Genomic DNA, 71,635 nt, shown 5'->3' with positions numbered 1-71,635 from the left:
TTGATTTAGATTTCTCTGGCCCTAAATTTACCTGGTCTAACAATCGTAGATTTAAGGATCATGTCATGGAAAGATTGGATAGAGTTCTGGTTAACCCTAATTGGCTTAAATTGTTTCCACATGTTTCTGTGAAATATGTTGCATGTTTGTGCTACTTTTGATCATCTGGCTTTGAACATCAACTTGAAAGGTAATAGTTGTAAAGTATATAGACCCTTTAGATTTTTTAATATGTGGTTTAAAGATTCTTCTTGTATTCCTACCATTAAGGAAGCCTGGAATGATGTTAATCATAATAAACATGATTGTAATGTTTTAACTAAGCTTAATTACAAAAACTAGAATAAAACTTAAAAAATGGAATAAAGATGTGTTTGAGAATGTTTTTTCTAATATTAGAAAGATTCAAAATCGGCTTGAGGAGCTTATGAAAAATACTCTCTCTGAGGTCATATGTGAAGAGATTAGATCTCTTAAAAGCCAACTTAATGAGTGGCTTGATAAGGAAGAAGACCTTTGGCGCCAAAAATCTGGGGCTCTCTTGCTGAAAGAACAGGGTAGGAATACCAAGTTTTTTCATACTTCTCCTATCTATAGAAGAAGGAAAAACTATATTGATAAGTTGAAAGATGATAATGGCAACTGGCTGGAAGGTAGGACAAGATTGGTAAGGATATAAACTCTTTCTTTCAAGACCTTTTTAAATCTGACATGCCTTTAAATAATACTGATATAGATTCTCTTTCCGTGCCATGTATTATTGATTTTGAAAATGATATGCTTATTAAAATTCCTTTTGGTGAGAATATATGGTCGGTGGTAAAAAATATGGGCTCTCTTAAAGCCCCTGGACCTGATGGTTTCCAGGGGTTTTCTTCTAAACTGCTTGGGATGTGGTTGGACAAGCAGTTATTGACTGTGTCCAAGATTTTTATTTTTTTTTTTCCTGTAATGGTGTTTTAAACCCCCAAATTCAATGAAACTTTTATTTCTTTAATTAATTCCTAAAATTTCCTCTCCTGAACATATATCAAATTTTAAACCCATCAGTCTTTGCAATTTTGTTTATAAAATTATTTCAAAACTTTTAGCTAACAGATTAAAGTGTTATATTCATAAAATAGTGTCGCCGTTTCAAGGGGCTTTTGTTAAGGGTAGGAATATAAGGGATAATATAGGCCTTGCTAGTGAAATGTTTCACAATATGAAGAACATGTATAAGAAGAAGGAAGGTTGGATAGCTTTAAAACTTGATATGGCTAAGGTTTATGATAGAGTGGAGTGGTCTTTTCTAAATAATATTTTTGAAAAGCTTGGTTTATGTGAAAAATGGAGAGTTTTTATTAACCAATGTTTATCTTATATTTCTTTTAAAGTGCTCCTTAATGGCTCTCCCTTGGAACAGTTCTTTCCTCAAAGGGGATTGAGACAAGGTGACCCGTTATCTCTTTATCTCTTTATTCTTATCTCTGAAGCTCTCTCTCGCATGATTAGTAAAGCTGAAAATGATCATGCTATACATGGTATTAAAATTAGAAAGTATGCTCCTCCCATTGCTCATTTACTGTATGCTGATGATTTACTGCTTTTCACAAAAGCTTCCTTAGGTGAAGCAGGTGTTCTTAAAGATATTCTGCATAAGTATTGTTTAGCCTCTGGCCAAAAGATCAATTTTGATAAATCTAGTATCTATTTTAGTAGGAATGTACATACTAAACATAGGAAACTTTTGAGAAAATATTGGAATATGAGAGAATTTTCAAATAAAGATAAGTACCTAGGAGTTCCTATTTTACTCACTGGCAGTAAGAAAGCTGATTTTGATTACTTGGTTGATATTGTACATAATAAAATAAAAGCAGGTTGGAGAGCCAGGCTGTTATCTCAGGTTGGAAGAATTGTTTTGATTCAAGTTGTAGCTCAAGCTACACCACTTTATGCCATGACATCCTATTCCCTCCCTATATCTGTATGTGACAATATGGATAAAGTGTGTAGGGAGTTCTGGTGGCATGGACATGATGAATCCAAGAGTATCCATACTATTGAGTGGGATAAACTCTGCAAGCCTAAGTCCATTGGAGGACTAGGATTCAAGAAATTTTCTGATATGAACAAAGCTCTGCTGGCCAAACAGAGCTGGAGAGCTTTAAAAGATAAGAATTCCATATGGTTTAAAACTTTTCATGCTGCTTATGGAAAAAAAAGATATGGGGACAGAACAAAAATTACCATCTAATGCCTTTTACTTTTGGAGAGGGGTTAATAAAAGTTTTGATCTTGTGCATAAATGTTCTATCTGGGCCATTGGGGATGGTGCTCATACCTCTGTTTTCAATGATCCTTGGCTTATGTTTCATGATCATCCTATACTGATAAAGGATTTGCAACCACCAGTGGGGATCCAGAAATATTGGAAAGTGAAAAATCTCATGAACCAGGAAGGATCAACATGGAATGATCAACTTATTGATGATGTTTTTGATCATATAGTAGCAGGGCTTATCAAAAGAACACACATTAGACCACAGGACGGAGGGGATGATGAGTTAACCTGGTGGCCTGATACTAAAGGAAAATTATCGGTCAAATCGGCTTTTCATATGCTCAAAGCGAAGGATTGGGAGGATTGTAACTCTACTTTTCAATCAAAAACTATCAGAAGAATTTGGAGAGCTAAGGTGGCAGCTAGAGAACAAATGTTTATGTGGAAATTATATATGGACATACTACCAATTGGAGAAAAGATATAGAAAAGGATAAAGAACAATGATACCATGTATGGCTTTTGCTTCAGGAATAAGGAAATGGTGGAACACATCTTTTTTGAATGTGATTGGGCAAAAGCTTTGTGGTTTGCTTCACCTCTTGGTTTAAGAACAGAGGATGGTCCATTAGAAGATGGATGGATGAGATCATGGAATGGTGTGAAAGCAAAGTCCCTGACATAGCAAACTTGGGTGTGTATGCATGCACCCTAATGCAAACTATGTGGGATAATAGGAATCTCGAAAAGTTTGACAAAGGAACAGCTGATAGGGGGTGTATACTAACATCTACAATGATTCAATGGGAAAGAAGACTCAAAGCTTTCGACAAGGAGAATCTAAACCCTACTTCTTCTATTCAATCGAATACTACTCTTAGGAATGTAAACACTAACCAAAGCACACATGCTTCTACATCAACAAGTAATACGAGTAATATATCCACTATTAACCTCTCTCACTTGCTTGATTCTGTAAATGTTAGGTTTGATGGTGCTTTTAATAAGAGATCTCTATCAGGAGCCACTGCTTCTATGGCTTGGAATGAAGAAGGAGTTTTAATTGCTGCTGCAGTGAGGAGATTCACAACAAAGTTAGCAGAGGAGAGTGAACTTCTTGCAGCCGAGGTAGCAGCTGCAGCTGGCAAAACACTTAGGAGGAGGAAAATTTCTTTTTGAGGGTGACAACATCAATGTCATCAACAGTTTGAGTTCCCCGGGAGTGTAGTACTACTTGGTCTTTACAAAGTATTAATAAAGCAATTATCAGTACTGCTAGTAAATTTAACTTTTCATGTTTCAGATGGTTAAGAAGATGTTTTAATGGTGAGGCTCATGATCGAGCTAAATGGGCTTATAGCTCGCTCATGATCGAGCTAAATGGGCTTATAGCTCGTCTAACATGAGTACTCTACCAAAATGTTGCACAGACTTTCAGTGTATCCCCTTAATTCTATAATATATATATGTGTGTGTGTTAAAAAAAAAAAAAAAAAAAAAAAGAGTCTCTCCGTTAGTAGGGTTGGAGAATGGTGATTTTGAGGTGGGAGAAGCAGCTAAGAGAGCAGCGACATGGAAGATGGTAAAGCATGAGGAAGCTTACAGGGCTAACCAGCATTGTTTCATTCCGTTTAGTTTTGACACTTTCGGTTTCTTGGAACAACAGTCTGTTGAGTTTCTCAAGAGACTTCAGAAAGTTATGAACAGTAACGTTATGACAGCTGGTTCTAACGAGTTTGTTTTTAGAAGGATAGGATTTGCTATTCAGAAAAGACTTGTGGCGCAGCTTGTTGCACGCTTGTCCTAATTATTTGTAAAATTCCTCATCAGTATTAATAAAAAAAAAAAACTGACTTAGGCCTGGCCTGAATCCGAACTTGTCCAATAGGACCTAGACCGGGCTTAGACTAAAAATTCATATATGTTTTGGGCTGGGCCTGGGCCTAAGTGTGTCCTGTTCAAGTCCGTCCCGTTCATAGCCCTAGGCTTTTAGCATATCGTGACTCTACTCTTTCAAAACATATCAAACATCCTGCTTCACTTCACCTTGTTCTGTGGATCAGATGAATTATTTGTTGCCATGATCCATTAAGCACTCAAAACTTCGTATGCACGGTTGTTGTCCATTGCATTTATACGTGTTTTATTGCTTGTTAAACCAACACTTGTTTGTGTCTACAAACTTCAAGGTAATACAAGAATCAAAGACAAAAATCCATAAGTCACAACCCAAAACTCCTGATCACCTTACAAAACAAGTGAATTTGCGTGTGTGGTGGCCAATCTTTTCTAGCTTGTTCGAAATATACCAAAATCCAACTCATACTTTGGCTAGCAGACGAAAAGGTATATCATCATGGTTGATAAGTTTTTGGACATTGCCCACGAGGCATCTCACCATTGGTTACAATTTGTTTTTTCAGTTTGTTTGTTTCACATTGACATTCCATAACTTCAACAAAGAACATGATCACTTATTAATCTGATAGTGGAGGACTAGAGGTAGCATATGAATAAAATCTAAGATATTTCCTTTTTCCTTTTTCCATTTCTTAAAGAAAACCTGATATTCTTCTAACCATAAATTCTTAAATTCTAAACACTAATACTTAGGGTGTGTTTGTTATGATGGAAACACTATGGAAAGGAAAGGAAAATAAGAGTGGTCCACCTTTTCCATAGTTTTTAAGGCGTTTGTTTACCCATGGAAAGGAAATGGGCTTTTCCATATGGAAACAAAATCATAGAAATGGAAAAGGTTTTGTGTCCTTAGCTAACCCCTAAAAATTTTGTGGAAAGGAAAAGAAAGGAAATAGATAGATATGGCTTACTACTAATACACCCATGACCCAACAATACAATTATTCTTTTCCATAGCTTTTGCAAACAAACATGATTATTCCTTTCCCCATTTTTTACTTTCCTTTCCCCAGTTTACCAAACACATACCATTTAAAATTATTTCATTTCCATTCCATAGTGGACCACCCATTTTATTTCCTTTCCTTTCCATAAGTTAAAATTTAACAAACACACCCTTAAATTTCGATTTAAGGTCACACAATTTTGTAAGTACGTATACATAACTTTTAAACTGGACAATCAAATGCGAAATTAACTTGATAATGTGGAATTAATGGCATTACACGTATCTGTATGCAAAAGGAGAATTTTGCCGCGTAAATAATGTTTGAATTTACCTTATATTGCCGGCTCTATAAATCCACAAACAACAAATAAAATACCAACTTTCTAAATAACAAAGTAGTAATTAAGTTAAGAAATTAAACTTCTTTATTGTGCCAAATTTGGTCTTGAAGATATTTGTAGAGCTTCACATAAATCAAGAGATCAGGATTTTTGTTGCATTTCTTCCATAATTGGAGCGTCAACTACATCTTCTTATTCATTGATGGATTATTTATATGGAACCTCGAAGATCCACATCCTTGTGACTTGGAATGTAGACCACTTTTGAAACTTGAAAGTAACTTTTATATATGCAATATCTTACTATATAAAAAAAAAAAAAGGAAAATATGGGGTATGATGAATAGTGTTTTTACGGAAGTCACAGGGGTAGTTTGGTAATTTTATATTCTCTTTTATTTTATATTTTATATTTTGTTATTTTGTAGGGGCAAAATTGTAGTTTTATAGTTTTTTAAATTAATTTCTAATCATAATGGGCTTTATGTTTGGAAAAGTCAAACAAATAGAGGTAAAATAGTCTTTTTCACATATGTTAGAGCATCTTTAGGAGTGATATTTTCCCAACATCAAACACTAAATTTCCAATAATTTTGTGTTTTTTCATCTTCAGGAGAGTCACATGTTGATGAAAATACCAAAAAAACACCAAACCGGCCAAAATTTGGTTCCAGCTTTGGTGCTGTATCAAATCTCTCACGTGGTTTTAGAAAAACCGCATAGTTTTTCTAACACTGCGTGGGCTTGGACTAAATAGTGGGCCTCAATCACGCAGTTTTGTGAAAACCGCGCGAGAGATTGGAAAAGAAAATAAAGAATAAAGTTGATGTGGGACACATCCTGCGGTTTTAGGAAAACTGCGTGGGCTTTAGCATGTCAGATGGGCTTTAGAGGCGCGGTTTTGAGAAAACCGTGTGGGTTATATGGCGTAGTTTATCCAAAACCGCGTCATTTGATGTCGAAAATTTGATGTTGCTCCTAAAGATGGTTGGTGTTTTTTTGGTTTGGTGTTTGGTTTTGTTAAAAATTTGGTATTTTTTTAGTATCACTCCTAAAGATGCTCTTATAAGAGTATAATTTTAACTTTTTTTTTTTTTTTTGAATATCTAAACTTTGCCATTTGTCTTCATTGGTGGGTCTCCTCATCACGTGAGAAAGTTAAACAATGGCTGCACAGTTGAATATGTGCGCAGCACGTGCCTTTTGCTAGTTGAATTGAAGAATTTTCTACTTCCATAGTTTCAACTTTCAACCATCTAGAATTCTCTTCTTCAACCATCTAGAATTTTGTCACTTGAGCTTATTTGAATTGTGACTTTTAGGTAATTATGCCAAGGGAAGATTTGTGTTCAAGGAGAATGTCCATGGTGAAAGACGAGTTTGCACCTAGATTGGACGGCTTGAGATTCATTGAAACACTTTTTATGGCTGATAGATGAGCTAAGTTAGAAACACAAAAAAGAGTAGACATCAGCTACGTACACTCATTACTCCATACTTGAGTAAATGGATTTCTGCCATCATATGGATCTAACCTTATCTTTCATGGAGTTAGCACAGAAGCCAGGGTCATTGATCAATGACAAAAAGCCTAGTTGCTTTAGATAAGAAAACTTTTGAAGATGGTAAGTGTAACTAAGTTGTTTTAGACAAGAAATTATTGTTCAGATGTCAACTGCATTTATCAATTTATTGATATGATTTGTTATGAGGCAGTTTTCCGTGTAACACTGTATTTCCTAATGAAAATTATTAATACTCTGATATCGAGAGCTATATTACATCGCTGATAAACATCCAAAATGATTCCGTAGAGACATAACATTTTGGTTAATTATATGTTTAATAATCATAGAATAATTATATTTTCATATTTTCACAGGTTTTCGTAGTCAACCAAAAATGATGATAAAACCAGTATTTAAATATGGAACAGTGTTTGTACCTGAAGAATTCCTACTTAGCACATGTGAAGCTCAACAAAGCCTGAATAAATCCCGGAGACTCGAACAGGATTAACGTGCATAAAAATCATCAAACTTCCAACGCTCGTATCTTTTGAACGTGGACTTTGATTTTGGCAAGTGAATTATCAAAACGATTAGTATGACAAGCTCTACGCAAAGACATGACTTTGTAAAAGTCAATATCTTGACCCGCCACTAGTCAAAACACGTGGTGCCCACCACACGGGCCCACACAATTGATTTTTTTCATTATTGAGCAAGTGAAGAAAGTCAAGAAAATTATTGGCACAAGACACCATGCCGCAGAACAAAGACCTAATATGAGTAAATGGTGAAAATAATGGAGGCAAAAATCTTCATTAGAATGACTAATAGAGACTTTTGTGCACATACAAGTGTCATTTTTTCTTTGTTGGAAAATATATAGGAATTCATTCATTCATGTAGAGTATTCTATTCCTAATTCATGTTTTAGTTTTTATTTTGAGAGAAAAGGTTGTAAGTCTTTAATGGAGTCCTCTCCATTCTTGTAAACTTTGTTATTCTTAATTTTAATTTTTTTAATTTCATCTTATTTTTCTTCTTTAGTTCATCAATCCTAGGATCATGAGCTAAAACTCTCTTTTATATGAAGGGTTAATGAAGCTCATGTGAGGAACAAATTCTGTTAATGGTGTTCTAATCAATTGTTTATGACAAATAGGCTAGAGTTTATATCCTACCACAAAATAATAGTTGGTATAGATTTTAGTCAGGAGTTGAAGCGATTTCTCAGAGATGAGTTATCACTTAAACTTCTCATGCTAGCAGTATGATCCTAGAGATGAGATTATATATTGTTAGGGATCGAAACTTGATTTTTCTTAGGGTTTGTCTATGAATCTTAAGAAAGATTAGAGATGCAATGAATTGGATTCCATCAGTAGAGGTTTTCCTTTCTATGAGTGGATTTAACTCTCCACACCTCTTTATCTCTCAATTTCTCTTTTTAGTCATAAATTCTTGTATGTGTACGTAACTTGTAATTCAAGTAATCTAAAAGCAAGCTAAGTAGTTTTAGTATAAAATCAACCGTCAAAATCTCTCTCTCACTAAGATTCTCTAGTTTGTAGTCCAATGACTTAAACATGTGCCCAAGGTCTAGGTATGGGAATAAACTCTTAACTCGAATTGTAACTCCAATGTGTTTTGAGAGTAAGGTGTTGATGTAAGTGTACGTTTGTGTCATGTTGTGTTGTAAATCATATCATTGCATAACATCTCAAATTTGCACTTATCAAATGCTAAAAATGTCTACCTCTGAAAATGTATGTATCATGTATAGACAATATTTCACTGGCTTTTATGGGCTTCTTGCATCAACAACCAACACAAGAATGATGAATTATTGGGAATCACATATTGTAGAGAAAAAAGGCATTTTTTTTATCTCTTTGGTGTTAGGCGCGCCTGCGCTCTAAGTATGCTTGGACAAGGGTGCGCACGCGCTCCTCTCTTTGGCGTGGTTGTTAGGTGCGCACGCGCTCGATTTTTGTTCGGCAAAGGGCACTTCACATCATCAGATTTCAAAGACAACTTCGATCGTTTTTAGGAAGTTTTCGGAAATAGTATAAATATAAGTTTTTTCTGTAAAAACTTAATCTAACCAATACTAGAAAAGTGAGAGAGATTGTAAGAGTGAATTCTTTGTGAGTTTGAGTGTTCATTCTTTGTGAGTGAATTGAGAGCTCTTGTAATCTGTTACTTTGTGCATCTAGTAAAGCTTGGAACTCGCCGGTGGACGTAGGCATATTGTCTAACCACGTTATATCTGTGTCTTGTGGTTTGTTCTATTTTACATTAAATTGTTTTACTTTATATGCTTGTTTAATTAATATTGAGAAGTGTTGGGATAATACTTGGAGGGTGTTGAAGTCTTGTCTAGTGAGAAAGATCAATCATTGTGTAGGATTGATTTATTTGTAGTGGATAACGTTATTTCCGCATTAATTTATACACAACACGTCAACACATATCCTACCAGGGCATCTCTTTCATCACCACTTTCTCAAGATGTTAGGGGGGGGGGGTGATAAATTAGAGAGAGAGAGATTGATTTGAGAGAATATTTACTTGATTAATTTCTAAGAAGATTACAAGATGTTTATATAGAGATTACAAGAATCTAAAATAGGAACTAAACTAAAACAGTCGGTGTGGGTTTCTAAACAATCAATAAGTGAGGCGCGGGTCGCGCTCGGGTTAAGCTTTGGCAGAGCGCAGGTCGCGCTGTATCTACTGTTCTCTCGTCAAGGCACAGCCGCGGGTCGCGCTTCTATTTGTGCTTTGGTAGAGCGCAGGTTGCGCTCTCCACTATGAAGTGAAGAATAACTTCTAATACTCCCCCTCAAGTTGGAGAGTGAATATCAAGAACTCCCAACTTGTGAATTAATCTCATAAAGGTGTCATTGCCAAGAGGTTTAGTGAAGGCGTCAACCACCTGATCTGAGGATGGAATGAACGTAGGAGATAGTAACTTGGCCTGTATCTTGTCGCATAAGAAATGACAGTCCAATTCAATGTGCTTCGTTTGTTCATGAAAAACTGGATTTTGAGAGAGATGAAGGGCGACTTGATTGTCACAGAATATGTTCATCGGAGAAGGATGAGAGATGCCTAAGTCAGAGAGAAGATACTTCAACCATTGAAGTTCACACGCCAGAGTAGCCATGGACCGATATTCGGCTTCAGCAGAAGAACGAGATACAGTACTCTGTTTCTTTGTTTTCCAAGATATAGAGCTAGAACCAAGAAAAGTGCAATAACCACTAGTAGAACAACGAGTGATAGGGCAGCCAACCCAATCAGAGTCACAGAAACCAGAGATGTGTAAAAAACTATTAGCGGATAAGAGAATCCCTTTGTTGATCGAACCTTTAAGATAGCGGAGTATATGATGAGCAGCATCTAGATGTGGAGTACGTGGAAACTGCATGAAACGGCTGAGATAATTAACAGAATAAGTGATATCTGGACGTGTAACTGTGAGATATAAGAGACGCCTAATCAAGCGACGATAGACAATAGGATCCTGAAGTAATGTGCCATCATCGGTATGGAGGTTGATGTTTTGTTCCATAGGGAACTCAGAAATACGAACACCAGTGGTACTATAATCAGACAGAATGTCCAAAAGACATTTGCGCTGTGAAAGAAATAATCCTTCTTTGGAACGAGCAACCTCGATACCCAAGAAATATTTTAGATGTCCCAAGTCCTTGATATAAAACGTTGCTTCTAAAAATTTCTTCAAGTTCTGAATGAGAGATGGATTGTTGCCTGTGATCAGAATGTCATCCACATATACAAGGACAAATGTAGAATCAGAACCACAAATATTAGTGAATAGAGAATAGTCAGACTTAGACTGAGTGAAGCCGGCAGTGATAAGAGTGGTAGATAGTTGCCATTGCCGAGAAGCCTGCTTGAGTCCATATACGGACTTATTGAGGCGACATATCCTGTTCTCCCCCTGTTTGGCGAATCCAGGAGGTAATGTCATATAAACAGTTTCATCCAAATCACCTTGAAGAAAGGCATTGTGGACATCCAAAAATGAAAGAGTCCAATGTCCGATAGCAGCAATGGAGAGAAGTAATCGAACAGTGACTAATTTTACAACTGGTGCAATAGTGTCATGATAGTCTTGGCCTTCAATCTGATTGTAACCCTTGGCAACAAGACGAGCTTTGTAACGTTCAATAGAACCATCAGAATGATATTTAATCTTGAAAACCCATGTACAACCAATAGGCTTATGATGAGAGGATGACAGAACAAGAGTCCATGTGTTATTTTGTTCCAAAGCTGCAATTTTAGCAGCCATAGTAGCTCTCCATTCTGGAATTTTGACAGCTTGAGAAAAGGATGTAGGAACAACTGAAGAAGACACTTTAGACAAAAAAGCTTTATGACAAGGAGAAAAGTTAGTGTCAGAAACATAAAAAGCCATAGGGTATGGAGTAGAAGACCGTGTTACCTTAGAGTCCGATTGGAAGAGGTTGGCCGAACGAGAGACTATAGGTGCCTTGGTGAGAGTAGGACATTGATAATCTTGGATGAGGAGTGGTGGGGGTTATCGCACTCTAGTAGATCGAGTTAAGGCAGGATGATTGAGGTGGGATGCCTGAGGATCTTCCAAAAGGGGGGTTGACGGAGCTAGAGGAGTGGGAAGATTGACAGGAAGAAGAGAGTGCGGGGTTTGCGCCGATTTGAAATTTGGAGCGAGGCCTGGCGGCCCGTCCCATTGGAATTACATGAGATGATTGAATGTCGAAGGTTTCATTGTCTGGGATGGGTAAGGGAGAAATGGGCAGATGTGATGGGGGGAAGATAAATGTTGATAGGGGAATACAGTCTCATGGAAAATCACGTCACATGAAGTATAAATTTTCTTGGAAGATAAATCATAAATGAGATAGCCTTTTTGAGCATAAGGATAACCAATGAAGATGCCAGGTTTCCCGCGGTGATCAAACTTATTTTTAATGGAAGTGTTGTGAGCAAAACATAAACAACCAAAAACACAAAGATGGGCAAGAGTGGGAGGAGTTGTAAATAAAAGCTCATGAGGTGATTTTTCATTTAACAAGGTGCTAGGAATTTTGTTAATAAGATAGCCTACGGTGAGAATGCATTCACCCCATAAGGATAATGGGAGATGAGCTTGAAAACGTAATGCTCGTGCAACGTTGAGTAAGTGATGATGTTTTCTTTCAATAACAACATTTTGTTGGGGAGTAGCAACACAACTACGTTGGTGGATTACCCCATATTTTGAAAAGAATTGTTGCATGTTATGGGATATAAATTCAGAGCCATTGTCGGATCAAAGGACTTGGATTTCATGAAAATGGTCATCAATGTTGTTATGGCCAGATATGAGTGAATGTATTGTAGAATAAAATTGAGTATGAACCATGGCAAAAAAAGATTGTAAATGCATGGCAGTTTCAGATTTGACAGTCATAAGATAAATCCATGTAGCATGACTAAAATCATCGACAATAGTTAAGAAAAAACGAGCATTGGAAGATGATGGTAAATGAAAAGGACCCCAAATGTCACAATGAATCATTTGAAAAGGTTTAATAGTTTTTATTGAACTATGAGAAAAAGATAAACGTGTTTGCTTAGCTTACGGACATACAGTGCAAATAGCATTATTGGAACTAGAAATAAAAGGAAACTGCTTAGCTAAAATCTGCAAAGGCGTAGAAGATAGATGTCCTAGGCGATAATGCTATAAATTATTTGTGGTGGAGTTGTGGGATGAGCAAACGGAAGCTAGTTGGAGATGGTAGAGTCTCCCATTAAGCCGTCCCAATCCAATATTCTTCTTCGTTAACTGGTCCTGAAAAAGGCAAGAATCATTAGTGAACGTGACAGAGATAGGGTGAGATTTGACTAGTTCACTAATGGAAAGCAAATTAAAATGAAAGGTGAGAACAAACAGAACGTTGTCAAGAAGCAAAAGGGGAGAGAGAATAACACTACTAACATGAGTAATTAAATGGTCTGTTCCATCTGGAAGTTTAAGAGTAGAATGTGTTAAACAAGTATGATAATGAGAAAACAGATGTAATGAGGAACATACATGATTGGTAGCACCAAAGTTAATGATCCATATGGATTTAGAAAAACACGAGAGAGATATACATATCAAGTTTGCTTGTGAAGAGGTACTACCTGAATCAAGCAAACTGAGAAGTTGATTGTATTGTTCTATGGAGAAAATAGGAGAATTGGTGTCTGTAGCAACCGAATTAGCCTGCGCAGGCTTGGGTGGATAACCGTGCAGTTTGTAACATGTACCAATATGATGTCCAACTCGGTTACAATGGTTGCAGAATGGACGAGCACGTGGCCCGGTGGCTCAGATCGAGGGCACGCTACGCCGAGGTCGCGCGAACCACCAGTGCTGTTGAGGTTTAGACGGACCGATTTGAAGAAAAAAGCCCGGTTAGGTCTTCTCAAAATGAGTACTTTCGGCAATAAATGCGGAGCGAAGGAAAAGAGAGTGCATGAATCTCTTGTTGCTTCTCCTTTTGTCGGATTAAAGAATAAATCTTGGACATACGAGGAAAATGATCCATCAAGAGAATTTGACTGCGGATGGATTGAAAACGAGCGTCTAGGCCTTGCATGAATTTCATAGAACGACCGTCTTCAACCTCTTTGGCAAAAATAGATGTATGACCACAAGTACAAGCCTAGAAAGATTTAAGCAAAGTGAAATAAATAGATACCAGACGATTGTCTTGCTTGAGAAGAGTGACATAATCCTTTAGTTGAAAAACCTTGGGTGCATTGGTTTGTGAAAAACGATCACCTAGATCTTTCTAGATTTCGAATGCAGAGTCGGCATAGAGGATGCTGCCACGGATATCTGGAGTAATAGAATTGAGAATCCATGAAACAACAAGGTCATCACATCGCGACCACTTATATTTTTCTTTGGGAGGGCAGGGAGGAGTTACAGAGCCATCGACAAAACCAAATTTATTCTTTGCTCGAAGGGCTCTAGAGATAGACCGTAACCAAGTTGGATAATTGTCCCCTGATAACAGAGGAGATACGAGAATAGCCGTGGGATTATCTGAGTGGTGGACATAGAAAGGATCATCAGAATATAGATGAGAGTCATTATTGGGAGTGGAGGCGACCATTGAGAATTGAGAGGAGGCGGAAGCTAATAGAGTTTGGGATTAGGGTTTGGATCAATATTAGGTTGATACCATGATAAATTAGAGAGAGAGAGAGAGATTGATTTGAGAGAATATTTACTTGATTAATTTTTAAGAAGATTACAAGAATCTAAAATAGGAACTAAACTAAAACAGTCGGTGTGGGTTTCTAAACAATACGCGAGGCTCGGGTCGCGCTCGGGTTAAGCTTTGGCAGAGCGCAGGGTCGCACTGTATCTACTGTTCTCTCGTCAAGGCACAGGCGCGGGTCACGCTCTATTTGTGCTTTGGCAGAGCGCAGGTCGCGCTCTCCACTATGAAGTGAAGAATAACTTCTAATAGGGGGAGGAATATTTTCGACTCACTTGACTAAATAGAAACCCAAAAGATAGCAAGAATTATTAAGAAAACCAAATAGCCAAAGGTCAGTGGTTTGCGGACTATCAACAAAATATGTATATCCACCCCCTTCTGTATATCCATCATGAATTCGTGGTCTTAAAAACCTCACCAATGGGACGAAACCAAGTCGGAGGAAAGAAAATGGTACGTCGCTTGGTATGATGTGGACGGATGCGCAATAGGTGGCTTGTTAAAAACTTACAACAGAAAAACGAAGTGGAGGAAATCTTAGCCAAAGAAAAAAGATTACGTCCCAAAATACTAGAAAACAGACATATTAATTTGTTCTCCCTAACTACTGAACAACACTAGCTCCTTCTCAATGCAAGTCACTACAGTAACAACTAACTATATTTGCAGGCTATGTTTGGGATTTGATATTTGGGTGAATCAAAATAAGGATTGAGTTTGGAGAATTTTTAAGAACTGCTTATGCATGCTATCAAGGGACTGATCTTCAACTCACAGGATTGCTACTACATTCTGAATTATCACTTACTCACATTAATTGATGAAGCTAGTGTTTTTTTTTTTTTTTTTTTTTTTGTGTGCCATTAATTGTTCCTTTGGGAATTCGGATGAAGCAACTCATGCTGAATCTCCTACACATCATACTACATTACAAATTTACAATGGACCACCCCACCAGAATGTTATAATGGACTTGGTGCTTGAGAGCATGGAACATGCTATTCCCCAAACTTGTACTTTCATTGTCAGCGATGGATGAATAGTACGCAATTGCATCTGCCACATTCTGAATCTTAGGAATTCACACGTTTTTGGCAGTCTTTTGTTGGCAGTCAAAAGCACACTTGCCACCAGATTCTAATCATTTTATCGAAGTGATAAAACTAGTGAACTCTGATTGGTTGGTTATTGATAACAACAAAAGTAAAGTAACAATTAACAAACACCACCTCAATTATTTGTCAAACAAAAAACACCTTCTCTCCTTAATCAAAACAAGAAACTCAAACTCAAACTCAAACTCAAACTCAAACTCTACCACTTTCTTTGTACATATTCAACACTTTCTCATCATCTTCTCCCCCAGTGGCATTTCTGTAAATAAATATTTCAATGACTATTGTACTTGAATCTTTTCTTCTTCCAGTATCAATCAATGTTTCATCAAATAACTCTTTACCCATGATGGGTTCTGCTATTTCATGTAAAAAGATTAGATCTTTGCCTCAGTTCAATGGTTTAAAGATTAAGTTTGGATCTTTGAAGGGAGGATTAGTGTTTGTGAAGGGGAAGAATGAGAGGAGTGCTAGACGTAGTGGAATGGTTTACTGTGAGGGTGGTCAAGAGACTGCTCTTGAAGGTTTGTTTTGTTTTTTGTAACTTATTCCATTGAATTGATACTTTGGGCTTATTTTGTTCTGGGTGTTTTTGTTTAATTTAGTGAGTTTTGAGGCATATTGAATTGCCCATACTGGTTTTCTTTAGTATTTTTTTTTCTTAGCAAATTATGTTTGTTAAAAAAAAATTAGTTGAAGGTCTCTTGTGTCATTTTGTGTTTTTGAGCGAGAATGAAGATGTCTCATTTTGTCTTTCTAAACTGGTAGTTTGATTTTTCATATGCAGCATAATATTGTTAAACTAGCTTGAGATAAGGAGTTAGACCTCTTAGTCCATTGTGTGAAAGATTGATCAAGTACACATTATTGGCTCGAACGAACCACTTTGGCTACACTTTAGATTTATTCTGTATTGGGGTTTGAAGAAGATTCGAGATAAGCCATTTTGTTTTCAAGATTGGTAGATTAGTTTGTTACATCTTTCTTCTGGAGTTTGAATGCAGCTTGATCATGGCAAGCTATCTTGAGTGAAAAACTTCTTGTGTTTTCACCTTTTTGGAAAAAAGCTTGGATTAGTAAAAGAGAATTACTACATGATACTGATCAGCTTAGATGCCTTGGGGGTATGTTCTGTTGTTTTGAGGCAGTCTCGAGGTTGAAGGACATGGCTAAAAGTAAGATTCTGGGAAGGGTAATGCGGGTGATCTTGAGGGCCTTGTGGCGTCTATTGTTTCTATGAGTAGTAGTTCCCATTTAAGTGCCTAGGCCATTTTAGGAGACAAATATGTATTATAGTCCATCTGAGATCCTGTCATTTAGAAATTTAGTCATAGCTTTTGTGTGTGTGTGTGGTTGTGGTTGTGTTTAGTCATAGCTTTTGTGTGTGGTTGGGGGGGCGGGGCGGCAGGGTTGGGGGTGGGGGTGAGGGCTGTTCTTCACTACTAGGAACATGTTATCCTGATCACGAATACTCTCTCTACTTTTTGTGTACCTGCAAATGAATTCTTTTCACATGCCTGGGAGTGTTGCAAATAGGTTGGAGTTGGTCATTAGGAATTTGAGAGGAGTCTTAGAATCCAAGATAGATCATTCTGGTTGGGTAGAAGAGGGTCTGTCATTCTACGTTGGAAGGGGTAATATGTCTCTTAAAGCCTATTTGAGTTTAACCTATCCTTGCTACGTAGATGGTTGTGGAGCTTTTGGGAAGAGAGAGGGAAAGTCTACGAAGGAAAGTGGTTACCTTTGGATTTAGTGAAAATCAGTATCACTTGGCTAGTGGTCCTGTGACTTTGCCACATTGGTGCGGGGGTCTGGATAGGCATTCTTGGGGTTTAACGTATCAGGTTCAGTTGGGTAATGGGGAGAGTAATCAATTGTATCTAGGAGAGACTGTTGTTTCTGTGTTCCCAAGATTGTCTGCCCTACATGAATTCTAAAATCCCTCCATTACTTCTTTCATTTTGGAAGATAGTGACGTTGTTGCTTGGAATTTAGGCATTTTAGATTAATTTTTCCGGCAGGGGGATGAGTGGGTGCTGCTGTAAAGGAAAGACTGGACAAAAGATGAGCAATCCTTCATGATTCCTTTTGCAGTGATCTGTGGAATTTGGTTGTAAAGGAACAAGAAACGTTTTGAGGGAAGGTAGTGTGTATGGAGGTGGTGATCATGTTTGTTAAAGTTTTGCTATTCTTTTTGGGGCCAAAGTTTGTGTGGTGACGTGAGATGTTCCTTTCACAATTTTGATTTCAGCTGGGGGTCTTTCTTGAGATGAGAGAGACTTTGGTTATGACTTTTTTTTTTTTTTTTTGATTGGTAAAATGTGATGTGTATGTATATAATCATATAGTCAACTTTGTAGGATGAGATATCCCACTCAGATACAACAAAGGGAAAGACAGATGCAATATCGATACTAGAGAAAAGAAAAAGAAAACTACGACTACTAGAGAAGACTAAAACAAAGGGATGCAATCATGCATGGCCGAGCAAGGAACCCCATCTGAACATAATATCCCCAAAAGATGTATCTGTCCACTCCTCCCAAAACTTCGACCAGAGAAAGACGAATCCCTTGATTGCTACAATCATCTGTGCCATAGTCATCGCACATCCATCAAAGTGTCTCTTGTTCCTTTCCAGCCACAAAGCCCACATGATAGCAAAAGGTAAGATGCTCCACACTTTGCATCCCTTAGGGGAATGGGCACGGAGAGCTCAACATATCTTTCACTGAACGAGGAACAACCCAATACACCCCAAAGTGGCCCACAAAGTAACTCCATATCTCCTAAGAAAAAGGACAATGAATGAGAGTATGACTCACTAACTCCCCATCAGCCATACACAAGGGACAATACACAAGGGACAAAAGTTAATGATTATTTTCTTTCTCCTAATGAGATTGTCTATGGTCAAAATTTTATTATGGGTCTCACACTAAATGAAGAAAGAAACGAAACAAGGGATCTTTGCTGACCAAATAAAAGAACTAGGAAAGTCTGGAATCATGATCCCTCGGGTGTTAGCCGGTAGATGACTTCTGTTATTTGAGTTGTTGTAAGTCTGTAGCTTATTCTTGCTGTCCTTTCAAAGTAGATCATTTTGACCTGCATAACTTTTCCATGCATATCCAGAAAATCTATCTTCACAAGGGAAGAAATTGAAATGAAGACCAAAGTGCGAAAACAGGAAAGAGCATGTCTGAGCATCCAATTGCAGGACCCTCCTCCATATCCACCATTTTATTTATTTTATTTTGTTTTGTTTTATTTTATATTTACATTTTTTGGTGGCTAAATTCCGACGCTTAGCCCCACCCCTGGGAACAACCTCTTAGTCGACCGGTGGAGACTCAAACATCGATAGCACCCAACACCAAGAATATCACTCATAGGCTTACCAATATGTGAACCTCTTTCATAATCCTATCAGGTCCTACCTTGGGAAGGGGAAAGGATCCTGTTATGGTAGGTAGGCTGATTTGTTTTATTTTTGTTTAGTTTCTATCTTAACCTTAAAAGCTGATCATTAGTGAGGTTTTGGTGAGCATCTTGCTTAGCTGGCTTTGAACTTTTGTTTCTAAGGGAACTTAATCATTTAGAGATTGCAGATCTAGTTTCTTATTTAAGTACTTTCTGAAGAGCCTTAAGCCTCAGCCGAAATGCTTATGTTTACTGTAATGCTTTAGGTCTGATTTTGTTCCATTACGTGGCTGAACTGTTACAGTGAAACAATTGTCTCCATCCGGCCTGTCTGGTCTATGCTTCTTTTTCTTTTTTCTGGCTTGGCCCCATGGCTGACTCTTCTTCATTTTATATTTCCTGGTCACGTATTGATCAATATATCAAAATATTTGCAGCTTGCACCCACTTTGTATCACATTTTCATTTCATCCCATTCGTCCTAGTTAAAGTATGAGAATATATATTTTTTGAAAAATGAAAGTATGAAGACCTACTATAGAATAGGCTCCACTTGCTTTCCTTCGTTCCGGATTGCAAGGATCCAACACACAACCACTGTAGGTATGGTTGATATAAAGGCACTGTATATGGTCTGTTAGGAAAAATGGTAGCACCATAGAACTTTTTATCCTTCCTTCTACTTTACACTCCATCAGTGAATGCTTAATCCTCACTAACTTCCTTTATTGTTTCTCCTAGCTTTTTGTGATGTCTTTCATCTTTTAATGGTGTGGTTGTTCTAGTATGAAGGACATCATGGAGCATTATTTAGTCTTATTAACTGAACACCACTTTTGGATTTTCCTATTGAAGCTTCTTCACATAAAAAAAATTGGTTCGAAATAAGGTTACATATGCAGTATGCATTTGACCTTTGCATCTCTTCTTCTTTGCCAGGAAACTCTTTCATACTTGTGTATGGTAGCTCCTTCTGGTCTTCCCTGCATGTATATTATATTCTGTTTCTTGGTTAACTGTGTTCTATGTGTTCAGTGTGTACAGTTAACGAAATAGCATTGTCAATTCTTTTGCTGGTTAAGTATTTTAAACTATAAAATAAGAATCAATTTGTGATGATGTTCAGTCTCATATCTCTTTGGTGTGAAATTTTGCAGTGCCTGAAGTTGCTGAAGGAACCTGGAAGTCGCTTGTCCTTGACAGTGATCTCCCTGTGCTAGTTGAGTTCTGGGCTCCGTGGTGCGGGCCATGTCGTATGATCCATCCAGTGATAGATGAGCTTGCAAAGGAGTATGCAGGTAAACTTAAATGCTTCAAACTGAACACAGATGAAAGCCCTGCGGTGGCGACGCAGTATGCTATAAGAAGCATACCAACTGTATTGATGTTCAAGAATGGTGAGAAGAAAGATGCAGTCGTAGGTGCTGTGCCGAAGACTACACTGACCACCAGTATTGAGAAGTTCTTGTAGAGGTATAGCCAGTAGGTTCTGTTTCGTGTACTTTTAGTCATATCTTCAAGGGTATGGCATTGCTAGTATGGAGACTATGCTGCCACAATAAAAGTATGGGGTTGATGTGTATAGCTACGGGGGCTGTAGTGCTCTTGTATAGATAAAGCCATCCCTTGCAGCTTTCGTAGGCATCTAAGAGATTCTTAATTAGAATGTAATTAAAATTTCATAATAAATTTATTTCCCGTTAAGCTCTTCTTATAGTCAAAATCCCGGTAAGTCTTGCATCATCTTCAATTCCATGAAGCTCACCTAATGGTGAACAACAAACAAACATACTTCCTTGAGTGATGCCAGGGTTGACTGCTTTTTATTCTAATAACTGTACATAATTCCCATGAGAATGTTTTCTCTTTCGCAAGTATATACGAGCTAAAAAAACACTAGTGCTCTATATCTTGGGAATTCATAATTTGTGCGTAACTGGTGGTGCGAACAAAATGTAAAGCTCATAAGAAATGTTATTCAATCATATGTAAATCCACCCGAGTCTTGAAAGTTGTTTAAAAATGTTGATCGAGCGACTGCTGAAGGTATATCATATCGGTGCTTAGGCAACTTCTTCCCAAGTTGAGAATATTGACTAGTAGTATTATTTTCTAATAATGTTATCCGCAAGCATGACCCATATTCTAACACCCTTGAGAGACATCAACTTATTAGAAAAGGATAAAACACCTTCTCTCTCTCGACTTATAAATAATTTTGACGAGAATTTAAACTATCAAGTTTTACTCAGCAGCAAAAAGTAAATACGTATGTTCCCACGTGACAGCAAAGAAAAAGAAGGAAAAAAAGAAGATAAGCCTTATTATTATTATTATTAAAAATCTCGTCATCGTAATTCTCGTGTCTATAAATACACCTGAAAAAACGAAAAAAAAAAAAATCCTCCACCATTATTTCCCAACTCCTTAATCACTTTTCTTTTTTATTTCTCAAAGCCCAGGAATCTTTCAAATCCACGGAGCACGGTAATATTCAAATTGTTTTCATGTTTATTTTTCAGATTGTGATTTGTATGAAGGATTGGATTATATGTAGACAATGTTTTTTAAAAAGAGGAAATGGAAAAAAAGAATGGGTCTTGGATATTTTTATGTTGAATAGCTAAATCAAGGACACGTCATCATAATTATTGGGTTTGTTTAATCTGCTTTGATTCATTGATCTTCAGTTGGGTTAGTGATGTAAAAGGTTCAATTGTTTATCTACCTGATGAATATATTAAGTGATTGTCTAGTGTCAACAGAATAGCTCTGTCCAAGAAAACGTCTATATAATTCTCATGGGTTTTTATAGTCACCTTTACATTGTAGGAAATTAAGTTTTGTGTCTTTCGAGGGAAATTGTAAATCGTCTTATTATCTTTCACTCTACTCGCATGACTGTAATTTAGATTTGCCAATATGCCAAGATGTTGCTGCTTGATGCTGATTCTTACCTTCGTGTGCTAGCTACATACCTTATCAATCTTGTTCTGAATACATTTTGCTTGTGTCACCAAAAGTTTTCAGTTCTGACCTTGTCCATTTTCTTCAGAGTAAAAACTGGTTTCCAAAGTACACACTGCGTGATGGAGAACATGGGGGTTAACCAATGTTATGAAGAAATATTCTCACATGATGAAATGCTGGATGGAGATCAATCATATCTGAAAGAAAAATCTGCCCATGATCCTGCAACAGTTCCGGATAATTGTAAGGGCTGCTTTGACTGCAACATCTGCCTTGACTATGCACGGGATCCTGTTGTCACACTTTGCGGTCACCTCTATTGTTGGCCATGCATCTACAAATGGATCTACTCTCACAGTACCTCCGCTACTGCAGACCATCAGCAGCAGCAATGCCCTGTCTGCAAGGCTGATGTCTTGGACAATACATTGGTCCCCCTGTACGGACGTGGCCAGGTCTCTCCAGATGCAGAACCTAATAGCAAGGATTCCTTAGATCTAGAAATACCGTGTAGACCACCAGCTCATGGGGTTCATGCTCTGATAACAACCAATCCTAATCAGCAACTTCATACTAGACCAGATAGTTCACAATCACAGTTTGAATCTGATCATAACCAGAATCAGCAATATAATGCACCAGCGAACTCTGTGGCATCCCCAATGTTAAGCCTTCGAGGAACAACAGCACATCCAATGATATGGCAGTTTGGTGATATTGTTTCCACAACGGTGTTTAGGAATCCTACTGAGGTGGGTTTCTTTGGATATCCGAGTCCATACGACCAGCAGCTCGTAGGTAGTAGTAGTCCCAGGGCGAGAAGGCAAGAAATGAAAGATGATGAATCTCTCAACAGAATATCCTTTTTTCTTTTCTGCTGTGTTGTTTTGTGTTTTCTCCTGTTTTAAAAAAGTATCCAGGCCTCTGCTCGGACCTTTATCAAGTCCTCGACAGAGCAGTTTACAGCATTGCCAAGTCCTCCGAGGAGCAGTCTTTTAAGTGATTGTGTTTGAATTACCAAAAACTTGGGAGGTAAAAGAAGCAAACGACCCACACTATTCCAGTGCATAAAATGCAAGAACCGCATGGAGCTGTGAGGTCAACTGGTGGTGTGGGTCACAACACTACCATTCCATGTGAGATAAATTTTCCCATCTCTGTTTGTGATAATCTGCTTTAATATCATTTGTATACTTGTAAAGATCATGGACATAATACCTATGAACAGTATAATTGGGTTTGCATAAATAAGATAGTAGAGAGATTGGATGATTGATAAGAATCATGTCTGCTTTCTCTGTTCTGTTCCCAACTTATGTAGTTTGTGGTTGAATCTTGGGAGTTTAAAAAAAGAGGAATCTCTCCTAAACTCAATTTGAAGCAATTCAGCGTTATCAATGTTGACAATTGAGGGCCTTCTTTAGTGAATTAAGGGAGCAGGCAATTAAGGGTCATTCTGTCTGTTACCTGAGTTGAGCAGAGAATTCATGGCCTTCTTTAGTGAATCTCTCTGGTTTGAAAGATAGTGTTTGGGTCACTGAAAATGAATATTTTGATGGTGGTTTTTTCACTTTTGTTGGCTTCCTCCTAATAGATCAAAAAAAGGAGAAAGAAAAAAACTTTTGGTAACAACACAGGATACAAAAGAAAACCCAGTAAATTTCTTCATTATAGAGAAACATATATTGTTCCTAGCTAGGAAGTGGTGATAAACCACCAATATATGCAACCAAAACTCTAACTAAAAGATTTTCCTAAAAAACATAAATCAGAAAGACTGTTTTTGGGTAGAATTGGACTTAATAGATAAGCTTGAGAGCAGCTGAGCTATCGGGGAGAGCTGGAATGCCTCCTCTCTGGCCAGCACAAATAGCCCTGCTGCAATCAATTTATCTTCCTTATTCAAGACCAAATAGCTTCCGCGCTACTAGCTAGTTGATTGTATCGGCTTCTTTCCAAATGCTCAAGATTTCTTTGCGAGCAGCCTCTGCTGATGGACATAGCGGCAATCGAACATTGGGATAATAGGAGAGTAAGCCAGCTTTCATGACAAGTAAGCAGATCGACATGGTTCAACAATCAAGCTAATTGAACCATAGTGAAACACTTTAGCTTGCTTGATAAGATCTAGGTTCAGTTCGGATTCCTACAAAAGCATATGACCACTGGGGTTCCTATGGAGCATAATCCTTCTTTCACCATTCTTTAAAGTAACAGAGAATAATACTGTCCTTGCATCAGGATCAAAGCACACCCCATCACTTTTTACATTGTTAGCTCTCAATATGCCCACCAACATTGATAAATTAGAGAGAGATTTGAGAATATTTACTTGATTGATTTCTAAGGAGATTACAATTGTTTATATAGAGATTACAACATTTTAAACAGGGACAAAAACAGACGGTGCGTGTATTTAACTCGAGGCGCAGGCGCGCTCTGGTTGAGGGCGGACGCGCTAAATCTACTGGACAATTGTGAAGCATGGGGCGCGGGCGCACTCTAATTGTGTTATGTACGAGCGCGGACGCGCTCTGCACTATGACGTGAAGAACAACTTCTAATAAACATTTGTCCAAACTCATCGTCACCAAACTGTATGAACACAAATGCCAAAGCAATAAGTATTATTTATTTTTTCTTAAACCAAATCAGTTAGTAAAGCTCTTCCAAAGAACAATGAAAGAACAGCTCACTATGAAGTATATAGGATCGACTAATAATGAATGTACTCAATATAGCACTGATCTGGCGACAAACTTAAACACAATTATCAACTATATGTGAACAAGGAAAGGGCAAGTACTGAAAATAAACACCATGTTTAGTAATGGCACAAGCAACATTAGGAGGGGCACCACCAGGAGCTTTAAGAAAACCGCTGAAGTCTGTAAGTTCAAATTCTATAAGCATCTCACCCATACAAACAACCAAGCCTTGGTTCCCATGCCTCGTCATCTTTAAAAAGTTGATCTAGAAAAAGTTAAAACACAGCAAAACTAAGAAAATCACACAAAGAACACAATAGACAAAAGAGTCATAGTTTATAACTCAAAAGCATGGAGTTTCGGATGGTAATCCTATTTAATTACTTAGGACTTAACGATAGACATTATTTTTTCATGTCTAAAAGAAAAGAAAAGAAAATTTAGAAACAGAGAATTTTCACTGAGCTAAAACACTCAATAATAAACTTTTATAAGGGTCGCATTCAAGAATTGTACAACTAACTTAACTCAGACGTGCAGAGCACTTAATAAACCAAGAAGTCAACAATTTGACATGGATTAGAGGACAAGTACTTTTTTCTAAAAGTGTGCGCTTTCACAAAATAACATCAAAATCAGAAATCACTGAACAGGGAAACAATCAAGGACTAGAGATATTCCCTTGAGCAAGCTGCGAGCCAACGGAAAGCTCTAAAGGTGATCGTTTCATATTTCAAGGATGTCATGACAACACAAAAAAAAAGATGAATCTTTGATCAACCAATTCTGAGCTTTATGTAGCTTCTTTTGCAATCTCACCTGTTTCTTTGTTATTATCAGAACGTTTACTGTAGTTTATCGAACTTGCCATATGTCTCTGTGTTGTACAAATACTAGGGTATGCCCGTGGCTACGGCCCGCGAGTCGACGTGCCTGCGGGCTACCCTGACACTCAATACACTCAATATTTTAACGTACGACACTACCCAGCTCATCGCGGCGAATCGTGGCGACAGTAAACCGACATAACACCACCATGCACCACACGCATCCGCCCCCCTCCTTACGGCACAGATATGCGCCTTCGGCGCCCTGACACGCATCCGTCTCGTACAACACAGATACCCGTGCCTTCGGCGCCTCCGATTTGCATCCGCCCTGTATGCGCGCCGAAGCAGTTTCCAGAAAGACTTACAAACATGTTGGTATTACCATTGGACTAAAAAAAATTTGGTAGCGGTTTTTCTCATGCAATGGGTTGCATAGAGAGTGATAGTGGACCGCTGTTTGTGTTCGTGCGTGAGAGCCTTCGGCACAATTTTATTACAGGTATGTGTCTTCAGGGAAAGGAGAAGTCCCCTTGGCAATGAGCTCATCCTGTAGCTGGGGAGTACTCTGTCAGTCTCACTATCTAACCTGTTATTTGGGTGTCAAGAAAATGTTACCAGTTACCACCATTACTCTGACAGAGGTCAAAACCACATGCAATTAAGGAATCTTTTGCAGTTTACAAGTAGGTTGAGAGTACTTCGACTGAAACATAATCAGTCCCAGTTGTTCGGTATTTGCAGAAGTTCTGGTTAATAAAAGTAGCTCCTTGCTGGAGAAAACAAAAAGAACAAAAATGTTCTGGGAGAAATATATTTGGCACTCTATAAGATAAAAATATGCAAGTAACGCACAAGAATACTGATGTATTTACAAGTTATATCAAATATACATAAGGAGGGAACAAATGAGTAGGGCAAATTCAGGCCATTGTATTACATTAATTGTAGTTTCTGCAAACAGACGGTAAGCCTGATTAAGCCTCATACATTTTTGGATTGCAAGGGTTGGGAGGACTTGATAAGTGGAGCTGTGCTTTCCCCATCGGCCTCAGGAGAAACCTTCTCTTTCTTAGATGGATACAGCAAATAATGTTGGACAATGAATAGAAGGTCAAAGAAGATGGACACCTGCAAAAAGATCATCACACAGGCAAACAGTATAAGCTTGAGATGACATTTCCTTTTCCTCTTTTTTCACAAATTTTATATTTTTTATATAGTTTCTTCAATATTAAAAGCACCATTCTTACATAGAAATAGATGTTAAAACACTTCCTCAATTTGTCAAATCAGGTGAGCCAAAGCAACATTTTTGGAAGGATGCGTAACTACGTTTAACAGGAAAGTGTATACACAAAATTACTAAGCAACAGTGTGGACTCGATCAGGTGTTTCTTTACAACATGGAATTCAGTTTCACCCACTTCAATTCACAAAAAATAGTTTTCTTTTATCCACCAGTTCTTTCCTAGCTTCACCTATTCAATGCTATTTTTAGCTTAAAAACTAACCACAGATTATGTCGAAACTAACTCTCACACAGATGAGAATTAAGCAATTAGTAGCAAACATTCCACTATATGATATGGAGGGGGTGATATAAAATTGATTTGTGTTTACCACATGACAGACCATATTAGAACTCGTTTGTGAAAAGTTAGATAAATACATTGCAATCCAGTGAGTGTAAATAGAAAATTATGCATACCAAAGAAAACAGAGTTTTCCCAATATTTCCATTAAAGTTAACCCATGAACCTGCAAACAAAAAAAAAAAAAAAACAAACAAATAAACATGATGTAGAACATTAGTACATTGCTGTGATGTTGAGGGCGTGTGCCCCTTAGTTGAGTCCAAGCCCATGGTTCGAGTCCATTAGTTAGTTAGACACATGTTGTGTTCCTATAGGTTTATGCTTTCTAGGTTTACTTTAAATAACGGGTTTGTAGTTAGGGTTTTAGGAGTTGTGTTTATGTGTGTGATTTGTGATTGAGAGATTCAATAAAAAAGTAATTTTTAGGTTGTCTTTTAATTGTGTTTTAATTAAAGTGTAGATTCAATTAAACTAAAGCTTCCGCCAGTAAGATCTACATTATTTGGTATCAGAGTAGATTAATTCCAAGGGTTTACTATTCACGGTACTGTTTACCAAAAACATTGTTCGTGAAACACTGTTCATCGGGCACTATTCATTGCGTCACTGTTCACCAAGGTTACTGTTCACAGTGGATTTTTTTCTTGAAAAGTCAAATTTTTTTTTGTGTTATTATGGTGAATAACAAAGTAACTCGAGGTCGTCTTCCATCCATGGATACTCGCATGTTTCATTTAGAAAAAAACATGAAAAACATGACACAGATGTTCCAGAACTTTAATGCAACAATAGACACAGTACAGAGAGAGCCCCAACAGCCGCCACCACCACAGAATAATGGTTCAGTGGTTTCAGATACTGATGATGCATCCTTTCATGGTACAGTCCCTCTTCTAAACCCTTTTGCGCCTATTGCTCTAGAGAATAATGGCGGAGAAAGAGTTGTTGGAGAGAATAACGACATTCAGGTTCATCCCCTGGGTGCAGTAGGTGATCATATACCACCTATTGTTGGAGATGGTAAAGGTGATGAAGGTGTTAGTGAACCCCCTGTGCCTGTTCCACCTATAGTGCCACCACCAGTCCAACAGATCGAGATCTGATTTTTCAGCCAAGGTTAAACCCCTGATGGCCAAAATCAAGGGCTACCAATGCAAGAGGCAGCTAGAGGTGTGCGTCTTCCTCCACAAGGGTGTGAGATTCCGCGTGTTCATCAGGTTCGAGGCAAATGTCGTGGCTACTAACGTCCTAGGCAGTGCTGGGTTGAAGGTGATAGGAATTTTTGGGAACAACCCATTCCTTGCAATGTAAGGCAAGAGAATAGGGGTCGGTTTCCATCTCCTCCTTCTCCTTTCTACTGACCGAAGTGGTCCTAGGCCAGACCGTGACCCTAATCGTCAGGCAGGTGATTTTGAAAGGTACGACCATTTTAATTATTTTGATGAAGATTATGGTATTCAGAATATTGATAATGGGGTTGTTGATATTAATCGTTTCCTCCGCATATTGGAGAGGAGTCAGGCGAGTGATATTAAAATCGATGTGCCTACTTTTGATGGTAAACTCAATCCTGATGAGTTTATTGATTGGCTTAATCAAATTGAAAAGGCCTTTGATTATAAAAACCTAGAGGATGGTAAGAAGGTTAAATTAGCAGCCACTAGGTTGAAGGGTTATGCTTTGGTGTGGTGGGATGAATTAAATTTGCGGAGGGTTAATCAAGGTTACAGGCGTGTTTGCACTTGGACTAGTATGCGCAGAGAGTTACATACGCATTTTGTTCCTAAACAGTACCAACAAAATTTGTTCATTCGTTTACAGAATTTGAAACAACAATTGTCTTCGGTTCAAGAATATACTGAGCAATTTCAGTTGTTGTGTACTCGTGCTGGGTTGGTTGAAACTGATGAACAAAGGGTGGGTCGTTATTTGAATGGTCTGCGCAAGTCAATTCGTGAAGCACTTATCATGTTTGAGATTGAGGACATGGCTACCGCGTTTAAATATGCACTGCATGCTGAAAGAGTGATTTCACCTGCTACGACTTCTACACCTTATACTAGTTCTGCAAGTGTAATTACAGCTGCTACTCCTATGTCGGTTGCTGAGACATATAGTGCTGCTAGAAAGTGCTTTGAATGTGGTGTTATGGGTCACATTGCTGCCGAGTGTCCTAAGAAGAAGAAGCACCCTGTTTTATTAGCTGAAGGTGAAGATCAGGTCGAAGATGTTGTTGCCAAGTCACCTGATCTTGTCCTAGATTTCCAGCATGAAGCCTTGTCAGTGTTTCCAGCTTCAGACGCTCCATTGCTTTAGCTTGTGGACAAGCTTCTTCAACATGAGGAGAGTGATGTAGAACATTAGTACGTTGCTGTGATGTTGAGGGCGTGTGCCCCTTAGTTGAGTCCAAGCCCATGGTTCGAGTCCATTAGTTAGTTGGACACATGTCATGTTCCTATTGGTTTATGCTTTCTAGGTTTACTTTAAATAACGGGTTTGTAGTTAGGGTTTCAGGAGTTGTGTTTATGTGTGTGATTTGTGATTGAGAGATTTAATAAAAGAATGGTTTTTAGGTCGTCTTTTAATTGTGTTTCAATTAAAGTGTAGATTCAATTAAACTGAAGCTTCCGCTAGTAAGATCTACATTACAAACAAACAAGCATTATAGTGCATGAGCATCATAACACTTCCAAACTGTGATTCTTCTTAAAATAACATTGTGAAGCACACCTTGGTCTATGGACTGCATAGCCATCTGTCCGTAGTTTGTCACACCTCCAAGTAAATCAAGTAATATGTTACCAATGCTCCATCCTACGGTGCTCTTCGGAAAAGTTCATGATGGCCAAGATGTATGCACCGATATGTAAAGATTAAGTGTAGTAAAGGCGTTAAAGCGCACCTAAGGCGCAACACCCTCTTGTGCCTTAGGCAAAGGCTGAGAGGCGCGCTTTGATTGAAGTGAGGCGCGTAGTAATAAAAAAATAGATATATCAAATAAAAAATAAAATAAATATTAAATATGACATGAATTATCACTGATTTGTTTAGCCAAACTTTAAAATTAATTTTATGTGATTGTAAGCATAAAACCATTGTAGTCATTTAAAAGAAAAATCTTAAGCAATAAGTCATTTAAAAGAAAAATCTTAAGCAATAAGTAAAGAGAAAAATAAAATTCGTATCTCTCAATACAATCTAGTTCAACTTCAATAAACTAAAATAATAAACTGATAGAATTGAGTCAAATGAGTTCTTCATAAAATAGAACACGTGATTCAATTTTAGAATCCCGTAAAACTTCATTTAAAATTTAATTCATCTTTATGTCTTCTCTCAATCCATACAACTTAACAAAAACTAGTCAAAATTAAGTTTAAAGTGTACTCCACAATGAAACTTACTAAATTTGTACAATTTCTTATATCATACAACAATTGGATCGAGTGTAAATGTGTCACGTATAGCAAAAATTGTAAAAAAAAATGAAAAAACTGTAAAAGTTGATAAGGCGCGCGCCTTGTGCACCTCGCACCTCGACAAAAAGCGCAAAAAGCGCACGCCTTATGTTACCTCTCGTGCCTTGGTCAAGGCGAGGCACTAAAAGTGCGCCTTGTGCTTTAAGCGTGCCTAGGCGCGCGCCTTGACTACACTAAAGAACAAACAACATGTCAACTATGTGGAAAGGTTGGAAGATCTGGCCAAAGAAGGTAATAATAGTGCAGCATTTTTCCAAATTAAATTTAAAGAGAGAAAAGAAGCTAGAATTGTCTCAAACCTGGGGAATGTATTTGATGACTGTCATGAAGACTTGTATTATACTGCAATGATCATAAAAATGAATATGTTATAAGGACGTCGCAAAAAAATGAATATGTTAGCATTTAAAGCCTAGTATTTTCTTATATTTGTGTGAGAGAAGCTGAAACTAACTAAGGTTGTATAGTTTTTTCTTTCTTCTTCTCCAGACTTTCTTCTTGTTTCTCTTATTTAATAATATAATATAATATTACTATATCTAATGCTAAATAGATTTTAGATTGACTTTTCCCATTTTATTAAGAAGCAAAAAAAAAAGGAAGTGCTAAAAACAGTAAGTGAAACACTCATCTTTGCAACATCTCACATGAAATTAAAAGATGTTCCAGTATTGAAAGTGTACAGGTCTGCAATAACTATCTACCCTCATTTTGTCAAACAGGAAAAGTAACTTGAGAGATTTGTGGTTCTGCATATCACATAACACACAAACTATGTTCTTTTACAGTTTTCAATATTTCTTGTTACTAACTACTCTCCCCATTGGCTAACCTGTGATGAGAAACTCAATATCATGAAAACTTACTTAAACACAGAAATTAGCCAAAGCCAAGATTGGTACTTAAACACAGAAATTAGCCAAAGCCAAGATTGGCTTGGCAAGGCCACGAACACAGACTGTGGCAGAAATCCACACAACACAAGAGATTGCAATACAAGTCCTTGAGACCCGCTGGCTTCCGCGCTAAGCAATTGAAATGAAACTTCATCATATAAGAAACTCAATCAAATTTGAACCGAAAAAGAAAAGTTTAATATAGATGATGAAGATAGCATTACTTACATCGTATATGAGAACTTGAATAAGGGAGATTCCTGTGAGAAGAACTGCATGTATTGAGAAAGCTACGTCATTTGGAGCTACTTTGAATCATCTGCAAAGACACACACAACTCTGTCGGAAATCTATCAACAAAACCGATGCAAAATTACCATAAGTGTTTATAGCGAGCGAATAATTTGCTCCACGCCGCATTCTGAGAAATGGAGTACAGTATAAACTCCCAAAATAAAAACCTTTGAGAACATGATATCCTTGACACAGAGCGTAACTACGTTTGACAAACAATAATCTGGCCAGAAAGAGAAATTTACCACATCATAAAGCATATGAAGTAGCTTGTCTTTTGGCAATGAGGATACTGGTTGAGGTGGGGACTCGTGTAACAAATGACCTAAAAACTAAATGTAAATCAAGACAACTTCAAAAAACTGGAAAACATCGTACTGGTCTCTATTTGGGAGTACCATCACTCTATTTGGGAGTACCATCACTCTCATCAATTCCAGGCTCCAGCTACATGGAATGTAACTTTAGCCCAAAGCACACTCTCCCCCAACATATTTTCATATTCAAGTGCCAACCATGGAACCAACAAATTAAACATACCCTAAATGTCTGGTGATCCAAGAAGGAAAAACGACTTTGGGAAATGAAAGAATAAATAAAAATGGGGAGCAAGTTAAGCATGGTAAAGCAAAAGGAGAACAAGAATTCAAGAGAGGAAACAGGTGAGAAACAACAGAAAACAAGTTTAGTTCATAATCAGACCGACCATAGAAAGGTCGTTTCAGTTAGGATAGAAAAAATTAAAAAATATTGTCTTCGTAAATTACATCTATAGAGCTGAAGCTTCATCATTCTCTCTTCCCCCCACCCTTTCTTGTTCTTGCACACCTCCTCACTCTCCCCATCCTCTCGTTCTCAAGCATCTCCTCTTGGCAGTATTTGATTGAGGATAGGGGATAGCAAAATGATGTTTTAGGTTTGAAGAGAGAAGATTAAGATCCGACGGACTGTCACCTATTTTAGTAAAGCAGCATACGCCCTAATTAACAACACTACATATTGCCATGTCATAAGTCGAGAGAACAGGTTTGGACCGTAGGATGGGGGACCTAAGGGCTCCACACTGCTCTGTATTGTTTATATAGATATGTAATCCAAAAAACTATTAATAGTCTGTTTAAATAGGAGCTAGAGCCCAAAGTAATCTCACAAACTCCTCTATTCTTCTCAGCATCTCCCTGCTATTCCAAGTATTCCAAACAAGCACTCAGAGTACCTCAATATGGCACCAAACTTGACCGTATTGCCAGATTCCACAGCTTCATTGCCTTGGGAAATTAATTAGCCTTAACATAATCAGTTACCAAAAAATCCAACGAACTTGGCAAGGGATTCTTCCCTTTCTCAATTATCAAGTTTATAAGCTTTTTAGCCTTTTCTAGAAGTCCATTTTTGCAATAAGCAGCAATGAGCAAGTTGGGAATCCGAAAGTCGTTGAAAGAGCATCCGGATTCCCATTCCTCCAGAATCTTTTCTGCAGCAGCAATGTCATCCAACTTCACAAGCGAGCGTATCATGCAAATATAAGCTGTGTTAGTGAGTTTCTCTAATGACTTGTAGAGTTTCCAAATCCTGTTCAAATCCTCTTTGCTCCTTGCTACAGTATATAGTGTATGGTGGAAATTATATCCAAACTTCCACTATTTCCTGGCAATCGATTTCTCTGAATTCTTCAGCATTTCTAAAGCCTTGTCAATAAGCCCAACTCTGATGAATCCATTCACAGTAGTGGCATAACAATTCCAGTCCATAATGGTATTGAGATCAGCTTCTATACGTTGAATTTTTTTCTCCATACCCTCAATGTCTGAGTTGGCTGCATAAGCAAACATTCGTATGCTAAGTGAGAACTTGTCTGCATGCACACCATTCTCTTTCATTTCTTCCATTAGGCTGTCCAGTTTCTCAAACTGTCCAGCTTTCCAGTAGAGGTTTAGCAATAACTTGTAACGGTGTCGTGTCTTCACAAGGCCCAACTGCTTCATTTGCATCATAAAACCCTCAGCTTTCTCAATGCATTTGGCATTGACATAGCAATGGAGAAGAGCATTGTAGACTATTAACTTTTTTTATTTTCTTTGAAATGGTATCAAAACACTTCTCTGCTTGCTCAATGCCATGAACTTTTGAAATTAGGTCCAGCTTGTCAGCCACGTCAACTTCTGCAAGGGGAATGTATCTTCGGTCACTCATCCACTGCGAAACCTAAAATAAATATCAATGGAAAGTGTAACTAGATCTTTCTATTATTATTGAAGTGGGATGCCTTCAGTTATCTTCATGGTTGCAGAGCAGTACATCAATCAAATAAGATCCATATAGCGTTGAAGAAACAATTTTAAACATAGACGGAAGTTGGACTTTGTTGACATGGACTCGATCTGAGATCATTATCAAGATAGCTATCATAATAGCATGCCTAAAGACTTAAAATAAATTATTTAATAAAAAAGAGTAAAGCATTGTAATGCTAATTTCAATGGCTTCATTTCATTGCCAGATGGTTTACGTCCCATCTGGATGCAATAAAATGTTTTCAAATCAAACTTGAACATAAATTTTGATTCAAGGAATCATTCAAGAGAGGAAGAAAATGCCCTTGAATGGATGAACGGACCCAAAATTACCTTCACCAGTCACTGCACATTCGTCTCAACTTTTTAATTTGTTTTTGTTTTCTATATATGTAACTGAGAACCTCAAGTTCCCAATGTCTTCATTGGACAACAATATCATAAAAATTTCATATCAAAACAACAAAAACCAATAGAAGGTATGCCAGAATATGGTTGTGGGTTTTCATACCTCGTTCCTACCCAGTTCAAAGGCAACAAAGAAAAATATGACAACTTTCAACAAACAACACCAAAATGTTAATTAGCTTCTCAAAACCAAACCAACAAAAAGATTAGGCAAATAAAATTATCTATAACGTATTAACATGATACCAACAAATATAGCAAGTGAACTACATTCGGCTTCATCTGTCTCATAACAACACATACTTTGTAAACAAAATCACATCCATTTTTCACAAAAAGGTGAACCAAACAGAACTCAAACTTGGATTCTGAATTCACGTGATTTTTTTGCAACCCTCATGCTCTAATTGGGAAAGAAAATCAAATTTACCTCAAGAGCATGTTTGAATCGTCTACAAACTTTCAGTTGCTTAATAAGAGATATAAGCTTGTCTTTGCTAACACTTTTGCCTTCTTCAATCCATTGCTCAAGAATTGGAACCATTGAAACACTCTAATCACAAAATGGAGCAATTCTTTCGTACAAATTTTTATATTGGGTTGACTTGGGGTTTGAAGTTAGGGTTGTTGTATCACTTGCAAAGATGGCATTCTGCATTGCCTTTATTGCTTTCGGAATTTGATTACCCTTTAAGTACCCAAATATCAGCAAAGCCCATGTACTTGCACTAGGTTTCTTCCCTTCCTCTATGGTTTTGCTTATTTGCCCTTCAACCTTCTCAAAACAACCATTGATGCAGTAAGTAGTAACAAGGTTCTTCAGGATATTATTAACACCTGTAGATGTTGGTTACTTTGGGACTACGACCTAATGATTTGTTGGATAGAAAATGGCTGCACTCTTCTTGGAATAAGAGTTGCCTACGTATCAAGTTTCTCGGGGTAAACTTGAATCAAGTCTTACGTAGTTCATCTCTCTCTATTTATAGATGTGTGCTTGAACCGTTATGGATTGCAGATCCACCTTGTGTGCTATCTTGATGACTTGCCATTAATGTGTTGTTACAAAGTTAATATTTCCTTGATTGTAGCATTGATTGAGCTCCAAGATTGTGCTAGTTGATATCTTTCCATGAATGGTTGTAACTGCTGCTGGTGACGACCTGGGTGTTGGGTCATTGGTACGATCTGATGTTGTGGGACGAGCTGAAGTAAGACGTCTTGCCATGTGGACATGTGCTTTGTAGTATAGAATGGAGGGTACTTACAACACCCGTTACGTCTTTCAGCTTTAGAAGATCCGCTTCCATCCTTTGCAATATCTTCTCCATCCCGTACATTTTCAAGGCGGCCACACAAGCACTCAAACATAATGCATATATCAAGTTATCTTGCCAAATGCCTTTTTCTTTCATTTCATCCATTAAATCATCTGCTTTCTCATACTGTCCTTCCTGAAAATATAGTTTCAGCAATGCATGGTAATCTGGTTTCCCTAATGACAATCCCAACTCCCTCATTTTATGCAAGAGAAGCTCGACTTTCTCAATAGATTTCTCATTCACATGGCAATTAAAAAGAATCCGATAGACTTTAACACCTCTTGATTTCTCTGGAATGCTATCAAAATAATTCTCTACTTCCTTTATCCCATAAACCTTTGAAATCAAGTCTAGTCTAATAGCAAAATCATCAACTGAAGGCATAAAATACCCTCGGTCACTCGTCCACTCATATATTTGAAAAAAGAGACCAAACATAACTTAATGTAGAATAATTTACAGAAAAAATGAGGAGTGGGTGGGGATGATTTTGGATACCTCTAGAGCTTGTCTGAATCTTGTACGGTCTCTAAGACTAAGAATCAAAGTATGAATGACTTGTTTATCAAGAAATCTACCTTCAGTAATCCAATCCTTTAGAAATGGAACAAGGGAGATGCTTTTCTGAGGAACGGTCCTAATTCTTTCCAAGAGAGTGTCGTTTGAAGTTGATGGTGATAATAATAAGGTTGTATAAGTTGAGTAGAATGGTATTCTTGAAAATAGATTGTGTTTCCTCTTGCTGCAAATGGATTTGATTCCATTTGATAAGAAAATGGGACTCATCTCTTATTATTAGAGAAAGACTCAGAGTGAGAGGTTTAAGAGCTTCAGTGAAATTGAGATGGCCTGGATCTTCATTTGGGCCTTAACATGGGCTGCTTCATTACAAGATACCAACAAAAACTAACTAGTATACTGCTATGCAATGGGGGCGTGAGCGGAGAGGGAGAGTGGACAGTGGAGAGATTGAGAGGACGTGGAGAGAGAGAGGGACGAAGAGGAGAGACGAGGAATGAGGATAGACAGACAGAAACCAACGAAATGATTTTTTGTCCGCATAGCCCCCCTCGGCCCAGAACGTTCGCTCCGCTCACTTGAATATAGATTTTGAGATTCATAAAATAAATTGTGAAGACCTCATAACAAAATTCATTCATTTCAAGTTACGTGTTTTACTCACTCTTTCATTCCAACAGAGTACATAACTGATTGAAGAAGAAACTAAAAATAATAAAAAAAAGGACATATCAATTGCAAATAATAACACCATGCCGGTCTAGGTAATAATATAGAGTTTGTTAAAGATTTGAATCCATTTGAAATGAGATGATGCTTCATTTTTTTTTGATAAGCAGTGCCATATATTGAAATTATAATGAAAGAGGAACATAGTCTGCATCTAGCATACACTTCGGAAGATGCTGCATAGCCAACTGATAATTTGCCCACCCAGCTAACTGATGTGCATCCCCATTAGAAATTCTACTAATCCATTTAAACCTACTAAACTCAAAAACCTTAAGGTGGTTCAGTACAGACTTATGTAAAGCTGCAAGTGACCAAGAACTTACTGTTCCACTAAAGGAATTGATTACACTTTCACAGTCTCCTTCAAATAGATAGCTCACCCTCCTCAGGTTAGGTTGCAGGCCAGTAGAACTGCCACCTCTGTTGCCACCATTTCAGTTGCCTCAGGTCCTTGAGTTTTATACCTTCGGACTGCTGCTCCAGCCAACTTGCCTCATTCATCCCATGCCAGACATCCATCTCCTTCCCACCCTGTGCAGGGCCGGCTCTAAGATTGTGGGGGGCCTAGGCGAGTTTTTAAAATCAGGCTTTTGTAAAACTCAAAATATCAAGTGAAAAATCATATGCATATGTTTATAAGTAATAACTAATTTTAAGGTTCTCAACATCAAAATGTGAGTGATCTATTGGTTAGAATCTTACACTTTGTTCATTTCAGCCCAAATTCAACTCCGGGTAGAAGCATTTTACATAAAACTAGACCTAGTGTTGCATTGTTCATACCAAGTGGGGGCCTTTTTAGTGGGATATTTCGTGGGGGCCCTAGGCGGTTGCCTATGCTGCCTACCCCTCAGAGCCGTCCCTGACCCTATGTCCCTATAAAATGGGAATGGGGCATCGAATCTTATAATAGGGAACAACTGATCTAAAGAAGCAGGAATAGAAAGGTTTGGAGGAGGAGTCTGTTGAGTAGGTTCACAAAATGCTAGGAGGCATTTCTCTGTTGTCATGTTACACTTTCTAAGCAAGCAGGTTCACAGAATCCTAGGAGGCGTTTGTCTGTTGCCATGTTACACTTTCTGAGCAAGCTTCCCCTGTGAGCAAGTCTATGATCAAATTTGATATCTTTTATGGAATTCCATATCTCATGAAGGAGAAGACAGCTGAAGGTTCTAGCTCTCCTAATAGGTTCTTCAGTGCTGGTACACCACATCATGATCTGCTGCACCCAATCTCTGAGACAATCCCCCTGGAGATTTTGGATTCTTAAACTTAATTCTGAATCATACCAAGCTGCCGTGGTTCAATTGCACTCAAAGAAAAGGTGTTGGTCTGACTCTATAGTCCTCTCATAGAAAGGACAACAGTAGTCTCCCACCATCTTCCCTTGAGTCAAAAGGGAACCCAGAGGCAGGTTTTTCATATACAGTTTCCACGGAAACAGTTGAGTACTTGCAGGGAGTTGGGCTTTCCAGATATGTGATATAGTGTTCTGATTGAAACTAGAAGATTGTACAGTTCAACTTGTTTTGGTTAAGTGAATGCATACAAACTTGACAATAAGATCTCCCTTCTTAGTTTCACACCATTTCATCTTGTCACTCTGGCTTCCTTGTGGTCTAACCACCACTTCTTGAATCCTTTGACTTATAAAATGGTGGAAAAGGCTGTCAAGTTTCATTCTCAGCATCCCAGCCACTGCTATCTGCTATGAACAGATCAGTCACCTTAAGATGTTCAAGTAATGGTCATCAATTCCCATTTCCTTGAGTGTGATAGGTGTACCATCCTTGCATAGCCAAGGGTCATTTAAGACAGAAATTGTGGTACTATTGCCTATACTCCATATGAGTCCACTGCTTATCTTAGAGAAGGTTTTGTGAATTCCCTTCCAGAAGAAAGAGGCAGTCACTGGAGGGCATTCAACATCACCAATCCAATTTTCCCCATATATGCTAGTAAAAGTTTTGGTCCACAGGGAGTCCAAATCAGTAGCAGCTTTCTAGGGTAGCTTGGAGAGTATAGCTATATATGTTCATATCCCTAGCCTTGCTAAACCTCAGACCACCACAGTGTTTGGGTTTGCAAATGTGTTCCCACCGAAACACCCAATGGTGTGGACACTGTTAGTTTAGTAAGAACCATTCCAAAAGAAGTCTCTACATGTTTTATCAAACTTATTTCAAGTTGAAACAGGTAACAAGTAAGTAGCCATGACATACAAGAGAACTGCTTGGGTTACTGATTGAATCAGAGTTGCTCTCCCAGCCTGAGAGAGCACTTTAGCTTTCTACCCTTTGATTTTGTTGTTAACTCTATCCACTAGGTAGTCAAAATTTTATGTTTTCTTTTGAGAAAGCATAATTGGAACCCCAAGGTATTTATCCTTAGGTTCAAACAGCTTCATACCCTAAAACTTTTTTTGTTTAAGCTTATTCCTAAACTTCTTCTGGGGTGAGTGATGAGTGAGAGGTGATGCTTAATTTCTTCTTCTTTCTGAAAGGTGATGAGTGAGAGGGAGAGGGTTTAAAAGTGGGTTTTATACCAAGTAAGGCTTAAAACATGGGCTTTTGTGCTGGACTGGATTTGGGCCTTGCTTCACCTAGAAAAATCTGTAATAGGCCATGCAATTGCGAAACTGTGTACCTATGCCAACAACACCGGCAATTCCATTTGTTTGGAGTTTCCTTAGAATGGTCATGAAAAAAGTCTATTTTAGTTCTTTGTATATTTACGGTTATTTTCTTTCGTTCCTAGAAGTAAAAAAGATAGAGGAAAATGATAGCTAGAGGAACTACATAGGTCATGGCAGCAAGAGGATTGGCCATAGAAGAAACTTAACTTTCTAGTGTCCTGTGAATTGCAAGCACAATTTGATTTGAGATATATTTTTTCCAGTTACTAAAAAAAAAAAGGGTCTTTTTGTAGTATGTCACACTATATTATGCGTTTTTTAGTTTAGTCACACGAAGTTCAATTATTTGATTTTAGTCACACTTTGTTAACAAGTCTGTCTCAGTCTGTTAGTCAACGTATTTGACTAGATTTGACCATATGTTGACCGTATATATATATATATATATATATATATATTCTTCTTTTCTTCTTCTTTTTTTCTTTTTTTTTTTAGAAATAAACCAATCCATCCTCACTCACACCATACTCGAGGACAATCTCAGTGGTCGAAAACAAATATTATCCATTACAACAAGGATAATACCAAAGCTACTGTCATAGAAGAGCTACTTGAAGGATGGAAAATTTGGTCAACCTTAAACGCCTTAATCTTGATACCACTTATAAAATGTGAGAAACTATTTCCACAGGATTAATATCAAAGTTCTCTTCACTACAAGAGTTAAACTTAAAGTGCGTTTAGGTTGATCAAATTTATGAGCAAGGAAGACAGAGAGATTTTGTCGAAGAATTGCTATGCTTAACACAATTGGAAAGCATTTTCATGACGTTCCGCGAATTCTCCGACTATAATAGTTATGTTGGATCAGAAAAATTTAGAGAGTTGAAAGAGTTCAATTTTCTTATCGGAATTGAGCGAAGGCATGTCACTACTTGGGGTTGGACTATGAATCGAAAAAGAGTTGTGCATCTGTGTAACAGCCATAGTATTCCTGGTGATGCCGTCTTCCTCTAAACACTCTATTCTTCATGTTTGAAGAAAACCATGACTTGGAAAGGTTAATGCAGTTGGAAAACTTAAAGGTTTCTAGGGACTTGAGAGAGTGTTGGGTCTGTGAGTGTAGTACAATGGACTGCATCTTGTCTTCATAAGATGAAACATGGAATACCGTTTTACTAGAGCACTTGGAGAAGATGATCATCCAAGGCTGTCCAAAATTAAGCACTTTATGTAAGGGAGTCCCAACACGGGCTTTTCCATGTTTGAAGGAGTTGTACATTTTTCGGTGTCCTAATCTCAAGAACTTATTCGCAATTTAAATTTCAGCAGTTGAAAAACCTGGAAGGACTCTGGGTCCATGATAGTGATGAAATGGAGGAGTTGATAACAAAAGATGAAGACGATATGGATGAAGAAGGGAGTTGTAGTAGGCTAAGGAAGCTGCACTTGATGGGCTTACCGCAACTGAAGAGCACATGGACTCAGGTGTTAAAGTTTAGCAACTCTTGGCAGTCTATTTTTGTTGGTGGATGTGGTGGGTGAAGACCTTTTTTTTGTCGGCGAGGTTGTTGCAACACCTTCAAAGCCTTGAAGAGATTAATGTTTGGGAATGTGGACAATTGGAGGAGTTAATTGTAGAAAGAAGAGGCCGACAAAGGGAGCAATGACACCAATAATATCACACTTTGTAAGTTCTGACATTGACATTGGCGTTGCAAAAAGTCTACCAAAACTGCGATTTGTTTTCGACTTAAAAAGGAATATTTGTTTTCAACCACCGAGAGTGTCCTCCTCGAGTATGGTGGTGAGTGATGATGGATTGGTTCATTTCTAAAAAAAATAAAACAAATACATATATATATATATATATATATATATATATATATATATATATATAATTTATTCTCATAGTTATGAATAGTGATGATGGATAGCTTCCATCAACCACCAATCCATATATATATATATATATATATATATATATATATATATATATATATATATATATATGGATTGGTGTGATGGATAGCGTTATATTAAATTATTCTAAAAAATATTAGCAACTATTCATAACTATGAGATATGTAAATTATATTAATCATATTATTCAAATTTGGATAGCTTTCGCACCACTCTCTAAAAAAATCAAATTCATAACTATGAATATGTAAATTATATTAATCCAAACCTTGGTAAAACCTATCGATTTATTTTTGTTGTTATATTTAATAATAGAAGTTTGATTAAAATTTTGTGAGAATGTCTAATGTGGCGAAGATGATATTGAAGCTACTTAAATAGCAAGTCATTCACAATCATAATAAAATAATTATAATAAACACTACTTAAAATGTAAAACTATACTTGTCGAGATATTATATTCTCCCTATATATAATACAACTATGTTTCGAGGTTAGTTCAATGCATTTGCATCAAGTTTTCGATTTTACGTTAATTATTCTTTGAGGCTAGTTCAATGTCGTTGGATCTAGTTTCAGATTTCTCATTAATTATTCTTTGAGGTTAATTCAATGTAGTTGTATCAAATTTCTGATTTCCTATTAATTATTCTTTGAAGTTAGTTCAGTGCAGTTGCACCAAGTTTACGATTTCTCGTTAGTTATTCATTAAGGTTAATTCAATGCAGTTCCATATAGTTTTCAATGTTTCATTAATTACTCTTTGAAATTAGTTAATTGCATTTGCATCAATGTTCCAATTTCCCGTTAATTGCTCTTTGATATTAGTTTAATACATCTGCATCCAGTTTCTGATTCCCCGTTAATTATTTTTCGAAGTTAATTAGTTCGCATCTAGCTTCTAATTTCCGGTTATTTATGGTTTGAGGGTAGTTCGATGTAGTTACATCCGGTTTCCGATTTCCAGTTAACTATTCTTTGAGGTTATTTCAATGCATTTGCATCCAGTTTCTGATTTTCCGTTAAATATTCATCAAGGATATTGCATCCAATTTCTGATTTTCCAACCTGTTAGTTAATATATGATTTTAGTTTAATGCAGTTGCATCCAGTTTTCGATTTTCTGTTAATTATTCTTTGAAGTTAGTTCAATACAGTTGCATCCAATTTCCGATTTCCTGTTAATTGTTTTTTTAGGTTAGTTTAATGCATTTGCAGCAAGTTTTCAATTTCCGTTAATTATTTTTTGGAGGTTTGTTCAATGCGGTTGCATCAAATTTATGATTTCCGTTAATTATTCATTGAGGTTAGTTCGATGCATTTTGCATCCATTTTTTGATGTTTCTATATTCATTAATTAGTTTTTAGATTAGTTTATTGCATTTGCATCCAGTTTCTGATTTCTCATTAATAACTCTTTGAGGTTAGTTCAATACATCTGCATCTAGTTTATGATTTTTGATTATTTATGCTTTGAGGTTAGTTTGATGCAATTTCATCCGATTTCTGATTTCCCGTTAACTATTCTTTGAGGTTATTTATATTTCAATACATTTGCATCCAGTTTCTGATTTCCCGTCAATTATTCTATGAGGTTCGTTCAATGCAGTTGCATTTGGTTTTTTTATTTCTGTTAATTATATTTTGAGGTTAGTTCAATGCATTATTTGCATCCAGTTTTTGATTTACCGTTAATTATTATTTGAGGTTTATTTGTAGCATTTTTGCATACCGTTTCCGATTCCTTGTTAAATATTTTTCAAGGATTTGCATCCAATTTATAATTTCCCATTAGTTATTCTCTGAAGTTAGTTTAATGCAGTTGCATCCAGTTTTCGATTTCTAGTTAATTACTTTTTGAGTTTAGTTTATTGCATTTGCATAAAGTTTCCGATTTCTCGTTTATTACTCTTTGAGCTCCGTTCAATGTATTTGAATCTACTTTTTGATTTCATTTTAATTATCCAATATGGTGTGTAATACCAACTTTCTACTTATCCATCTGTAGTGTATTTGCAAACATGACATAAAAATAAATTATGCTTGATTTACTATATGGGATCATCAAAGATTATCCAGTTCCTAATTTCTCGTTAATTATTATTTAAATTATATACCTGACTCACTATGTGGGATCTTCAAAAATTATCTACGAACGAGTCCTGTCATATTAAATATTCTAAAAAATATATGCATAACTATTATATACAAATATTATATTGCTCACTCATCCAAATTTCTTATAACATGAAAACCCCACATACTCTTTATTTAAAAAAAAATAACTCACCATTGATAAAACCCCTTCAACTTCATTTGTTGTTTAATAATTGAAGTTTGATTGAAGTTTTGTGAGATTGTCTAATAAGACGAAGTTCATATTGAAGTTACTTGAATAGCAAGGTGTTCCCAATTATACTAAAAAAGATAAGATAAACACCGTTTTAAATGCAAAACTATACTTATCGAGACATTCCCACAACATATAACACAACTATATTTTGAGGTTAGTTCAATGCATTTGCATCGAGTTTCCGATTTCTTGTTAATTATTCTTTGCAGTTAGTTTAAAGCATTTGCATCCAATTTTCAATTTTCTGCTAATTATTCTTCGAGCTGGTTCAATGCATTTGTATCCAGTTTCTGATTTCCAGTTAATCATTTTTTGAGATTAGTTTAATACATTTGCATCCAATTTCCGATTTCTCATTTATTATTCGATGATGTTGCATTTGCATCTAGTTTCTGATTTCCCATTAATTATTGTTTGAGGTTAGTTCAATAAATTTGCATCCAGTTTCCGATTTTCCGTTAATTATTTCTTGAGGTTAGTTCAATGTATTTGCATCCAATTTATTTTTTGAAATTAGTTTAGTGTAGTTGAATCCGATTTCTGATTTCCCGTTAATTATTTTTAAATATTAGTTTCACGCATTTGCATTCTGTTTCCAATTTATAGTTATTTTTTTTAGGTTAGTTCAATACATTTGCATCCAGTTTCCGATTTCCCGTTAATTTAATCTCTGAGGGTTAGTTAAATGTATTTGCATCCAGTTCCCGATTTTCCGATAATTATTTTTTGGTATTAGTTCAATGTATTTGCATCCAAGTTTTGATTTCTTGTTAATTATTCTTTGAGATTAGTTTAATGCACTTGTATCAATATTCTGATTGTCCATTAATTAATTTTTAAGATTAGTTTAATGCTTGCATGTGCATCCAATTTCTGATTTCCCGTTAAATATTATTTGAAGTTAGTTCGATGCATTTCTATCTAGTTTTATGTTTCTCGTTAATTGTTCTTTGACGTTAGTTTCATGCAGTATTATATATATTTTAAAATATTTGTTATTATTGTTTTTTTTAAATTACTATTATATATTTTGTGATGTTATTTTTTGTATAATTTAATTTTCCACATGTAATTTGTTTTGTTTTGGTTTGATATATAATTTATTTAAGCTCAACGTCCACTTTAACTAAATCAATAGTTATATAATCTATTTAAGCCAACGTCCATTTTAACTGAATCTCATTATTCTGTTAAAATTGGGAATTATAAAATTCATAAATTTAATTAGAATATGTCGTAATTTTTGTGACATGTGGTTTTTGAAATCCTTCACCATGACTAAATGTCTAAATCCCACAGTAGATGATACTTCAAATTGATCCAACTTTATTTGTTAGGCCCATATATATAGTGCATACAATATAATTTTATTTGTTTTTGGTGTACACTATTTTATTTTATGATTAATTTACTTTTTTTCCTTTTTTCCCAGTCACATGTGTGGTTAACAAATGCATAAAGTAAATGTTCAAGTAACTCAATTCATTTTTTTCTTTGTTCTTTCATAGTTTCATTATCATTTTCTATAAAGAAACTTTGTTATGTTAAACTTCATCTGAGATTAGTGTGGAAACTATTCTTTGTGGCGTAAGGGTTTTAAAAAAATCGTTTTTGGTTGAAAATATTGTTTTTTGCAATTTAGTTATTTTTTTTTTTTTATTTTTCCGTAATTAGCTATGTTGTTTAAGAAAAATTGAAGACTCTGTGAAACTCTAGATGGGATTGTTATATGAGATTGTTTCTTTATTTATATCCTACTTTTTTGTAATTAGTAATAGAGTTTAGAAAAAACTAAAATCTATGTGAGTGCTCAAAAAAATAGATTGGTGAGGGTATAACTATAATATATATCTAAGAATTTGGAATTTCTATTTTTTCGTAATTAGTATTAGTGTTTACAAAAAGTTGGAGACTCTATGAAGTCTTGAAAAATAGAGCCAAGAGGATATAGCTATAATAATAAATATATATATATATATAATTCTCTAAAAAATAGCTACTTAAGTTAACTTAAAATAAGTACGTATGTAAAACTTCACCTACAAAATGAATTCAAACCTAATTTTTTGTAGTTATGAAAGACTCACCATAATAATTATCTTCCCAAAATTTCAGCTCAATTAGAAACCTCTAACAGATAAAAATTGTTGTCATCTTTAAAAATAAATCTAACGGTTCAAAAATGTTGAATTTTTGTAATTATTTTTTGTCAATGTTAGAGGTTCTCAAATGAGCTGAACTTTTGCAGAGATGATATTAATATTGAGTATATCATATCCACAAAAAAATAGGTTTAAATTCATTTTGTAGGTGAAGTTTTACTTACGTACTTATTTTAAAGTTAACTTAAGTAGCTACTTTTAAGAGAAAGACTGATATATATATATATACGATCAACATACAATTTGACCTAGTCAAATACGTTGACTAACAGATTGAGACAGACTTGTTGACGGAGTGTGACTAAAATCAAATAATTGAACTTCGTGTGACTAAACTCAAAAACGCACTAATATAGTGTAACGTACTACAAAAATACTCGGAAAAAAAAATGAAACAGCCAAAACTGAAGACAACTTCTCATTATAGCTTCTTGAATCTTGATATATATAAGTTCTTTCTTTTGGTACCATAAATCGGTACCACCCTATAATTCTTATATAACAACTCTAATAGTAATAACAACTCCACGAAAATATGGAACTTCATCGCCTTACATGCCCATCCTACATAATAAGTCTATTAGTAATATCAAACATGATATTCTCTTAAGAGAGCCTATGGAGAGCAGAAACAATAGTCTAAAAATACCTGTTGAAATAGTACTGAAAACAAATGACAAAAGAAGAAGATGCATCTTTGCTCAAGCAATGCTGAGATCTGCTTCATTTTCACTCTCATCTGTTTCTTCGATATTATCAGAACGTTTACTTTTGTCTATCTCATTAGCCATGCTGACTTCTGCTACTCTATTGGAAGTATACATATAATCCAGCAGCCTACCAATATTGTCCGTTGACACGTGATCAGGAGCCCCAAGTAATCTCACAAACTCCTCTGCTTCATCTGCGGCATGAAACCCTCCGCTTTAATAGATTTCACATTGGCATAGCAATTGAGAAGGGCATTGTAGACTGTTAACTTTTTTATTTTCTTTGAATGGTATCAAAATACTTCTCTGCTTTCTCAATGCCATGAACTTTTGAAATTAGGTCCAGCCTGCCAACAACGTCAACAGTGGAAAGGGGAATGTACCTTTGGTCGCTCATCCATTGAGATATCTAAAACAAAACTCAAGCAACACATAGCAAGATTATCTATTTATATCTTTGTTATTATTATTATTAATATTACTACTACTGCTAGTATTATTGTCACTATTATTATGATGGATCATTTTTTTTTGATTGGTAAAGTATAGTTTTATATATATATCCAAAGCATAAAGAAATAGGATGAGATATCCTATAGTACAAGTTACAAAGGAAAGAAAAAACACAAGGCAAAAGACAAAATCAACATTTCTCCCATCAGCTTATTATAGTCTCCCATCTATATACGAAAGTCTCGAAAGGAATGTGACCAAACTGATCATGCACTTTTGACCCAAAAAACAAAAGCGCTTTGATGGCCAAAATCACTTTCTCCATAGACAATGACGTGTCTTCAAAATGTCTGTTATTCCCCTCCAACTATATACCCCACAAAATCGCAAAAGAGAGCATACTCCAGAGGCAATGTCCCTTCAGAGAATGGTTATTCAAGTTCCATGAGGCTAAAAGTTTCTTCACTGACCTAGGACAAACCCAAGAAACCCCGGATTCTAGAAAAAAGAAACACCAAATTCTCCAAGAAAAAGGGCACAACAACAAAAGATGATTCACTGATTCCCCATCCCTTAAGCACAAAGGACAAAAGTTGACGGATCTTAACATCTTTATGGTTGCAATTGCAAGGCAGTAACCTCAATTAAATAAGACTCAGACTGGGTTGCAGAAATAATTTGACAACAACTTAACACAAGAAGCAAGTTGGATGTACTCAATCTTAGATAAAGATAGCAATTCATAATAGCAAGTATAAAGAAATTTTATCGAAATAGCATCTGTAAAAAGCTGAAATAAAATATTTAATAAAAACTTGAAAGTATTTTATAGTCATTTACTCATTTTCTATCAATTGTTCATTCATTTTAAGTTACATTTTTTACTCACTCTTTCGGTCCAATAAAATGTTTCCAAATCAAACTTGAACAGAGTAAAAACTGATTCATTTAGCGAAAAAGGAGTAAAAACCGACTCAAGAAGAAACTAAAAAGGGTAAAAAAAGGCTTATATCCATTGCAAATAATAATACCAGAAGTTTAAATCGACTCAGCAACAAAAAACACTGTTCAGTTAGGCCAAGCAAAGATAGACCCAACCAAACCTCACTCCATCTAACATAACAAAGCGACATTTCTAGATTTTGATAGGCAACTTGATCCTATCATTGATTGAATACACAATAAGTTCATTAGGTACTCGTCACCAACTGTGAATTGTCATCTTAACAAACTAGCAGAACCTAAGGGAAAAAAAGAATGGGAGGTCATATAACAGGATCATCAATAGGAAAGCTATCTAATATCCAGTGGTCACAAAATATTAGTAAGAACTACCAAATAGTAATGTATAGGTTCACTGAAAATTAAGCCAAAATTCTGGGCAAAGATGCACTGAGAAGTGAGTGATACTTGTAGACAGTAAAAATAATGGGGATTCATCTTGTCTAACAAAAAATCATTTGAATAAAAATCATTTTTTGCAAGCCCAATATGCTCGAATTGCGAAAATGAAAGAAAGAACGAAATGACATAATTTTTACCTCAAGAGCATGCTTGAATCATCTATAAGCTTTAAGGTACCTAATAACAACAGTAAGTTGATCTTTGCTAACACTTCTTCCTTCTTCAACCCATTGTTCAAGAACTGGGACAGCTGAAACACTTTGATCACCTAATGAAGCAATTCTTTTGAACAAATTAGTACCATGGCTGAACTTGGGTTTTGAACTTAGGGTGGGTGTTGTACCACTTGTATCAGTTGTGTAGAATAAAGCCCTGAAAAGGCTAGGTAATAATATAGGATTTGTTAAAGCTTTGACACCATTTGAAATGAGATAATGCTTCATTTCTTCTTCTTTTCTGAAGGAGTGAGTGAGCGGTTTAAGAGTGTGTTTTATACCAAGTAAGGCTTAAAACATGGGCCTTTTCTGTTGGACCGGATTTGGGCTTGCTTCACCTAAATATATTTACTACTAGTATTCTGGCAACCGGTGGGCCGAACAAAGTAGAAAGGAAGAAGAAGAAGATGAGGAGAGGGGTTACCTTAAAGTGGTATGGAGTTGGAAGAAGTGGTTGAGGTCTTGAGGAAGAAGAAGGATGGAGGGGGTGTTTTGAGCAATATAATTTTTTTTTTGGAACACTAAAAGACAAAAATTTGCAGACAGACGGACAAGTGAGTTAAAGTGTCCCTAACCCAAAACTCACTTCGTTCGGGATTATAATAGTCCATGCAATTGTGAAATAGTATCCCAAGAACACCGGTAACTCTATTAGTACGTATACTGCTGTGCAGTGAGGCGTAAAAAAATCTATTAGTATGTATACTGCTGTGCAGTGAGGTGTGGGGAGGAGCTACTGGACATGGCAGTTTCAACCAATATATTTCGATGAATTGGTGCCTAAGAAGATCAATAGAGCAGATTCTATCAAAAAGAACGAATGGAAGAAAAAAGAAAAATAACTACACCCCATAAGAAAAATCTGTTAAGTGAAGTACACATTATCAAAAGAAAAAGTGAAGTACATGAAAAACTTGGATTTGAGTGACACGTATCAGATATTTTTTCCGGTTATGACAAAAAAAAAAAAAATTATAACAGCACACATTCCTCCCATATGCCATTTCATCGAAATAATAATAATAAGGTTGTATCAGTTGAGTACTATAAAATTCTTGAAAATAGACTGCCTCCTGCTGCATATGGATTTGATTCCATTTGATAAGAAAATGTGACTCATCTATTTCTTAGAGAAAGAATCAGAGTGAGAGTAAGGTTTAAGAGCCTCACTGAAGGGAAGAAGAAGTGTGTTGGGATGGATTTTGGATTTACTATGGGCTGCCACATTACCAGATACCAATAAAAACAAGTCAGACATGCAGAGCAGTAGTAATTATAAACCAATGTGAATTAACGGACAACTATATTTGACAAAATAGCATTTTCTTTCTCCTTGTATGACTATGACCAAGTAAATAAACCGTGACAGACCTCACACAAAATAAAGGAGTAGATTCAAGAAATTCAGAAACAATAGTCTAATAAAAATACATGTCACGGGTGTCAGGATTGAAATGGTACTTACAACAGATAAAAGGAGAAGATGGTGCATCTTTGCTCAAGCAACGCTGAGACTTATACTGCTTCGTTTTCACTCTCATCGGTTTCTTCAATATTATGAGAACGTTCACTTTCGTCTATTGCATTTCCTACGTTGACTTCTGCTTGACTATTGGAAGTATACATATAATCCAGCAGCGTCTCAATATCGTCTGTTGACATGTGATCAGGAGCCCCAAGTAATCTCACAAACTCCTCTGTTTTCATGACATCTCCCTGCTGTTTCAAGTATTCCAAACAAGCACTTAGGGTATCACGATCTGGCATCCGCCGTCCCTGTATTGCCGGGAATGCTGATTCCATAGCTTTCAGTGCCTTGGGAAGATGATTAGCCTGAACATAACCAGTTGCCAAATGATTCCACGAACTTAAAAAAGGTTTCTTCCCTTTCTCAATTGTTACGTTCATAAGCTTTTGAGCCTTTTCGACTAGTCCGCTTTTGCAGTAAGCAACAACGAGCAAGTTAGGAACCCGGAAGTCGTACGAATTGTTTCCGGATTCCCATTCTTTTAGAATCTTTTCTGCACCGGTAATGTCACCCAACTTCAGAAGCGAGCCTATCATGCAAATATAAGCTTTGTTATTTAGTTTCACTGATGACTTGTACATTTTCCAAATCCTGTACAAATCCTCTTTGCTCCTAGCACGTGCGTACCCTGTAAGAAGAGAAACATATGCTAATCTCTGTTGTTTCCATGTGATCAATTTCTCCGATTTCTTCAGAATTTCTAAAGCCTTGTCAATAAGTCCAACTTTGATGTAGCCATTGGCAGCGATGACATAACAATTCCAGTCTACAATGATATTGGGATCAACTTCCATACTATGAAAAACTTTCTCCAGCCCCCCAATGTCGGAATTGGCTACATAAGCAGACATCCGTATGCTAAGTGTGAACTTGTCTGGGCGCACACCATTCTCTTTCATTTCTTCCATTAGGGTGTCTAATTTTTCATACTGTCCAACCTTAGAGTAGAGGCTTAGCAATACATTGTAAGAGTGTGCTGACGGCGCAAGTCCAAACTGCTTCATCTGCTGCATGAAATCCTCAGCTTTTTCAATGGATTTCGCATAGACATAGCATTTGAGAAGGGCATTGTAGACTGGGAACTCTTTTGTTATTTGCTCTGAAATGGTATTAAAATACATTTCTGCTTGCTCAATGCCATGAACCTTTGAAATCAGGTCCAGCCTGCCAGCAACGCCAACTGTGGAAAGGGGAATGTACCTTTGGTCACTCATCCATTGAGATATCTGAAACAAAACTAAAGCAAAGCATGACAAGATAATCTATTAATAGTAGTACATAACCGATTGAAGTAATTTTTAACAAAATCATTTAAACTTGTCCATTTAAAGTAATAATTTTTGCAAGGCCAATATGCTCCAATTGCGTAAAATGAAAGAAAGAAAGAAATTAGTAAGCCCAGTATTACCTCGAGAGCATGCTTGAATCGTTTACGTGCTTTAAGGTACTTAATAAAATTATTAAGTTCATCTTCGGTAACAGATCTTTCTTCTTCAATAACCCATTGTTGAAGAAGTGGAACAACTGAAACAGTTTGATCACCCAATGAAGAGATTCTTTTGAACAAAGTAGTATCAGTTGCGTACAACAAAGCCCTGGAAAGGCTAGGTAATGTTGGGTTTGTCAAAGATTTGAATCCATTTGGAACGAGACGATGCCTCATTTCTCGTGCTTTCTGAAATAGTGATGAGTGAGAGAGGGTTTAAGAGTGGGTTTTATACCAAACCATGGGCTTTTCTGTTGGGCTGGACTTGGGCCTTGCTTGGCCTTACAACTCTACTAGTAATTTTTTATTCACGATCGCATGAAGTTTAGAGATATATTTTGGAAAGCCTACACCTTAAATAAAAAAGGATTCCAATTTAAAAGAGTTTATAATTATTTAATATCACAACTTTCATTTTTTGTTTTTCCTAAATGGTAAATGGTATCCGAGTACGCACTCTCAATTTGCTTCAATTTAGTACTTTAGTTCACTTGCCGTCTCAATTTGTTTGACTTCCATAACGGCGAGCTCACGATTTACAATTGTTAGCAAATATTAATTTTATAATTCTTAGTATTCTTATACTTTATTCATTTTTGTGGCTTCGTAGTTGTTATGAAGAATAGTAAAAGGTGGATTTTGTACGGTGAGCAAAGGACTCTGCAACTCATATATTTCCTCAAAGGTACTGTTTTTCTTTCTTCATTACTGTATTTCTTTCTTGCTTCTTCTCTGGGTGCATGGTAAGTCATAGATTAGTATTGACGAAATATGGTTAAAAATGATGATGCATGGGAAATGGTTTGCTGCGAGTGTAAGGCAGTATGATTAAAGTGTTATATATGTGAGCGTTTTTAATGGATCCTAATGCATTCATTCACCGACCATCAATCTTTGACAATGAATGCATAAACGAATTGTTAGTAACGAGTGTTCACCCTCTATCTTGATAATGAAATTTTACTTGGAATGTCATAAAGGCATTCAATATGAAGTTCAAGCCAAATGCATTTAAATGGACCTCTCTACAATAGAAGATTGACAATAAGTGAGAGATAATTTTGTAACTGAGAGAGTATAATAAGCCCCTAGATGAAATGACGATATAAATTTTGATTTGGTTTCTTGCCCCCTCTCCATATTATTATGTTGTGTGATTATATATATTTATAATTAAGCATTTATTATTCTACTTTAACAACATGTCCATTGTTTGACACAATTATTTGTATTCAAAAGATTTCTATTAGTATATCGATTGTGATTGAATGGGAGTAAGAATTTTTTTAAGTTAATATCATTGTTAATTAAGTACTACGTTGTGTTATAGCCGAGACTCATTGTCTTTTGTTGCTCAACTTTAATGCATGAAATGCAGTTAGCAAATTGACAACGAATTTGTAGGCTACGTGTTAAGAAGTGAATGGATTATAAACTCTAACACAAAGCATCAAATCTTAGTCAGTAACTCAGTATTGATGTTGCGTTTTGAGGGAAATGCAAAAATTTAGTTGGTGTATGTCTCATTCGGAAACCAATAGTTACTAGGGTAATTTCCTGAACATTACCCTCATAATGCACATTGTGCTTCATCAACCGGACATGTTTTTTAATTTTGATTTTTTCAACGGAATCTTTACCATTTACCCTTGCATGCAACATTCCCTCTCCTCCTGCAACACTTTCTTTCCTATTGCAAGACTCTCTTCTCTTTGTACTTTTGATGTTGACATGAGCATTTCTGTGACCCGTTAGATCATCTTAGACTTATGTACAAATGATTAGTGACTGTTGGATTTTGACCATAACACAAAAACAAAACGTGGTAGTCATTTACCCTTGTATAATTAGCTATCGATTGAATACAAGAGTAGCAATTTACATATCTACTATCAGCAAGAATTTTGTTGTATCTGCACAAACATGAAAAACAGCTCATACCTCATTTTTTGTGCCAGCCTCAAAAAGTTTACACAAAGCTCCAAAGCTTTCTGTTTTTTCTTCTTCTTTCTCTTGATTGTCTAGCTTCTCCTCCTTTTCGATTTTTTTAATGTTTGTCATGGAGGAGAACAACATAAGCTTTGATAATGGTATAGTTCTTTTTGTTTATTGATTTGTTTTGAGGTTTGTTTTGTTTGTAGCTGCTACTACTGTTGAGTTGGGCTGTTTTTACGTGGTAGTGTATTGATTTTATAAGGTATGTTGTTTTAAGGTTGGGTAAAGGGTTTCATGCTTCTGTTTACCGTTTCCATGTTGATTTTAGGATAAACTACTGTTTTAACCCTTGTACTCTTAGTCAACTAACATTCTCCCCCTTGTACAAATTTAACAGCTAGCTTAAAATACATTGTACTCTTGGTCAACTAACATTCTCCCCATTGTACAAATTTAACAGCTTAAAACACATTGTACTTTTAGTCAACTAACATTCTCACCCTTGTACACGTGGGCATAACCCGATGACTAGGATATTGTGTGTTTAGCGGAAAAAAAAAATGTGTTACAATAAAGTTTTTTTTTTATGCTAAACACACAATATCCTATCCATCATCGGTTATGCCCACGCACAAGTGAGTGAATGTCACACCAAATTTCGGCGAATTTCAAAATATTATTTATTCCCGACTCTTCGATCTCCGAGGTGTGACGCACTCTCCACTCCCAAAAACCCATAAACAGTTTAAAATATGCGGATAATTAAAACCAATAAAATTTTAACTTAAACAATGATCATCTTCATTACCAAAACAATTTACAAATGAAAATGCAAATAATCTTATCTCAACTGAAAATCTATATCACCTCGAGGAAAACAAAAACTTATCCCGAGATGCAACGCTTAACGCAAACCACAAGCAAAGAACCGATCGATCTTCTTCAACACTAAACCTCAAAGACTTATCAACTATGTTCATTTAATGAACACACCCGATAAGCAAACATGCAAATCGGGTCAGCATTATAAACAATGCTGGTGTGAGTAGTCCTAAAATACAACATATAATATACATATATATACACAATCCATACGGCAGTTAGTTCCTCCACCGAGGCGCCTTAACTTTCAACGACTAATACAACATTCTCAAGTACAATAATCTAGGCAGGTAGTTCCTCCACTGAGGCGCCTTAACTTCCCACTAACCACACAACAAACTATACTCATAATAAATAAGGCATGTAGTTCCTCCATCGAGGCGCCTTAGGTTCTAACTAAACTATAACCAGCCAACCATATACAAATCATCTATCTAGAGATATATCATTTACCAACATATTACCATAATTATATTAGTTTAGGCTTTCTTTTGTGTGTCCCTAAAATCACGTCAGATCTATGTCTTACCTAGTTTCCTGGCTACCACAATCGCAACCCAACGAAACATGTACATCCACATGCCTCCCTTACATAATGAGCCACTCCGTGCGTAACCACCCCGAAATGGATGCCGCGACACCGGATAAATCCTCACACGGAAGCCAAATCTATGTAAGCACCGCCACTATTCGGCATAAAATATTATGCGATCATCGTTCTATTTTGCGAACGGAATAATCAAGCCACTATTCGGCTACGCCAGGAGGGCCGCCCGAAGGCCATTCAGATTAACTAAAACGCCAGAAGGGCCCGAAGGCCATTCAGATTAACTGAAACGCCAGAAGGGCCAATCACATGAGTTGTGGTAGTCGTCCTAGGATTTTCGTTACGTAATTTATTCGGTGTCATACATTAATGACTCATAATCATATCTACTATATCACGTCGGGTCAATTGCCTTATTGCACTATGCCACAATATATAGAAATATCTCAATTATATCTCATAGTCACTTTCATTCTTTCACGTGCCAATATATTATTGCACTACGCCACAATCCCGTGGGCAAATATTCACCGATACTATATTAGCATCTCACATATAAAATAATAGAGTGTATATACATTTCTCCAAGATATTGCATTAATATAACTATCCCAGCATATTATATCATGTCACCATGCTTCAACGTATCGCATACATCTTTATTATAACGTATTAGGAATATAATGTCTCCTAACACCTCAATATCGTCACGTGTCAAAAATACACAACATCAATGTCAAATCTTTCTTAGATAATGACAACCAAATATATACTAGCTTCCACAGCATTTTATTACTATATGTGTCAATATAATATACACATAAAACGTAGCAATAAATAAACAAATTCACAATCCACAATCAAAGCTCAATATATATATGCTTTACACACTACTCACGTCAAATCTAAATTAGATAATGACAAACCAAGTTATACAATCTCAACAATATTTTATTACTATATTTATCCATATAATCAAATATGTGAAAAATTGGAAAAGTCAACATTCCCAGTCAACAGTCAAAGTCAACGGTCAAAGCTCAACACATCATGGTCAAGGTCAAACTCAACATGTCATAGTCAAAGTCAAATTGTCCTGGTCAAAGTCAACATGTCCTGGTCAAAGTCAAACTCAACCTATCCTGGTCAAAGTCAACCTATCATCGTCAAAGTCAACATGTCCTGGTCAAAGTCAAACTCAACCTATCCTGGTCAAAGTCAACCTGTCCTAGTCAAAGTCAACGTGTCATGGTCAAGGTCAAACTATCGTTTCCGTGTTCGACAGGTTTAGGGTCATAGCCATGGTTCATGGCTAAGGTCAATGGTGCATGGCTCATGGGCTCATGACCAAGGTAATGGTTCGGACCCAACTGGCCAAGCCCAAACCTTATAACCCGAAAGTCCAAACATTTAAAGACCCAATTAGATCTATTTTAAGTCCTATGGACTGGCCCCAAGCAATATTAGAAACGGGCCCAAAACTTATCTTGAATCGCCCAAAACACAACCGAAGTTCGGCCAAAAATTTGACTGAAACCGGCCCAACAAAACAATCTAAGTTCTGGCCCAAAGACTTAAAAGAAAATGGACCAAACCAACTAAAACAAACCGGGCCCAAAAACTTAAACATTTCAGCCCAAGCAACAAAAAACCAAAAGACATGAAGTCGGCCCAAAACCTCAGGCCCAAGAGAAACCGACCCAGGCCCAAGCCCAAGTCGTCATCTCCTTCCTCCACCAGCCACCAAACCGACCACCACAAACCTCCACACAACCACCCATTTCAACCAATCGGTTTTACTCATTTCAACAACCCCTACAACTTTAACAAACCCACATTCCTCAAATCATTTAAATCCGACACCACCAAACTAGATCTGGAACCAACTTTCCGCCGCCATTAAAGCTTGTTTCAAGCTCTTACAGCCCTCACTCGACAGCCCACTACCACCATACATCAAACCCCCAACTCTCAATACCAAATAATAGTTCAAACTACAAAAACATTTAAAATCGATTTACTGGAGGATTTCATTCTTTTATGGGCGACGCCATTAACGTCTCTGCAAAGCTCCAACAGTTCCCAATTATCCATCCCGACGTCCACCCCTTAATCAACCAATAGATTTACTATCTAACAGCTTCCAAACGTATACCAACCGTCCAAATCGTGTACAGGGTAACCGGGCAACTGTTTGGTTTGGCTCGCCGCCATTAACGAAGCTCCGAAGCTTGAACAGCTTAAGTTCAGAGTTTCGAAAACCACGACCAAACCGAGTTTAAATGAAACCCAAGCCGACCTCTTTTCCAACAGTTCAACAGTTAAATTACAAAATCCGAAAATTAACAAAATTTAATAAAACAAATGGCACGAAGTCCAATACAATGGATAATGAACAGTATCGATACACAGAAAACTATAAGTTCGGTGAAATAGCAAAATAGCTACTCACCTGACGTAACAGCTCGATGAATCCCTCGTCGTCCGAACCGTCGCGCTCCACCTCTCCAGCAAACCAGTTTTTCTCTCTGCCTCCATTTTCATTATTTTATTATTTCTCTGAACCCTATTTTCTAGAAAAAATGTGTTTATATACTTGGGTCCGAAACCCAAGCCCAACACAGACTCGGGCCCAAAACCAGGCCCACGTATCCCGAGTCCAATCCGACGAATTTTGAAAATAAATAAAATAAATTAATTTATAAATAGAAAAATACGTATTTAAAAATACGGGCGTTACAGTGAGAATGTTAGTTGACCAAGAGTACAAGGGTTAAAACAGTAGTTTATCCTTGATTTTATTGTTATTGATATGGTATTTATATAAGTGCAATCATAAATGTAGAAGAATAAATAATAAATGCAAGAACTTTATTGGTATCTCATTAAAAGCACATATTTTTATAGTACTGACTTTGCATTTTTGCAGGTTCCTCATTTGATATGCTTATTTGTTATGATGGGGAGATGAAAGCCGACAAGCATGCTGTAATGAAGTATATAGGTGGCGAGGTGAAACTGAGAGTGTTTGATGTGGATGGTTCTTTCGAAAGATTCATGTGTCTTGTGGAAGGTGTGTCCTCACGCAAGAGATCAACTTTTTCTGTGAGGTATTTGATGAACAAGTCCCCTTGTAGAATCGATGAAGAAACCGATTACGTGAACATGATTAAGAAGCAGAAGAAGACTCCAAGCAAAGCAATGAGAGTTTGGGTTCTCAATGAAGCAACCGTTATCACACCAAATGGTCGGGGAGCAGGAGAAAGTAGAAGATCAAGTGGTGTACCTAATGTGATGAATAAAAAAGTATGTACTGAGTTGTTTAAACAAGAAGTGGGAAGAATGACTTTTCCTGGATCAAGTGGTGGAAAAGCTAGTATGAAGAATAAATAAGTTCGTAATGAGCTGTTTAAAGAAGAAGTGTCAAGAACTGTTTCTCCTCGATCAAGTGGTGTACAAGCTAGTATGAAGAATAAACAAGAAGTGCCAAGAACTACTTCTCCTCGATCAAGAGGTGGACAAGCTACTATGAAGAATCAAGTATGTACTACGTTGTTTAATATAGAAATTGGAGGAATTGCTTCTCCTGGAAAACAATCTCTTTTGAAAGAAAAGGTGCTAGCTCGATAGAAATGTTCATTCGACCTTGTGGACGAACCAATAGGTAAATGAGAAACTTGATTTACGTTATAGTAATTTAACTACTTCCAATGCATGCTTTTGTTGCTGACAATTATGAATGTTTTGTTTACTAGACAGTCCGCTTGAACAACCGTCAACTGAGACTCATTAACTAGAAGATGTAGAGATTCATGACGTCGATGAAAGGGTCCCACACAACTTTTCAACATTCCAAAAGGTCATGGGAGATGAGGGTTGGCCAGCATTATGTACGAGTGTAAAAGAATAAGTTATTGATATTGTTTATCCAATTGTTTCATCATTACCGTTTTAGATTTATTCCACAAGGTAAGCTCAATTGAACTTGGTTCTTCAGGGAGAAAAGAAGAAATCATACCGCCATTAACCAATATTGAAGGTGCGTGGTTTTTGTCTTTCAAGGGGTAATATAGTATTGTTGTTGATAGTCAATGCACTAATAGTTGACTTATTGTAGAGGAATTTAATACGGGTGATGATCCACTTGGCGTTGTAGATGATGATCAATCCGACTATGATGACTTTGATTCCCAAAATCCGTATGGAGATACAGCTGACATTCCTAAAGAATACGTAATTGCCAGTCCCCTCAGTAATGAGGAGTTTGAGGATGAATTTCAAATTGAAAATGATGATGAAGTTCAAATAGTAAATGACGGAGTAGTTGAAGAAGGTGGTTCGGCAGAAATTGTGGTAGTTGATGATGATGATGGTGATCCAATTCAAGTATTGCATGGAGATGATATTGATTGTTGGTCAACTCCAAACCATAGTCAAGAGTATTTATGGGGGGACACACCTATGACTAGGGCTGTCAATGGATCGGTTTGGGTCGGGTTTTAGAAAATCTAAACCCGAACCGATAAGAAAATTGGGAACCCAAAACCAAACCGAACCGATAATATTATGTTTAATCCGAAACTGAACCGAACCGATAAGATATATTGCAAACCGAATCGGAACCGACCCGAACCGAAAACTATAAAATCAATTAAAATTTAAATTAAATTAATTAATTTTAACCACATGATGTTCACCTTTTGAGTATGTTAGAGATTTGATTCTCTGTTTCGGTAAAGTGTGAATACAAAGATTTTTCCTTATTCACGATATCGTGTGCATAGTTTTGAGTAGGGATTTCGAACCAACCTAAGTCTAGGACAATTTACAACTTGTTTTTGCTCCTTAGGAAACTAGTGAGTAAGTTTTTAAACTATGATAGAATTGATACTAACTACTTAGTTTTTTATTCTAGTTTTTAAGTTTACTTAACATGCAAACTAAAATAAAATGAAAATCGATTTCTAGGAAAGGTGTGGAGAGTTAGTTCTCCTTATGTGAAGACGATCTCTATTATTAACTCTAGATTATTGCAACTTAATCTTCCTAGAACTCAAAGACAAATCCTAACAAGATTAATTTGATCCCTAAAAATATGACTCATCTCTAATATCATATTTTTAGTATGTGGAACCCAAATAATGATTTATCTCTAAGATCATCACCTTGATTCCTAACTAGACTCTACACCAACTACCATTTTGGGATAGGATGTAAGTCTAGTTGTTTTTCCAAAACAACTATCTAGAAAAACAATAAAAAAGGATTCCTCACATAAGCATCACTAACCCTCCACAAAAGGAGGGTTTTAGCTCATGATCCTTGGAATTAAAATAAAAGTTATAAGAAGATATCTAAAAGAGAGAGAGAAAGAAGAAAGGAATACAAAATGTACCAACTATTTTACCTAAGGATCAAAGAAATTGTATTCAAGAACTAGAAGGTGTAGTCCTCCATTAACAAGTTACAAGCTTTTTTTTTTCTTAACACTAAAAACTAAAACCAAAAGTAAAGACATGGAAGTAAATGAAAAGTAAAAGTCAAGGAAGTAAAAGCTAGCCAACTCCCTAAAAACAACCCCCCTTTACATAAGAGAGCATTTTTCTCTTCTCCCACGTGAAATACTCTCATCTCATTTATTTTTATGTTATCTACAACTAACCCCCATTTGACACCTTTCATTTTTTTAGATAATCATCACCTAAATCCAACCAACTCATTAACGTCATGCAAGGTGTCAAATTTGCACTAATTATTTGCACCTTTGTCTTGACTTGCATGATGACTCATCAAATCTTGTGGGCCCGCCTAGTGGGTCCATGTGTAGTCCAGTGGTCAGTCCGGTCTTTTGGCATTTTTATAACTTCCCGCCTATGCGTAGAGTTTGTCGCACTGATCGTTGGGGCAGCTCACTCGTCCCATTCGGAGTCCTGGTTCAAGAGATATGAGCTTCAGAAGTTGGATGCTTCTGTGCACGTAATCCCGTTTCTGACTGGATTCTGTACTGTTTGAGTCTTTGGGCTTTAGTCCGGATTTTGTTAGGATTCACGTGGGCTTAATCGGAAAGCTTCTGTATACTCCCTATTTCGTGCTTAAATGCTGGCTTTATCATCATTGTTATGTTAGTTGCTCCAACCTGCAAAAGCACGAAAATGTGATTATTTCTTGATTATTAAACACATAATTAACCAAATTGCGATATCTCTATGGGGTATACTATCATAGTTTTGGGTGCTTATCACACTACCCCCAAACAGCACTTTGCTTGTCCTCAAGCAAAGAAGAGACATTAAAACAGATAAGTGGCCAAAAGTGTGTAGTCCTAACTAATTCCCGTTTCGCAGAGTGCGGTTGCATTGACCAGATGCAAAAGAATGCCTTAAACCACTAGGAATTCCCTAGTGGACGAGTTATAGCCTCGTGAGAGTTTTCCAGAGAAGATACTCACAAACTTTATTTATACTACAACGACTTAGTAACAAAAGCTTGTTTCCTAAATTAATCTCAGATATCTATACATCTCCTTAGTGGGGAAAGAGGATTAGTTCCTTTGAAACTCAAGTTAATATGCATACAATAATTAAAACATCTACATATGAACATGCATACAGTGAACTTTATATTGAAATGTACAAGCAGGGCCGTTTCTAGATCCTTTGGAGAACTTCTCTAAATGGGTTCTCACAGGTATGTGTCGAAACACAAATTCACTGATAATTTTTCCACTCAGGTTTTGCTAACTCCAGTGTGCATTGGCACATTTTTTGTCACATCTCAATGACAACAAAGGAGCCGAGGTCGATCGATCACAACTACTACTTAATATCACACCATCATACTCCTAATTGAGCGAGAGGTCTTTATTAGGTATTGTGGGGCATAGGTGATGGTGTAGAAGAAAATGGAAATGGATAATAAAAAATGACAAGTATGAGAAAATAGGGTCTTCAAGATATTTACACTAGAGAAATCTTTGTCTTCTTTTCCTGCTTCTACCTAAGTTTCCTACTTTGCTCTTAAGCCTTTGTACTTAATTTATTTATTATTTTTTTTTTATTTTTTTTTTTACCAAAGGCTTAAGAACATGATTTTATTTTTTCTATCCTGAAGCAAGTAACTGACTTTTATTTGGGACAAGTCTTTCTCTTTATTTTTATACATTTCATCCTATACTTCTCATTTGGGTAGGTTTAATTTATTTAGGGTTACTAGACGGGTCAGGGATTTTTGGTGAAAATGAAAGGTTTGATGAAAGGTCCATTGGAGTGACTAGTGGTAGAATTTGTAACAAGTATGAATTTTTGGTTATGTCGATCCAAAGACGGCCTAAATTCTCGCCTAGGGTTCGGATGGTGATCAAGTAAGTAGACGCGTGATTTTCTCTACTAAACACTACTCCTCTGTGTCATTACTCACATATCACACATATCGAGGCTTTTTGGTTAGATTCTCACAAGATTGATAGTTTAAGTAAACTAACCGTGGGTTCCAGAAACTTACTGCTATGTACAATCGATGATACTCAGTGCATGAATACTCATGAAAAGATGTTAAAACTATTGCATATGTATTATCTTAAGTTTCTTAAAAACAAACCCTAATTAAATGTTAATGTGAGATTTCTAGACAATTTTCATCATTGAAAAGGAAACAAGACTTTGTCACTAAGTACATTTACTAATAAGAAAGTGGAACTATATACAGCCTACAAGTTGCCTAATTTTTGCTACAGGTTTAAAGCACCCCCAAACTGAATGATGCTTAGTCCTCGAAGTATCAATAGATAAAGAAAGAAATTACCTGAGAACCGTGAGCAAAATTAGGGTTGGATTACTAGAACACAAAGTTTGGATAACCTAATATATTATATAGAAATAAACAAAGAAAAACAATAACACACGAAACATAACTATTTACAGTAAGATATATGTACAATGGCATGCTCAAATTTACCATCCAGCAGGATGTGTTGGTTTCGTGTCCTCTAAAATGAAATACATTTCCTTAGCATCGCGCCAAAAGATAATAGTCCGCCAAATTTCTGCCCATTCTTTGTCTCCGGATTTGTTCAAATGTGTCATCATTTTTTCATCCTTCGGGTAACAACGAACATGCCTCAGGTACCGAGCGGGACGTTTCTATTGCCTAAACCTTAATGAACGAATGATTTTGTTTGCTGGGCACATAGAATCTACCTTGACCAAGTCATAAAATGTAGCTGAAAATTGTGGGAAATGTGTCTTCATGATTCGACAAGCGGTTACAGGTAAAAGTATATACTGATCCTGAAGAGTGCGAGCTCGTTTCAAATTGGAGATAACACAACCTAAGATATCAAATAATGTATAACCTTGAGCTAGTGCATTGAATACCACACAGGCAGCCTCATTGGGCGTAAAAAAGTGTCAATTTGGCATGATGTTCAGGAGTATAAACAACATCACAGTCCCCATGTTCATGGTCATGCTTGCTAAAGGAATGGTGATGTCGCGCCATGGCACATGACCATTGATAAGCACCCAAAATTGTAATATTAAACCCCATTGAGACATATAAATTTGGTTAATTGTGTGTTTAATAATCATGAAATAAGTATATTTTTGTACTTTTGCAGGTCTTCGCATTAAACATGAAAATATTGGTTAAACCTGCATTAAAGCACGGGGAATGATGTATATATGAATTCTTCCAAGTCAACCATGTGAAGCTAATCAAAGTCGGGGACTCAAACATGATAGAATCGAGTCAGAACGGGACTATGTAAAGGAAAGCGTAAACTTTCGGAGCTCATATCTCGTTAACCTGGACTCCGATTTTGGCAAGTAAGCTACCCAGATGATCAGCATGACTAGCTCTACCTTAGGCCAGAAATTGTAGAAATCGACGTCCGAACCTACCAATGAACATAGCACATGGACCCACCTTTTGGGCCCACAAAAAGAGATGAGTCATCAATCATGGAGCATGTCAAGATAAAAGTGCTAAATTAGTGGTGCAAAGTTGACACCTTGCACGTAATTAATAAAATTAGGTGTTAATAGTGAAAAAAAGCAAGGTGTCACTTTGTTTTAATGTGGTGGATAAAAGTGAATTAAATGTGTGTGTGTGTGTGTTTTCACGTGGGATGAAGGGGAGGATTCTAGAAAGGAAGAAAAAAAACAAAACAAGGGGGGATGCACTCCATTTACTCCTTTGACTTCTTTTTCTTTATCATGCATTATTTTTTTTAGCTCCCTAATAGGAGAAGCAAGTTAGTTTTTAGTTTTAGTTTTAGTTTTGAGTTATTTATGAAAAAAGCTTGTAATAGTTTTAATGGTATAACTTTTTGTGTTCTTGTTCTAAATGTAATCTAAACTTCTTAATGCAAGTGAGTTCTTTTATTCTTCTTCTTCTTCTTCTTCTTCTTTCTCATTTTACATGTCTATTTGCTTCTTTCTTTTTTATCCCTAGGATCATGAGCTAAAACCTTCCCTTTATGGGGGGTTAATGATGCTCATGTGAGGGATAACCTTAGTGATGTGATTTTAGTAAGTTGTTTAAGAAGAACAACTAGACCTACATCCTATCCCAAAATGGTAGTTGGTGTAGAGTCTAGTTAGGAATCAAGGTGATAATCTTAGAGATAAGTCATTGCTTTGGTTCTACATGCTAACAATATGATTTTAGAGATGAGTCATAGTGTTAGGGATCAAGTTAATCTTATTAGGACTTGTCTATGAGTTCAAGGAAGGTTAAGATGCAAGAACCTAAAATCATACAATAGAGGTTATCTTCACATGAGGAGAACTAACTCTCCACACCTATCTAGAAGTAAATTTTTATCTTTGTTTTAGTTGCATGTTTACGTAACTTAAAGTTTTCAGTTTTTGCATTAAAAGAAACCAAGTAGTTAGTATCAATTAATCCATAGTTTAAACTTACTCACTAGTTTCCTAAAAGAGCAAAAACAAGTTGTAAGTTGTCTTAGACTTAGGATGGTTCGAAATCCCTACTCAAAGCTATACACACGAATATCATGAGTAAGGAAATATCTTTGTATTCGCACTTTGTCAAATTAGAGAATCAAATCTCTAACACTAGCAAAAGGTGAACATCAAAATGGCGCCGTTGCCATCCTATGGACCAAAAGACCTTCCATTACAAGCTGGAATTGCTCCAAGAGGAACCCCCACTCTCATTCCTACCCATCGTTTTTTCGTTTTCATCATTTTTTTTTAAAAAATTTCCTGCATTTCGCTTGATCCATGTTTGAACTTTTGGTTGCATTTAAATGAACAAAAAGTTAGGACCTGGAACATAATCTATACACTAAAATAAGATTGTTGTGAAAATTTGGGATCATGAAATAATCCCCGCTACAAGCGCTGAGCATCGACACGCCAGTCCGCTGGTTGAACTTCGGCGTCTTGGGTGTTAAGTCTCTATTGGTACTCCTGTTTCATCTCCAACATCCACTGTGAAATCTTGTTCTATTACCAGGCCTAACTCTCTAAACCTGTAACAAATACTTCAAATATCTTCTGGGATTAAGGATGTCGACGGGTTGAAACATCTGTTTCATTTCTTTGGCGAACTTGCGAGAAGCTACAGGTTCCAAATTTTATACTATTTTGGCATGAATACCATGTATGTAGTTATTATGTACTAGTTTATGGATTATTATTTACGTATTAGGCTAGAAATATGCATGAAGAATGTTAATACACCTATAAATATATATATGAGATTAAGTGGTTATGAATTGCATATTAATGTATATATATATACAAATTAATTGTTTTGCATGGCTATATTATCTATCTATACGTATAAGTGTATATTGTTGCATGTTTAGTATTTCTCTACGTATAAGTACATGGTCTTGTTTAATAAGTCGATTTTGTCAAGAAAGAGGAGAACATTCCAACAAGGGTTAAAATCTGAGTTGGGTAAGTTATTTCTAAACCCTACGGGGTGAACCTGCTCTCTATATGACACTCGCAATCTCAATGAGTATTGACGAAATCGAATTATTATGCAGTACAAGAGTCGTATTTTAGTTTAGGTATAATACGTTGAATATTTAGTTTATATTTTTGCATTGTTGTATCTATCCACGTACGTATAATATCTTCGCAAGCTAATGTATCTAGATACGTATGAGTGATTACAATTTGTCTGTTAGTGTAGATATACGTATACGAAATATATATCTACCAATTTGCCTACATGTACGCATTACTGATGTGTATTTGCCTGTACGTATCGAAGTATTTATAGATGATACAACCTTGCCTATTCGTATTGTTATACGTATGAGTAGAGTATCTTCACATGCTACTACATCTAGTATTGTATGAGTAGGTCGTATTTGCATGCTTATACTTTCTCCCTTGCATAAATCTTTAAAAAAAATAATAATAATAATAATAATTAGGACCTTGCATAAATTTTAATTCCATAAATCTTAATCATATTCCAACGGTGTCTAGGAAACTTAAAAGATTGAGGTTACTTAATTAGAACCATGCTTCCATGGAAAGCCTCCCTTATATCTCTCTTGTGACCTGGCTGTTGGTTTATGCACACGTATTCCTAGCTTCACTGCTACGTTAGCAGCAGCTTAGGCCTACGTTGTTCAACTCTAATGCTTGAAGATAATCATAAAATTTTGGAAATAATAAGTTCCTTCTGTCAATTAGATCTAATTTTATGCTTGCATGAGATTAAGGTCTGGTTCTACTAAAGAATTTGAACTTACTTATCGTAGGAGAAAATACGATAAGCATTTGCGTAAGTTTTCACCTCCACAAAATTCTTCATCTATTAATCCAAATCAAAAAGATTCCTTGTCACCATTCCCATCATTCATTATGGCTGACGAAAATCCACCAGCTGAGAAGCCACTTTCGGACTTCTATACAGTATTACAGGAAGGACCTTCTTCCTGCATCAAACTTGAGGACATTGTCGGTGATTTTCGAATTCCACCAAACATTTTTAGTTTGTTACCTGTGTATCATGGTTTGGATCATGAAAAACCATAAAATCATCTTCGTAGGCTTCAGCAAGTGGCCACAACATTTCACCATCCAGCTGTCTCTAAGGAACAACTCTTGTTGCGGATGTTTCCATTCACTTTAGCGGAAAAAGCGTCAATTTGGCTAGCAGGACAACAGGCACAATCCATAGATACATGGAATAAACTTGTTCAAGATTTCATGCTTCAATTTTATACTCAGAAGAAAACTACTGAAATGCTTCAGAAAATTCAATTTTTTCGTCAAAATCCTCATGAATCCTTTACGGAAGCATGGAGTCGCTTTACTGATCTTCTTTTAGAATGTCCTCATCACCAACTAGACAAAGCTGTCCTTGTTCGTTCATTCTTTAATGGACTTTCTGATTATAAAAGAAAACCTCTTGATATAATGAACGGCAGTTGCTTCATGGACAAAGGAGCTACTGAAGCATATACTTTTCTAGAAAAACAAGCGAAAAAAGGTACACATTGGGGTAACACTGATTCTTCTAGGTCATCTAAGGATACTGTTACAAAAGCTACGTCTATTTTTGAGGTAAAACCCGATCCCAAAATAAAAAATTTGATAGAATCCCTCACTAAAAAAGTAGATGCCCTTGCAGTTCAAGTAAACGATCAACTCCCTAAAACAGGTCATGAACGTTGACACATCCCCATGTGTTCTTTGTCTCAGTCATGACCATCCTGATGCTTATTGTCCCTTGTTATATGCCTCCCCTTCTCAACCATTAGAAGAGGCATGTCCATTCAACATTCCTAATGCACCTTGGCGACAACATCCGAATTTTGCTTGGTGCCCACCTTCACCACAGATGGCTCTTCCAGGTTTCGCTAATCCACTTATTCGACCACCCAACAACTTTATTCCATATCGCCAAGGAAATAATCAGCAATACCAACAAAGTCAAAATCAATTTCAAAATAATTCCAATGCTAACTATCAAACCAACCGCATCCTTGTTCCAGCAAATCCAAATCCCAGCTATAATCAACAACTTCTCAATAATAATCGTGAACTAGTACCTGTTGCACAACCCGCACCACTCGTTACGGATAGGACAAGTGAGACTTTCTTAGCTTACTTGAACCAACAATCTCAAATTCTAACGTCTATCTAACAATCACTTCAACAATTGGCGCAAGAAAAGAGTCAGAAAGACGTTTTTCCTGGACAATCAATTCCAAACCCTAAGCCAGCAAACACTGCCTTTGAACTCACCAATGCACCTGGTACAAGTACTCCAAACCAAGGTGAGGTGCACGCAATCACTACTCTTCGATCTGGAAAAATTGTAGACAATCAAATAAGTATGCCAGATGATCAACCAAAGGTATCCGAAGGTTCCAATGAATCTATTTCCAATAATGAACCTACGGAGGATTCACCAAATCCAACAAAGTCAACATCTCATAAATTTGGAAATGAGCAAGCGGACCCCTATGCCAAATTCTGGCCTAAGGCACTGTTTCCTGCACGCTTGGCAAAGAATAAACCTGGTGAGAATTTTGATGAAATTCGAGAAACTTTTCAAAATTTGACAATCAACTTACCTTTTCTCGATGCCCTAAAGCTATTGCCCAAACATGCAAAATTTCTAAAAGATATGTGCACCACAAAAAGGAGAACTAATGTTCCTCAACAAACGTTCCTCACCGAACAGTTTCCATCCATCACCAAACACAATGGTATAGTCAAATACAAAGACCCTGGTAGACCAACAGTTCTATGCACCTTGGGTGACAAATAAATGGCTATTGCGCTACTAGACCTAGGAGCTAGTGTGAACTTACTTCCATATTACTTATTTAAACAACTAGGTCTTCATGAGCTTAAACCTAAAGCCATGACTCTACAGTTAGCTGATCGTTCCATTAAGTATCCAAAAGGAATTGTGGAAAACGTCCTTGTAAAAGTCCAAGACTTTTACTATCCAATAGACTTTGTTATTTTGGATACAGAAGTTGCATGTGATTCCATTACTATCATCTTAGGACGTCCGTTCCTAGCAACTGCTAATGCTCTCATTAACTGTAGGGATGGTTCGATGACCATGTCCTTCAGAAATCTTTCGGTCAAGGTGAATGTGTTCAAGTTGATGAAACAAATTCTAGAGCCTGATGATCCCTACCTCTTCAAGTATTGTTCAGACCAACTTATACGCCGTTGCATTCCCGACTGGGAACATAATGACGTGTTGTCCTTCTTCCATGAACAATCTTGTGGTGGTCATTTCAGTGGAAAGAAAATAGCGGCCAATGTTCTACAATGTGGATTTTATTGGCCAACACTGTTTCGAGATGCACATGAGCATTGCAAAGTATGCAACCGCTGCCAACAGCTAGGACGCATTACTCAACATAATATAATGCCTTTAAATACCATTTTAATTGTGGAAATCTTTGATGTATGGGGCATCAACTTCATGGGTCCCTTTCCAAATTCTCATGGCTTCCTATACATACTGGTAGCCGTTGACTACGTGTCCAAATGGATTGAGGCTTTGGCATGTCGTTCTAATGATCATAAAACAATCGTTCTGTTTGTAAAGGAAAATATTTTCTCACGATTTGGTGTTTCCAAAGCTATAATTAGTGATGGGGGGAAAACATTTATGTAATAAAATTTTTGAATCATTAGTAAAGAAATATGGAGTCACGCACAAAGTGGCAACTCCGTATCATCCTCAGACCAGTGGCCAAGTAGAAGTCTCTAATAGAGAGATCAAATCCATTTTGGAAAAAACTGTTAATCCATCTAGAAAAGACTGGTCTCTAAGATTATCTGAACGTGAATATCGTGCTCTATGGGTCATCAAAAGCCTCAATTATAATACCAATACAGCAGGTGAGAAGCGAAAATTGCAGTTAAATTAGCTTGAGGAAATTCAGAGTGATGCATATGATCTCTCGAAGTCCTATAAAGCCAACATGAAAATAGTGCATGACAAGCACATATTGAGAAAAGATTTCAAAGTTGGTCAAAAAGTTTTGTTGTACAACTCAAGATTACACATTTTTCCAGGAAAATTAAAAACTAGATGGTCTGGTCCTTTCACTGTCTCTGTTGTCACCCCTTATGGGGCTATATCTTTGAAAAATTTAAACGATGACAACGAATATCATGTAAATGGCCAACGTCTAAAAAATTATCATGAGTTGCGTTCTCCAGACGTCGAAAAGACTCTTCTCCAAGATCTAGTCTACACAAACTAATAGATTCGCTGGTGTACTTCCATCCATGTGATTTAAATAGGGAAAGTACGCCATTAGGGTAGTCGGGCCCTATTATATTTTCTTTTCTAAAAATCTCTAGAGTGTGTGGTTGCAAGCGCCAGAACCTTAGTCCACAAAAACTCTAATCATAACTGAGTATAAATGTCTTCTGTTAATCGAGCAAACGTGCCTTCTGGTAAACAATGGGTACCCAAAATTTCCCCTCCTTCCTTCTCTTCCCTTTTCTATTCTCTTCCTCGTGAACTTCAGCTAATCATTTGGTGTAAGTCTCACCCATCTCGAATAGGTAATGGTCGTAGTACTTTTGCTCGAAGGCGACGTGCACAAACAATGGGGTGGTGTATGAATTGTCAAACACATTTCTGTCTAGGTCTTGAATTACTATCCGATATGAGCCGGAGCCGGTATAAGGTATATTATTGTCTGACACCAGCTCAGCAGGACAAACTTCGTCGTCGTCCCGTTACTCCCACAGGTTGGGATTCGTCTTGAGGATCTGACGTTAAAAGACTCAACATGTATATACTCGTGTCTTTTATTTTCACCTTTGCACTAACTGTTGTGCACAAAGAGAGTCGTGATATGCAACATCGGATGGTCCCTCGTTCGCGCGGGAAATGGATTTCACCAGGCCAACCCCTGAATAGTTTTCTATTTGATGACAGTTCGGGGCGGTTTGAGGCTATACCATATGTAATAAGGGTAATATTATTATTAGACCATTGCACATTGGATAGGGATGGTACCGCCCCCGAACCCCAAAACATAAAGATTAAGCCACACCGGCCGGATTGATTCGGTTAAGCTCGAGCCAACATGACAGTTGCCTGATTTTACAGTAATGGTTTTCTTCTTGAAGTCCGAGGTTGTTGACACGTTCATCTCCCATTGTAAATTTGTAAAGTTCCTCTAAAAAAAGTGGGGTTAGGTTAAGGCTCTGTTTTTACAAATTCAACCCCCCAACAATAAAAATAAAAAAGGATTGGATGTGCCTTGGCCATATTCAATTGGATGGCATTTTTAATGCCGATCGTTTTGACATCTCGCTCGTTCAATTTTTAGTTAAAACGAATCGAAATTCCGAGTTTGAAATTTCGGGACATTTCAGGACATAAGGGGAATTTTTGGAAATCATTTGGGCTTAGGCCAAAAATTAGAACTCGACCCAAACCACGCGTCCGGTCACAAAACCCGGCACGCGAGGCAATCCACGCGTCAGCCTCTCCCATTTCTTCCCCCCGAAATTCCGGATCTTGCTCCCACTCAAACAACCCTCGCGCACGTGGTATCCCAGGTCTAA

At 36.7% G+C, this 71,635-nt stretch overlaps 5 protein-coding genes and 1 pseudogene across 20 annotated transcripts; 2 read left to right on the top strand and 4 right to left on the bottom strand.

The window, feature by feature from the left end:
* The first annotated feature begins 15,409 nt into the window (after positions 1 to 15,409).
* LOC147505142 (uncharacterized) lies at positions 15,410 to 20,503 on the top strand. The gene is made up of 2 exons (XM_086557729.1): positions 15,410 to 15,900; positions 19,957 to 20,503. Exons 1-2 carry the CDS (start codon positions 15,654 to 15,656, stop codon positions 20,268 to 20,270), a joined length of 561 nt encoding a protein of 186 aa, XP_086413855.1. The 5' UTR covers positions 15,410 to 15,653; the 3' UTR covers positions 20,271 to 20,503.
* Positions 20,504 to 21,125: 622 nt separating this feature from the next.
* LOC147505141 (E3 ubiquitin-protein ligase RMA1H1-like) lies at positions 21,126 to 23,051 on the top strand. Its single transcript, XM_086557728.1, has 2 exons — positions 21,126 to 21,286; positions 21,855 to 23,051. The coding sequence occupies exon 2, from the start codon at positions 21,889 to 21,891 to the stop codon at positions 22,675 to 22,677; it is 789 nt and encodes a 262-aa protein (XP_086413854.1). The 5' UTR covers positions 21,126 to 21,286; positions 21,855 to 21,888; the 3' UTR covers positions 22,678 to 23,051.
* LOC147505140 (cystinosin homolog) lies at positions 22,168 to 31,588 on the bottom strand. Of its 4 annotated transcripts, none has more exons than XM_086557730.1 (5): positions 31,506 to 31,587; positions 31,248 to 31,406; positions 30,681 to 30,723; positions 27,016 to 27,065; positions 22,168 to 26,435 (listed from the first exon to the last, which is right to left on the bottom strand). In XM_086557730.1, the coding sequence occupies exons 1-5, from the start codon at positions 31,553 to 31,555 to the stop codon at positions 26,282 to 26,284; spliced, it is 456 nt and encodes a 151-aa protein (XP_086413856.1). In that variant the 5' UTR covers positions 31,556 to 31,587; the 3' UTR covers positions 22,168 to 26,281. The 4 variants fall into 4 exon arrangements, with proteins under 4 accessions (XP_086413856.1, XP_086413857.1, XP_086413859.1 ...); XM_086557731.1 differs by having other exon boundaries at positions 31,284 to 31,406; XM_086557733.1 differs by lacking the exon at positions 31,248 to 31,406 and having other exon boundaries at positions 31,506 to 31,588.
* A 110-nt stretch (positions 31,589 to 31,698) lies between these two features.
* On the bottom strand, positions 31,699 to 33,640 carry LOC147505139 (pentatricopeptide repeat-containing protein At2g20710, mitochondrial pseudogene; annotated as a pseudogene).
* Positions 33,639 to 36,381, bottom strand: LOC147505138 (pentatricopeptide repeat-containing protein At2g20710, mitochondrial-like). The gene is made up of 3 exons (XM_086605478.1): positions 36,056 to 36,381; positions 34,704 to 36,010; positions 33,639 to 33,776 (listed from the first exon to the last, which is right to left on the bottom strand). Exons 1-2 carry the CDS (start codon positions 36,379 to 36,381, stop codon positions 35,449 to 35,451), a joined length of 888 nt encoding a protein of 295 aa, XP_086461604.1. The 3' UTR covers positions 33,639 to 33,776; positions 34,704 to 35,448.
* A 9,928-nt stretch (positions 36,382 to 46,309) lies between these two features.
* LOC147505137 (pentatricopeptide repeat-containing protein At2g20710, mitochondrial-like) lies at positions 46,310 to 51,963 on the bottom strand. 13 transcript variants are annotated; one of them, XR_015193221.1, is made up of 4 exons: positions 51,638 to 51,962; positions 50,167 to 51,455; positions 46,569 to 48,754; positions 46,310 to 46,496 (listed from the first exon to the last, which is right to left on the bottom strand). XR_015193221.1 is itself a non-coding variant. In XM_086557726.1 (2 exons), exons 1-2 carry the CDS (start codon positions 51,890 to 51,892, stop codon positions 50,217 to 50,219), a joined length of 1,494 nt encoding a protein of 497 aa, XP_086413852.1. In that variant the 5' UTR covers positions 51,893 to 51,961; the 3' UTR covers positions 49,988 to 50,216. The 13 variants fall into 13 exon arrangements, 2 of the variants coding, with proteins under 2 accessions (XP_086413852.1, XP_086413853.1); XR_015193220.1 differs by having other exon boundaries at positions 46,310 to 46,483; XR_015193217.1 differs by having other exon boundaries at positions 46,310 to 47,038; positions 48,624 to 48,754.
* Between the last annotated feature and the right edge of the window lie 19,672 nt (positions 51,964 to 71,635).

The sequence above is a fragment of the Coptis chinensis genome, chromosome 4 (assembly GCF_015680905.1).
Source record: "Coptis chinensis isolate HL-2020 chromosome 4, ASM1568090v1, whole genome shotgun sequence".
Classification (NCBI taxonomy): Eukaryota; Viridiplantae; Streptophyta; class Magnoliopsida; order Ranunculales; family Ranunculaceae; genus Coptis; species Coptis chinensis.
Note: the sequence above shows the minus strand (reverse complement) of the source record. Positions and strands in the feature narration are given on the sequence as shown.

What these genes read in the sequence shown, in the direction of transcription:
- LOC147505138 (XM_086605478.1), bottom strand. Translation starts at nt 36,381, where the DNA reads ATGAGTCCCATTTTCTTATCAAATGGAATCAAATCCATTTGCAGCAAG. An exon ending in ACCCACTCCTCATTTTTTCT is followed by an intron (nt 36,011 to 36,055) that starts GTAAATTATTCT and finishes CTTTTTTCAAAT; the next exon opens with ATATGAGTGGACGAGTGACC.
- LOC147505140 (XM_086557730.1), bottom strand. Translation starts at nt 31,555, where the DNA reads ATGCAGTTCTTCTCACAGGAATCTCCCTTATTCAAGTTCTCATATACG. An exon ending in TTCAAGTTCTCATATACGAT is followed by an intron (nt 31,407 to 31,505) that starts GTAAGTAATGCT and finishes TCAATTGCTTAG; the next exon opens with CGCGGAAGCCAGCGGGTCTC. An exon ending in GGAAAACTCTGTTTTCTTTG is followed by an intron (nt 26,436 to 27,015) that starts GTATGCATAATT and finishes ATCTTTTTGCAG; the next exon opens with GTGTCCATCTTCTTTGACCT.
- LOC147505141 (XM_086557728.1), top strand. Translation starts at nt 21,889, where the DNA reads ATGGAGAACATGGGGGTTAACCAATGTTATGAAGAAATATTCTCACAT.
- LOC147505137 (XM_086557726.1), bottom strand. Translation starts at nt 51,892, where the DNA reads ATGAGGCATCGTCTCGTTCCAAATGGATTCAAATCTTTGACAAACCCA. An exon ending in GATTCAAGCATGCTCTCGAG is followed by an intron (nt 51,456 to 51,637) that starts GTAATACTGGGC and finishes GTTTTGTTTCAG; the next exon opens with ATATCTCAATGGATGAGTGA.
- LOC147505142 (XM_086557729.1), top strand. Translation starts at nt 15,654, where the DNA reads ATGACTATTGTACTTGAATCTTTTCTTCTTCCAGTATCAATCAATGTT. An exon ending in TCAAGAGACTGCTCTTGAAG is followed by an intron (nt 15,901 to 19,956) that starts GTTTGTTTTGTT and finishes GAAATTTTGCAG; the next exon opens with TGCCTGAAGTTGCTGAAGGA.